At 44.2% G+C, this 70555-nt stretch overlaps 4 protein-coding genes across 5 annotated transcripts in view; 3 read left to right on the plus strand and 1 right to left on the minus strand.

Moving 5' to 3' along the window:
• rasl11a (RAS-like, family 11, member A) overlaps positions 1 to 6699 on the plus strand; it is a 14422-nt gene extending 7723 nt beyond the window's left edge. The window contains exons 2-9 of the mRNA XM_076725195.1: positions 8 to 324; positions 1724 to 1780; positions 1926 to 2008; positions 3616 to 3656; positions 3736 to 3865; positions 4115 to 4190; positions 5026 to 5102; positions 5917 to 6699. Of these exons, the coding sequence (XP_076581310.1) occupies positions 165 to 324; positions 1724 to 1780; positions 1926 to 2008; positions 3616 to 3656; positions 3736 to 3865; positions 4115 to 4190; positions 5026 to 5102; positions 5917 to 6063 (771 nt within the window). The 5' untranslated portion in view covers positions 8 to 164 and the 3' untranslated portion in view covers positions 6064 to 6699. The remainder of the gene's footprint in view (positions 1 to 7; positions 325 to 1723; positions 1781 to 1925; positions 2009 to 3615; positions 3657 to 3735; positions 3866 to 4114; positions 4191 to 5025; positions 5103 to 5916) is intronic.
• An 11198-nt stretch (positions 6700 to 17897) lies between these two features.
• gc2 (guanylyl cyclase 2) lies at positions 17898 to 27349 on the plus strand. 2 transcript variants are annotated; one of them, XM_076725333.1, is made up of 25 exons: positions 17898 to 18053; positions 18674 to 19036; positions 19451 to 19579; positions 19689 to 19868; positions 20019 to 20136; positions 20274 to 20575; positions 20671 to 20802; positions 20886 to 20989; positions 21210 to 21328; positions 21441 to 21525; positions 21746 to 21842; positions 21977 to 22099; positions 22370 to 22450; positions 22564 to 22740; positions 22976 to 23132; positions 23214 to 23366; positions 23502 to 23650; positions 23933 to 24096; positions 24251 to 24443; positions 24547 to 24721; positions 24825 to 24923; positions 25116 to 25210; positions 25287 to 25372; positions 25526 to 25626; positions 26121 to 26233. In XM_076725333.1, exons 2-24 carry the CDS (start codon positions 18740 to 18742, stop codon positions 25623 to 25625), a joined length of 3315 nt encoding a protein of 1104 aa, XP_076581448.1. In that variant the 5' UTR covers positions 17898 to 18053; positions 18674 to 18739; the 3' UTR covers position 25626; positions 26121 to 26233. The 2 variants fall into 2 exon arrangements, with proteins under 2 accessions (XP_076581448.1, XP_076581447.1); XM_076725332.1 differs by lacking the exon at positions 25526 to 25626 and having other exon boundaries at positions 26121 to 27349.
• Positions 27350 to 34132: 6783 nt separating this feature from the next.
• On the plus strand, positions 34133 to 52824 carry irs4b (insulin receptor substrate 4b). The gene is made up of 2 exons (XM_076724854.1): positions 34133 to 38673; positions 48167 to 52824. The coding sequence occupies exons 1-2, from the start codon at positions 34455 to 34457 to the stop codon at positions 48169 to 48171; spliced, it is 4224 nt and encodes a 1407-aa protein (XP_076580969.1). The 5' UTR covers positions 34133 to 34454; the 3' UTR covers positions 48172 to 52824.
• Positions 52825 to 63092: 10268 nt separating this feature from the next.
• Positions 63093 to 67149, minus strand: leap2 (liver-expressed antimicrobial peptide 2). The gene is made up of 3 exons (XM_076725196.1): positions 66857 to 67149; positions 65954 to 66132; positions 63093 to 64922 (listed from the first exon to the last, which is right to left on the minus strand). The coding sequence occupies exons 1-3, from the start codon at positions 66932 to 66934 to the stop codon at positions 64868 to 64870; spliced, it is 312 nt and encodes a 103-aa protein (XP_076581311.1). The 5' UTR covers positions 66935 to 67149; the 3' UTR covers positions 63093 to 64867.
• Between the last annotated feature and the right edge of the window lie 3406 nt (positions 67150 to 70555).

Raw genomic sequence — 70555 nt, forward strand, 5'->3', positions numbered from 1 at the left:
TTTGAAGGACCAAGAGTAAAGTAGAGGCTTCGACCGGAGACAGTTCAGCCCTCCGTGCTGCCTCTGCAGGATCATTCAGGGAGTATTGCAGTATTTCCCCGGGGCGGAGGGGCTCGCTGGGCTGCGTTATTTCAGAGCTGATCCGGGGGCAGAGGGGGAGCTAAATGCGGCTGACTGGCGACCCTGCACCGGGAACCATGAACAGCAGCAGCGGGTCTGGCAACTTTCTGCTGGTCCCCATACCGGAGTATCCCCTGCTGGACTGTGTGCCCAACAAGACGGTGAAGATTGTGGTGCTAGGGGCGAGCAACGTCGGGAAAACCGGTATGGATGGATGGAGGGATCATAGGTGCCGTTCACAGGAAGGGAAAATGGGAAAAAGTCAGCTGGATGAGGAAGTTTTTAAACAGAGGAACTGTAATTCAACTGCTGTAGGGATTAAAATGTGGAAAAGGGAGTTTTGATGCATTTCAGTGTGAGAATAACAGCTGATTACTGCAACTTGTTGTCATAAATATCTTTGTGGTATATTTGTCTAATAGAGGTGGGAAAATATGGAAGGAAAGAAGTGCAAATGTTTGAAGGGCACTACTACTCCTGAACAGCAGGGGGAGACATTTTGCATTTTCTGTGCATCATTTTCAAATAATCTACCTTTTTTATGATTTTTTTTTTTTATGTTAGCTTTAATTCATTATAATCAGTGGTGCAGGATGTATTCAGATCCTTTTCTTGAATCAAAGTAGAAAATGTCTCAAAGTAAAAACTACAACTAAAACTCCTGCATTCATTATATTATTTATTACCAAACACTAATTTGTACACAGAATGACATGTTTTTCATATTTCTACTATTGTTAATAGTGCATTGATGTGTTAGCTGTATTGAAGAATTGCTGTGGAGCTAATTCTAAGAATTTTATGTACTTTTGTGTTGTTGAATTTTCAGTCTTTTAACATATAAGTTAATCATATATTTTTTTGGTATGGTATGGTAACAAATAGCTATATCTGCTATATATATTTGCCTTTGGAATGTAATGGAGGAGAAGTATAGTTGGATGTAAAGTTGGAAAGACATAGCAGAGAGGCAGCATTTAATGAAAGGCGCAATCAAGTTGCATTCTGGGAAATGTAGGATTCAGGGACCAGGATGAAGGGACTAAAAATCAGGATATCTCAGCCCTTCCTGCTCTGATTTTGACCAGTCTTCTTTTAAACTGTCTCTTGTGAGTCCCTCATCTTTATGAATGTGCAGCACTGAAACGCCGGAGTGGCCCTTTAATGTGTTAAATCGGTGGAGTCATCCTTTAATAGCAATGCAAAGAAACGCTCTTACTGAGATGAAGCTAACAGGGATCCTAAAGGATAAATTAAGTGATAGTGAACCCACAAAAGCCAAACCTTGTCCTGAATCCTAAACAACAAGAGTTGGATGAGATAATCATTAACAGTATAAGATGACGCATGATTGCAACATCTGATTCTGAGTATTGGTGAATCATTGTCTTAGTTCAGACTTTGGGCCTGTTGGTTTCACTCATGTCTCTGCTATGCAAGTCTTCAAACAAACAGCAGCTCTGGATGCAGGTTTTAGATTTCGTGCACACTGTAGCACAGGTTCAGAGTAAAATATTCAATCTTGAGTTTATTTCCTTTGTCATTACACTCTTTGGATTCATTTTCTGCCTCCCTGATTCAGACTTTCCTTGTCTCTGTTCAGCTCTGATTGTCAGGTTTCTAACAAAGAGGTTCATCGGGGATTATGAAGCAAACACTGGTGAGTTTCCCTCCATCCATCATTAATAAAGTAAGAATCGTTCAGCACAGTGAGCGACTGACTGCAAAAGTCTGCTGTAGAGAAAGCCCACCATTGATCCATTCATCCATCCGTCCGTCCATCCTGTCTCTTTCATTCTCCCCAGGAGCGCTCTACTCCAGAAAGGTCACACTGGATGGGGAGGAAGTGTCACTTCAGATCCAGGATACACCCTGTGTCGCTCTCCAGGTAACATATGGAGGCAGAGAGACACCAGTCATGTTTCCATCACACAGCTTTCATTATGAACACAACATCTGGATGCAAATGACAACCCTCTACTTGAGTTTTTTTTTTTTTTTTTTTTTAGCTTTTTTGCTAACTGCCACTCAGCAGTCAAATAGAACAGCCAAAACATGCCTTCCTAACAAACTGTGCCCTCAGTGTGTGTTGTTATTTAACTACTGCACAAGGAAGTAATCACAGAGGCAGAAGAGGTTGATATGTGAGGGGTCACCATGTTAGCTTCCCTGTGGGATTAGTAGACTGTCCGAGACCGGCCTTTGCTTTTGGCCTACAGTCCAAGCAAGACAGGAAATGGAATTTGTGCTCAACTACGCAAGAGCAAAACCAACCCCACTGCTAGTTAGTATGCTGATGCTAACATGCTAGATGATTTGCTTGCTAACTGACAGCTAGCAAGTTAGCTTGGAGAGCTATGTAGCTTATAGTTTGCCGGTTGACAGATGGCTAGCATGTTAGCAGTTAACCATGTTGTTAAACCAGCGATGCCAAGACTTCTAAGGTGTTTTCTCTTCGAGCCAAACATCCATTTTGTACAGTGGGATTTAAAATATATCCATTTGCCTCTTCAATTGATAAACTGTGAGAAAATGTTTAAAAAAAAAGTTGCCCTATGATGCTTAATGTTCAATCTAAAAGCTGAACTCATTAAAGCCCCCAAATTTCTTACAAAAAGTCCCAATTTTTTTATCTCAAAGCAGTTTCAGGAATGTATTTGAAGTGATAGGAAGTGACCTCAGGACCATCTCCTCGCCCATGATGAGTATAATGAGCGCAACGTGCCACACGGCTCACCCTGCTCCACGCCGGCGGGCCTGTTTACAAAAGCAGGCCTCAGAAGCTGCTCATTTCCTCCACCGGGGAAGATAACGGAGGGTGAGGAAGTTCCTCCCGGCAGGACGACTGTGCTTCCAGAGATTAGACAGAAATAATTGGTGTGCGGTGGCAGAGAGGTTAAAAGCTGCTTCACCAGAGATTTTGAAAAGCTTTAGTCGAACTCGTTCTCAACTCTTGATTACAGAAAATATCATTTGCTTGACAATCATGTGGACAAAAGGAGTTGGCCAGTCCTGAGCTGACAGCAGGGTGGTCTGGAGGGTTGGAGCTCTGAACCAGCAGGTGTGGGTCAGTAAACAGCCATTTCTCTTGGCAGTGGGCCTTTTCAGTAAAACCACCGCCTGCTCACTCACTTTGACCTGCTCGGGATGATGCATTGAAAGGGCCGTGGACATTTTGGGTGAAACCAACATGTGTTTTGCTGATACGGCACCTCTGCAGCCATTTTTTCAACAAAAGCCACTTGGTCAATGTCAGGAAAACATTAAACCAATATTAATGGTACAGGATAGTGTTACTTTTGTTAAAAAAGTCCAAAGTGTAGTGGAGTAGTACTATAAAGAAGTATAACATGCAAATAGTGAAGTATGTGAAAGTTGTGTCACTGCAGTACTTATGGGAAACTGTGATTTTTACAGTTTTCTGATATTTGACAGACTAATGCTGGTGTTAGCTGCAACCCTAAACACCCATTTTTTATCTGTGTATGTCTTCAGGATGATGCTGAGGGCCTGTACTGCCAGGAGCAGATCAACAGGTCGGACTCATTTGCTTAAATATGAATAAAACTTAGGACGTGATATCCTGTAGTAACTGTGCAGTAACTGCTCTTCCAGGTCAATCTACTGGGCCGACGGCTACGTGCTGGTTTTCTCCATCACGGACCACAACAGCTACCGCACCATCCAGCCGCTGTACCAACATGTCAGACGCATTCACCCCTCTGGAAACATACCTGTTATACTGGTCAGTGTGTGTGTAAAACATCCATTTAAACAACATGTTGGTGATGTGTTCAGTAGAGGAGGTTTAAATCTGCTGTGTGGTTTGATTCAATGCTGTCACATCAATGGCTGCTTCATTTTAAGTGGAAAGTTGCTTCAGTGTTTAGCAGCGCCAAAGTCTTTCCCTCCGGTCGAGAACAGACAAGAACAGTTACCTACTAACCCTAATCCCCTTAACATAATCTGTCCTATAATCTGTAATCTGCTGCAGGTTGGCAACAAGAGCGACCTGCTCAGAGCCCGACAAGTGCCGGCAGACGAAGGCGAGACGTTAGCAGCGTCGCTAGGTGGGACATCCTCCTCCTCTTCCTCTTCTTCTTCTCCTTTTTCTTCTTCTTCTAATGAAAAAGTAGACTAAACTCAAGTTCATTCATTCATAATTCAAGTTTAAAAAGAACCATTTTAGTTATGATCTATTATTGCGTTTAACCCTTAAAAACATCATCAGGACCGTGCAGCTTTGGCTTTACCAGGTGTCATGACCCACCAACAGTCAGATGTTGCTAAATCCTGATTGGTGCACAGAAGTGTGTGACATCACTGGTCTCCGCCGCCCACTTCAAGCTAGTGGGAAGAACACAAAACCAGAAATCTCTCATGTGAAACTGTGCAGAAAATTATGCTCTCATGTACGATCCCATCACTCAAAGCTGAGAAAGTGCCTTAAAATTTGGTGTTTTCTTCATGCAGTCTGGTGGACCTGCTCACATCTCGTTTTCCTCATTTACTCTTTCTCTTTTGACCTCTCCACAGGGTCACTGGTACTTGCTCATTCTTCTGATGTTTTTACATGATACTTTAACTTATTTATCCATCCTCACGTTCCCCTCATTCGACTCATTCAAAAGCTTGACGATGTTTTGTTTTTGTGCAGAAACTCGATCAGAGACCGTGCAGCTAGCACGGCAGACCGAATTTTTCCCACAGTAGCCAATTTGTAAATACATCTGGCAGCTGTTTATTCAAGCTCCGAAAGTACCGTCCAATTATACCCGGTGTGGACACACACATATTTCTGTCTCCCTCTACACCGTGTCCTCCGTGCTGCCTAATGAATGAGGAATGCTGAGCGTTATCTGACAGATAAGAGCAGCGCTGATCTGGAAGTGTCTCTGCTCGCAGGAGGGGTTTACTTTGAGGCCTCGGCCAGAGAGAACCACGAGGGAGTCCACGCCGCCTTCCTGCATCTCTGTCAAGAGGTGGGACTTTCTGTTGTTAATTATTGGTTGGTTAAGGGTGGGTTAAGCCATTTTGGCTGTTTTTGTCTAATGAAGACATTTCATACAAAGATATCTTGTTGAATCCATCAGACTTTCAGGGGTTTTCACTTCCTGTGGGAACTCTGATTTCCCACCATTTCCCACTGATGCTCAGAGTCACCAAAAACATACAAAAATACCACATGTTTGTCTTTTTGGACAGAAAAAGTCTGTTCTGTATATTTGCTTTTCCTGTGGAGTAATAAGAGTTTTTACCCAGAGGCTCATTTCACTTACATTTTTAGACTGTGTGTTTCCTTTTCTGGCTTTCAAAAGAGCAAATCTTCAAACCTTATTAGTAGTGACAAACCCACCCATTTTAGCATCTTTGAGCCCATTGTTTTGGTTTTCTGGCCCTCAACTCAGCTTCCATTAATCACGTTTCCAATCAATGCAGGCTAATATTTCAGCAAAAAAGATCTAATAAATCAACTGTACACTATGTCCCCAGACAAAGTTAGCAGCTAGCTGGTGAACATAGTGCAGCATTTGGCAGCTAATATTTCCCTCAAGACTTGGTGGAGACCAAAAAAGAGCTAAAGAGGAGTGTAAACTTGGTGTCAAACTCATCAATCTTGTGTTTATAGCTTGTTCTGCTGCCCCCAAGTGGCCAAAAATCATTAAACGCAGCTTTAAAACTTCTGACACTTGTTCTTCAAGTAGATACCTGTGATTAGTTGTAACAAAAAGTAAGTGTATAGTCCCCCCAGACTTGGTTTTATTTCAGCGAGTCACTGTGGTCTCTGCTTTCCAGGTGATCCGGGCGTTGGGAGGAGGGAATGGGGAGAAAAGAAGAGGAGGCCTCCACCTGGCCAGGCCCAAATCTCCCAACATGCAGGAGCTGAAGAGGAGGTTCAGACAGGTCCTCTCATCCAAAGTCAAGTCAGCCACAACTCTCTGATTGCAGGATGGGACCAAAAACAACATGCAGCTGTACGAGCTTCCATGGAAATAAAAAGATTCTAGTCCTTCTTTGATGGAGGGCTGAAGAAACATGGCAAGAGGCCTCGATATGGAAGACTTATTACTTTAAGTTTGGGAATTCAGGCCGTTAATGGCATGGAAAGGCACGGCTGACCCTTTCTACAGTGATCAAAGCATTTTGAAGAAAACAAGCAGTCGTCTTCTGACAGACGGATAAAGACAATGACTGAATGGAGCTTTCTGGCAGTTAAGCCCTCTGTTTTTTTGGATGAGGCTCATGGTCAACACGAACTCTTCCCAGGCTCAAGTATGACAGGGATGCTGCTCAAAGTCGACCCGCAGAGGCTGCTGAAAAAACAGGAATTTGGCTTTTTAGGCTGAAAAATCACTTTTATACATCACAAAAGTGAACACATCAGATTATTAACAGGATAATTTCAAAAAAGCGTTTCTATTTTGGTTTTAATTGAGATTTCTTTGTCATCTTTGCAACTAACTGAAGCTCCAAGGACTCATTTTGTGCATTTGGTTCACGGTTGTTAATCCAAATGAGACCAGTGCCAGATTTCAACTTTGCCGATACCAAATAAATGAAGTGTGAGTCTCCGTCCTATCTGTTGCAGACTCAGAGTCTTATTAAGAAAGTGGTCTGAACCAAAACAGGAAATGACCCCAAAACGCAAGCATTCAAGGCTTTACACTGAGACAAATGCTGACATTTGATAGCAGGAAGGAAAGCCTAGTGTGACAAAACAAAGCAAGGACAAACTGCTGATGTTTATGGAAGACGATGGCTGCCAATAATAAAATGCAGTCATTTAATCAAATTGAAATTTTATGTTTTATTTTTACACAATTTATGACAAAATTAAAATTTTGATTTTGAATTCCATATATAACTATCGGCAAAATAAAATGGAAACTTTATTGACAAATAATTTTCAGTATACTCCAGAGCACAACCCTCCCATAATGATTACAAAATTAAATGTTAAGTGTAATTTTATTTACATTCTCCAAATGTTGGAAAATATGCAGCCTTTACTTTTGAATGCATGAGGGGAAATGAACAGATGAGTCAAGGTTCAAACAAACTTACATGGATATATTTTTAGATTCACTGTGACTTTCACTTTCACCTCTCTGATGTCTGTTGTGAATAAACGTCCATAAATCCACCTAGAAGTCGTAGAACATACGCGCTGTACGCTGCAGATCTTGCTTAAGAATTGTCACATTTTAAAGTTTTCTTCAGTACCAAAGTCATCCAGTGTTAGTTGTCTGTACATCCATCAGTACACTGCAAACAAGAACTGCTAACAGCCAATTTGGTATACTTGGTGCCAATTAACTAAAACTGGAGAGTAAATTGTTATGAAATAATAAAGGTTATTTCCATTTAATTTTCATTCAAAAGTGCACAATATACAGCATATTATCAGTACCAATGTAACGTTTGGCCTGAAACTGAAAATTGGATTTACATTTACAAAATAATGGCAGCTGTAGACTTCCATATTCAGCCCTTTATTTGTGCGTTTAACTGCTATGAAGACCAGAGTCCATTAATGCTCTGCAAAAGCTACAGGAGTTGTAGTTAGATTCATTTAAAACCCCCAAATTTATCACCAAATGTCTAATCTGCCAAGGTGACGGGCTGCCAAAACTCCATCCAACACACGACATACTTGTGAATCCACGACTCTCATTTACAACCCCCAGTTTGCCTGTAATTGTGACAAAGTAAACTTTTCCACTATAGCTCAGCCCCAAGAATCCAAACTCTAGTTAAATGGCTCGCATTCTGCAGAGTTTGTCATTTCTATTGTTTTCAAAGGAAGGTTTTAGTGTTCTTGTGGGTTAATGTTGCTTCAGAGGCCTTTTCTTCCCGACGAGAAGGAATTTCTGGGCGAGTCGCAGCTTCTTGGCGTCAAGAAGCACCGCGGCCGAGCTCAAACGGTTTCAGGAAAGACAACACTGTTAATGACTTAATGGAGCTGATGTAGCTGTAAATTACAGCCCGTGCTTGCTGTAAAGAATTGGGAGTTGGTTCAAGTATGTAAAAGGAAGTTGGGAAGAGTGTTTGTGGTGTTTGTGCTTTCTGCTGTTCTCATGACCTCTCCTCTCCCTGACACACACAAAATTCCCAGTAAAGACAAATTCCTCGGCATCTGGAATTTCTTTCTCGGTCACTGAACTGCCTCTCTAACCCGAACACACACACACACACACACCCTTAGAAGATTGTCTGCTGACCCCAACTCGTGACCTTTTGCCCTTTGACCTTTAAAAGCAGCAGGGCTCCATCAGAGTCTGGAAAAACGCTGAGATAAAGTCAGTCATCTCGCTCGCTGTGTATTGAGGCAAAAAATCCTCAGATGCCAAGATAAAAATAAATAACGTGTGTTTGTGTGTGTGTGTGTGTGTGTGTGTGTGTGTGTGTGAGGGTGGGATGATTTTCAGCTACTTCATGTCAAGTTTCCTCTTGTGTTTTCCTTTGAGACCCCAACTCCTCACACACACTGTGTCGCTCTTAAAGACGTCCTTCCTGTGTGCCACTGGAACACGGTTTTTTCCTCGGAGCTGACGATCTGTGGATGTTAATGTGGGTTTGTTTGATAGATGAAGAGTTAATGTGACATTTATGAGGCCAGATTTAGAAAACGGAGCCTCCGCTAAGTGTTCCCTTTTTCGGTTAGGAGAAAGAGAGCCGAAGTGAGCTTTCTGGGTTCGGTTTCAAAAGAAAGTGAAAAAAACATCGACACTGCTGTTAAATATTCAGCTCTGCTGTGCAGTTAACTCTATGTGTAATATCAGGTGAGCTATGACAACAAATTTGAATTAATTTATATTTATTACATTTCTAGTTCTCCAAAAATGACCAGAAAGTTCTTGTATACCAGAAAGTTTTCTTTAAAGTTGTGTAGGATTAGAAACTCCTCTGATTCTGTGCACTATACTTCTCGCTTTATTATCGACATTTCAGTTTTTCATCAGGTCAAATTCACATAACTCAGGCACCATGGACATAAATACAACGCTCAGTGAGAGGTTGTAGTACAACAAATAACAATGAAATGACAGCAGGACTGCAGCTCATTTTGTGACTACTCACCAAACTGTACTTTCAAAACCTAAATGACCAAAACCAGCCTGTAAAAATGTGATAATTTGTGTGAAACTGCTGAAAAACTTTCAAAGCTGGGATTTGATCGCATGTTCACCTTTCAAAGCTGAACTAATTAATGTTCTTTAATATCAGATTGAGTTGGCAGATTGTGCTGCCTGCATAGAAATGTGAGCAGAAAACTCACAGGAGCATTTAGGGCAGGGGTGGGAGTATTTAGAGAGTTATACAAATATCCAAATAACTGGATTTCATGGACATGCACACACATGTCAGTAAGTAAAACAGCAACATATGGAAGTCGTTCATTTTTCCAGGTGAGATAAAGCACATGGACTTTCCATTATACGTGTCACGGGAGAGGCACCATATGTGAGTCTATACTCCAATGCTGTTGCTCTCTCTTCTCACATTGCTGCTTTAAATGGCCGTCATTGCCTTTACTGTTGAACTCAAAGCCTTTTGGTAGCAGCTGTTGGCACAAATTGCTTGATCAACGTGGAACTGCAGTAAAGAGCTGATAGCACATAAGATTTTCATTGGTATCTGGTCCTCTCCATGCAATGTTCCCGAGCTCATTTGGCAGAATATTTTGTGTCCCAAATAGGAAAATTTTCCAACAATGAAGAACTGCCAAGAAGTTGCCAACTCCTCTGACTTGTTTAGTCTGAATCTGTTGACTCTGGACATGCATGGACTCCTTCTTTGGTCTTGTTGGCATAATAAAAACACGAATCCTCATTTTGAATCCAATAATGGTGCCTTAAAGATGAAATCCATCATTTGTTTTTGTTTAAAATAGAGTGTTGTGTCATCTGCATAGCTGAGAATTGTTTGCTGTTAATGGCAAAATTCTACGTACTGCACTTGTGGCTTAAGGACGCGGCATTCATCTTCTGCTACTTGAAAGCTGACATGGGCCCCCTGAAAAATGCAACTACACATCACAACAACTGTTGAAAACATGTATGAACAACTCTTTAATAATGAATCTTCATTCTGTCTATACTGAATGACCATTGACTAAATTGGTAGCTTTTAGCATCAGAAACTGTGAGCAATGCTGTCAACTGTGATTCACAGCATAATACTTTCAACTTAAAGTTTATTTAAAAGACAGTGGAAGAAACAATCTGGATATGATAACTGTCACAAATAGTTCCCTGTATATGACTCAATGCAACAGCTTGCACGAGCAACACACAAACAGTACTTTTGTACTGTTTGTGTGTTGTCTGAATGAGCACAAAGTGCTGTGGTTGTATGAACGGTGATGCGTTCACTGACTGGCCTACATTCTTAAGTGCATTTGAACTGTGATGCAACCATTTAGCTTGAGGAAAAAAGTGAGTAAACTTCGAATGAACTGAGCAAAATCATTCCAATCAGGAAAGGGATTTGTGATTAAGGAGCGAGGTGTAATGGCTGTGGTCTTGTGTTGTTTGTTTTTTCCGTCCTGCCTGTGTTTTTCCCTCTCAGCAGTCTGGAGTGTGGCAGGGGGCGGGGCTGAGCTCCTCCAGCTGCGCCGCTGAGACGCACCTGAGTCGCATCAGCCCTCATCAGCGTGCGGCTTCTTAAGCCGGCTCCTCGCTCACTTCTGTGCCAGATGATTCCTTGGTCCAGGCTCCTCGTGTCTCACCACGCTCTGTTCTCTAGTCTCTTGCCACATGTTTGAGTTTACACAGCCTCTTGTATTTTCTAGTGTCCTCCCTGTGAAGGTGATTATCTGTTGTTACTTTTCTCTAGCATTGTCATTCCCCGTTGAGGTGATTTTGAGTTGTTACTTTGCTTAGTGCCTTTTCCCCTCGTGGAGATTTTTGTTTCCTTCTTGTTCAGTTGCTTTTGATTTTCTAGTGATTTTTTTTCCCCTTGTGGAGTTTTTTGTTGTTTTGTTACTTTGAATTTTGGTCATTAAATCTGTTCTCTTGTCCCTGCATTCTGGGTCCTGGCCTTTCGTTGTCTCTCGAGCCTTAACACGAGGACCATTGTGAGAAGCAATCAGTTAGAGCCACACTGGACTCATATAACAGCTCCACTGCCAAAGCTCCAAAGGATGTCTTACTGTTCTGAAGAGATGACGTAATGCTTTGCTTTCAGCCAGTGAGTTAGGTGGCATGGCATGATGTCACCTGCATAAAAATATCATCTCTAGACTCTTTTAAAGTTTTACAACTATTAAACCTTCATGGTTGAAATACCCATTACACAGAGATTAATAACTGACCTTTGCTTCCAGGTCAGGGGTTTCTGTAAACAGTGATTCAGGCGTCTCTTCTATAATGGTGGTCTATGGGGAAACAGATCAGTGTGCTTAAACATAGCAGCTACAGAAATGTTAAACATGTAGCAGACCAGGACAGATCAACTCATGGTCAGCTCATCCACAGCAAACCGCCCTAAGCAGCCAAATGCAAACATGTGGGTGTTCTGGTTCCCGTGAGCACTGAGCATTATGGGAAAGCACTTCATCAACAACAGCAGTGTGGAGGACATAAACCAGCTGTGTGTGTGTGTGTGTGTGTGTGTGTGTGTGTGTGTGTGTGTGTGTGTGTGTGTGTGTGTTACTGTCTCGCTCTGTTATCTGTAGGAGGCGGCAGGAAGTTAAGGTCCTGTCTGGGATGAAGTCAAGACCTCAAACCCAGAGACAGGAAGCAAGGCAGAGAGGAAGCAGAGGATAGTTGTAAGAAGATCTTAGACTTTAGGAAGTAAAACAAAATATGAAAAGAATAAAAATGACGACATGAAACAGAGGATGAACCATGATGTCTTCATATTAAGGGGGCGGAGACAGTTGACAGAAACAGGGAGGGAGAGGAAAAAGAGAAGATAGCTGGTGTTGAAGGGAGACAGAGTCAGACAGATTAAAGTGAGACAGACAAAACGTAGAAACAAGATTATCAGCTTGTTCGTCCACGCATAAAACAAATGAACATGTCAGCTTTCAGCAAAGCTGTCAGCACAAGACAAGATACTAAATGTTCGACTCCCCAACTCAATAATGCTGTTTTGAGAGACAGCTAAATGCCACTGCGAAAGGCCAAATCTGCTTTTAGAAGATAAAAATCGAGAACATTAATGCTTCGTGATTTAAGTCATTTTTAGGAAGTGGAATGGACAAATTTCAGTGATGAGCTGCAGACTCGAGACTTGGAGGTATTTGACTTTAATCTACAACTTGAGACTTACCTGTGACCTTTTCTGGGTCGGGTAGGGGGTATTCTTTATGCCTTTATTGGACAGCGACAGTGGCGAGATGACATCAAATGGGACGATAGCCATAAGCCCAAAACCACCTGCAATCCTCGTCTTTGTTTATGCCTTTTAGCCTCTTCCCTTAATTTCTGGATAAATGGCTGGAAGTATAGAGTTAATCCACAAACAATATCTGAGGTCTGCCTCTATTTTTGGCACCAGAGCTCCCAGTGGGCAACCCATTTAGCCTCCCATTTCCCCTCTCTCCCTGCCTGCCCCTTTTCCTACTCTTGCCCTCTTCATACAGCATTTCAACATTCAAACCCAAAGATTTACCAGACCAACAGTGCCTTGCCCATGAGCATCTTATCATCTTTATCAACAGTTTATTTTCAGTCATCTCTCTGCCTTTGCTCTCTCTGCTTCCCATTGACCTCCTTCACCTTCATCTTGGCCTGCATCATGTTTTCAAGATAAGCCGACAATTTTTAAAAATGGTTTGATTATCGCCACAAATTCTGTTGTTACAACTCACTGGAACGCTTTCAAGATAAGCAGCTCACCTCTCTCTCTTGAATGCAGCTTAGATGTTGATTAATTGATGAACTGCATGAAATAGCTGATGGATAACTAGCTGCTTTAAGAGGGTCATTAAGATTTGGACCACTTAAATCTCAGGAATGTTTTTATACTCTCCAGATATTTTGAACCTTTGCCCCCATGACTAATGTAATCAGTGTGTTTTATATAAGCTTACTACTAACCCTGAGTAACATGAATTCCTACAATTTGATGACCATTGAATATCTGTAAAGTTAACGTGAAGTTAACGTTGAAGTCCACGGGCAGTGATTGACATCTATGAGTGATCTAAGTGCCTATACTCATAGAATCTGGGCTAACGTTAGCCTGTGTAACCAACGTTTGCTTGGTTTAACCACTAGTCTGCTTGGTTTAACTATCAGTAGGCAAATGGCTAATGGCTAATTGGTTAAATCTTTAGCCTTCTACACCAGAAATACCTGTTCATCTCTGTTGCTGTTGCTCTGTTTTGGCTGGAGAATGTTTTGTGTGTGCGTGAGACTGCCAAAAATGTGAGAGTTGGCAACCCTACTCACATATCTGTACACTAATCTGTAGCTAGAGCTAGCAGCTGGTTAGCTAGCTTGGCGCAAAGCCTGGAAATAGCTGTTCTGTTTTACTCTGGGTTAAACAAGCAAGATGTAACGCGTTAGCTGTTGAGCTTTAATGGTGCTAGTCGGCTAATTTTGTTATCTTTTGACAGAACCAGGCTAGCTGTGTCAGGCTAAGCTAACTGGCTAGCTTCACAGTTAATGGACTAACATTACATTGGGTTTAACCAAGTGAATTACTGTATTTAATAGGGTACAATTTATTATTTAAACTTAAAAGGTCAAATCAAGCCATTCATATGCTAACATGCCCATTTAAGGGTTAAATCATAAATATATTGTTAACTGTGACTTCTGCCCTCTTGCATTTGTTTTTCTCTATGGAAACTATCAATAAACCAAAAGTGATGCCTGAAATGCTTGAGCATTAATACCACGTCTAGATGATGTCTAGATGAAGCAGGAAATGTTATTTCAACACAGTTTGAACTAAAAGATCTTTCAGATAGCTGTTCAGTTTATGATAGATGTCAACTTTGCTGCTGTGTTTTCTATCTATGTTTCAGTGCAGCTCCATGACAGGAGTGAAATTATAAAGGTTTTGGAGATCATCTAGTTGCCATAACAAGTAAACAGCAACCGCAGCCACTTTGTGTGCATGTTAGTGTGTGTGCTCTGCAGCCACTTATGCTAGCTGTCTCTGCTATCTGTGACACAGCCCTATAAGCCAACCAAAGTCAACCATCACAACATGGCAGGAAGAGACAGAAACCATGTGTCTGTGTTTGAGAAAGAAGCTCTTTTAACTCTTTAGTGTTTTACTGCTAGTTTGGGAGTTCACTGCTAATTGATTTTGCTTTAGCAGAGAGGTCTCAGTTGGAAACACACCTATTTTCTTTCTGTGTCTTCAAGATTAACAGGCAGATGGGAGTCGGAGGATGAGTCACGCTTAATGATTTAGCAACATTACAAATGCATCCTACAAGAGAGAGGAGGTTCACTCTGAAGTTCAAGAAACTGACACAACAAAGGAAAATCTCTCTGATGGAGCTTGACTTCGAGTTGCAGAGCCTCATGTTGTGACCTCTGATAACCTGAGGTGATGGAAATGTGTGTGTGGTTGTTTCTGGGTGGCGGGCTCGTTCTTTATCCTCTTCATTCTTATTTTTCATTCTGCTTTTCTGCATTTCTGCCTTTTCATCGTTCCTCCTTTGATGTGTGGTGGAATTACGGACCGCATCAGATAAGGCAAATTTGTAGACTGACTGAGGCGGGGCCGCCAAAAGAAAAGAAAGGCAGTGAATGGACATTTCAACACAAGTCAATGTGGAACTGACTACTGTTAAATACAGTATGTACTGTAAAGGAAGCAACACAGTAAGTGAATGCTTGTCGTACCAGCTGTTTGCAAGTTAAAACTGGCTACAAGTGTTTACTAAGTGCAGATTACAGCATCACTGGGCCGCCTGAAATAAGCTAGTTCTTACAAAAATGTTACCTGTTGGTAGATATCACACTCAATAGAAACTAGCACGCTAACATGAGTATGTGGAAGAGATCAAGAGGTAGAATGGAGTATGGATGACCGAACGTATGACCAAAATATTGTTTAAACATGAGTTAACTGGTATTTTGGTCAATTGGGAGCATTAGCATATTATCACCTCGCAGAGCTGATATTGCTAACCTGTTAGCAAACAGTTTACAAATCCAGACACGTAGCAACATTAGCATCCATTATTACATTATTTATCCAATTACTCTTATTAGCTTTGACTAAACTTGTGAAAAAGCAGCGTATTTTTTGCTGTGTGTTTTGTGGGACTTTCACGTTTTCTAGCCAACAATCCCCAAGAGCAGTGGATTTCCAATATGGCCGCCAGAGGGAGTGTTATGAGCGCCTTGTATTGATGGAATTTGGAAACCTGTTCGGTCCTGTTTGGCACTTAGTTGAGCCCCCCTCCAGCCCCTCCACCGCTGCTCACCGCGGTGCCGGTCAGTCTTGAGAATGGGGCCCTCGGACAGTGACCGCTAAGTGGCCGTTTCGGAAAGATTAGTGCCATTCAGAAAAGAAAGAGCTTGTGATCAATTCAAAGAGCTTCTTATGGCAGAGACTGTCAACACCTGGATATAAGGAGACCGTTTGGATGTACAGTAACCTGCGGTTGAACTCTGCTGCAGACCTGCTTCAGCAGAGTTAAAATGAACTCTGATGGACAGAAAAATGACTAAAACCTCCTTTGATGTTGCAAAATCGAAAATACCAGAAATGAGATGTAATTAGAAACCTTATGAAATATAATTTTAAAAGACTTTAATTCCATTATCCTACATATTTTCCTGGTAATGTCCCCACAGTGGTGCAGTGAGTTCCTCTTTAACTCGGTGTTCATTAACTTGATTTCCTCTGCAGCTTTTGGCCACATCTCATGGCATTCATCAGCATCTGAGGTCCATTCTGAGGTCACATTATGACAACAGAGCAAACCAATGGATGGAGTTTGCTCTTATTTCATTTGTGCTCATTTGTCACATTTTTTCCAAACTTTACATAATTCTGAACATTATTGTTTTAAAGGATATTAAAGCGACGTGTATTTAAATGCTCACTGCAGCGTTAGCGGAGTCAGAGGGTTCATCTGGCAGGTCAGGACTCCACATCTGGACTGATCTGTCTGTGGTTTTGACACAATGTTGGCAGACAGATGGAGAGAGTATGACATAGTGTATAGAATAGGATACAAGTTACAACTCTGTTATCCAAACCTCACGCCGAGGAAAATAAAACACACAGCAGCAAGTTCTTCTCATGTAGATGCTTAGAGAAAATCCATATTTTGATACCTTTACTTGTACTTTTCCTTATCTCTTATGACTTCACTTTTGTTTTTGACATTTAGGGAAGAAAATGTTAAAATGTGTCCGAGTAATGGCAACCGAGCAAAGCCCAAAGGACAGGGTGAGCCTGATAAAAAAGCAGCAAAATGCTGAATCATATAATCGAGTTAAATCCCTCAGCCCCTCGAAAAAGGCCAAAACAGTGACGTTTATCCTGCAGAAATGTGCAGTTTGTTCTGCCACATTGTGCAACGGCTTGTAACTTTATATCACCCATTATACTGAAGGAGAGGGACTCGATTCAAGTCGAAATGTCTGTTTTCTTCCAGAAAAGTGCACACACAACAGTTTTCTGCATGGGACACTGTCTGGAGAGGCCAGCTGTTTCTGTGTCATGCTGCCCTCTAGCTTTCACAGTAGCTCTGTGCTGTGTTATAAAAGGAAATGGAGGGAAGGGGAAGGAGGTGTGCAAACTGAATGTGGGAGAGGGGTAAAACTTCATTTTCATTAGCTGAAAATGTTTGTTTCTGAAATATAAATCACTCTTTTGCCATCCTGTACTCACTGCACGTTTAATACTTTTACTAATACTCAGATCTACTTTTTTACTTACTTTACTTATGTATTTAGGAAAGTACACAAAACTATGATAATGATTACAGATGAATGAAAGTGCTTCAAATTGTGGTAGCAGAGGCTGGGTGTGGTTCTCCAGGTGGCTGGGAGCTGGTTCCTACCCAGCTGGGACTCATCACAATCAGCACAGTGTTAAGACTGTGGCCTGCTGAAGACTCATTGCCAGTGTTAAGTAATTATCCAGTGTTTGTTCTCCAGTGTCTGATCTCGTGTCTTTTTCCCTTTTTGGATCAGTGAGTTCACCAGTACCGATCATCTGAGCTCTGTGCGCTCCAGCGTATCTAGGAACTGCTCTCCACTTCTGAACCTTGTGCCTCACCTGCTGTTTCCAGGACTTCCCAGCTACGAGTTTCCTCTTTGCACATTCAATAGATTCCTATTTTTACCCTGACTCCCTGTCTGCGTGTCTGCTATTGAGTCCTAATCCTACCTGAAACATAACACAAATTATACGGTGCTATAATTTATTCCTCTGCACTTACAAGTGAAACCATAGTAAAGCATGATTATAAAATAAGAGAGTATAAAGTATAGAGGGATTGTAAGGGGATTGAGGGATTGTTTCACAGGGATTGTAAAACTACTTTAAAATACCATGTGTGCACAGAAAACACAGTGAACTCAGACCAGTGTGATGGACTACATTCCTCTCAATCGTCTGGTTTGCGCACAAAGATCTAAAAACATAAAGAAAATCAAACCTTTGCACATCTCACTGGACAAAACTGGAAGTTAAAACCCGCGTTGATTAGTTCATAGTGTTTTGCTACAGCAGCCTGATAACAATGATAATAATGATCATTATCGCCTCAGTCACTGCGGCTTACAGCTGCAAAGGTCCTGATTGGATTTGATATAATCTGACAGGACAGGTCACACACTTGTTCTAGGTTGTCTCTCACACACACGTATGAGCTGTAAACCTTCATGTATGCGCCCTCGTAGCTTTTCTGGATATAAACGAAAGAGGGAGTGATGAAACTATCCGTCGCTGTTGCACCTGAGTGTGGAAGGAAGACCCATCCATCTCATCAATGAACAGTAGGAAACCTTTAACCAGAATAGCAGAGGAAACACAGTATATGTTGTAGGATGTTTGGGTTGTTGGTTTTTTTGTTTAAAAAAGACTCAAAGTCCTCAAAACTTGCTCACCCCACAAGTAGATCAAACAATATTTGCACTTTTGGGGCCGACCCACTTGGATATTGTGTTTTCTCAGTGAGGATTATGATACAATGAAAGTATGAGTGTCACAGCAGATAATCCTGTTGAAGCTGACTGAGCCAGGTACAATCTCCGAGTCTAAAGTCACTAAAACTGCTCCTGCAAGACTTTGGTTTCCATTAAAATAACATAAAAAGTCAAAACATTGTAAGCTATCTTCCACTTTATGTTTAAGACTTGTTTGTGTTTTACTGTCTGTATCCCAGCACTGCAAACATTCTGCAGACTCTTCTGAGAAAAGTTGTCATCCAGCAGTTCCTTTGACTCCTCTTTCTCTTCAGGCTTTACTATAAATACTCCACAAATAAAAGTAGAGAGATCACGTTCCTCATAATGACCTCATGCTTTAAGTAAAGTTTTAGCCTTTGATTTAAGAGCTATCACAGCGGAAGAATACGTCTCACTTCTACTTTTCTCCAAATCCTTCATTGTTCCAGGGATCAGCACCTTCAGACCGTCTTCCTCCAGGTTCTTGTTGAGATCTGGAGGTGGTGAGCCTTGAGATGCCATCACAGCACCGTGCCTTCATCACCTTACCTCAAACATGGACACCAGGCAAAGCTCCTGACGTCGACCTCCATGGCCCCCAGAGGTTCCTTCTGGTTCTCTTGGTCTCCCTGTGTTTACTGCCCTGCAGTGTACAGGGAACCTTGTTTAAGGTTGGGGTGGTGGGGCCGTGGGGATGTGACCCTCTCTTTGCGAAGGCCCTTCCAAGTGTGGCTGCACAGCTCGCCGTCAACCGCATCAACAGAGACCCCTTGCTGTCATATGCTGCAACGTTCGACTATGCTGTGCTGCAGGTACGATGCAGATGTCAGCTGCATGAAAATAATGTGAAACATAGCAGATCAACGGCCGCAGTTTAACATCTGTGTGCCGAAAACCAGCACTTTGATGTGTTAGCTGAGGTCAATAAGTTAGCCGAGTTAGCTAAGGTCGCACCACTAAGCAGAAAAGAAACCAAGAGAGGTAGGAGGTGAGAAGCATGGTATCAATCTAATGTTCGTGCATTATGTACATAACCAGGAGGTAATTAACTTAGCTTAGCATGAAAACTGGAAAAGGTGGAAACAGCTAGCCTGGCTCTGTAGCCATTAATGGTTGAACATGCAAGATGCATGTGGATTTTACACACTAAGCTAAGAAGACAAACAGAAGTGAGTGAGGTGCAGCTACAGGCTTGGTTAACTTAAGGATTGATTGTCACTGTTCAGGAGCCATGTGACACATCAAGGGCTCTGGAGGCCTTCATGGGTTTCCACACCAAGGCCGCAGCTTACATTGGACCAGCCAACCCCGGATACTGTGATGCTGCTTCAATGCTGAGCAAAGGCTGGAACAAGGTGAATGATGTTTCTGTGTGAATGGTATTTTAGAGGGATTAATAAATAAATGTTTTTTCTGTCTTTCCAACTGTGATATGTCCATTTCCGCTCCACTCTCCTCCTCCAGGCATTGTTTCCTTGGGGTTGTGTTGGCCATGAGCTGGATGACATTCGGAGCCACCCAACCTTTGCCCGGTCCATGCCGAGGCCCACCTGGGTGCTGCTAAGCATCATGAACTACTTCAGGTTGGCCCATATTGGCATCATCTCGTCCTCAGAGGACATCTGGGTGGAGACGGCCACCAAGGTTTGAATACTTTCAATTTCTCACATTTCTGCAAAAAACAGCTATTGGTGTGTTGGCGAGTAGCTGCCTAGATCCTAAATCCAATAACACTGTTGAAGGACAGGAAAACCAACACTTTGCTGGGACATGTGTTGTCTCTGTACTGTCCAGGTAGCCGATTCATTAAGGAGCCATGGTTTGCCAGTCAAACTGGTCAGCTTTATGGAGAACACACCTCACGGCATAAGACGAACTCTGGCCAAGGTCCGCAAGATGAGAGAATTACGAGGTGAGTACCAATTTGCTTCAGATGTTCAGAACCTCAAGAAGGACCTCGCTACAGACCCTATTTTCAACATTTTAACATGTCACTTCTTCAATGTTAGAAACGTGTCATCTGCAGCTCACTTTCATGTCTCGTCCTAGTTGTGATCCTTTGCATGCACTCGGCACTGATTGGTGGGGAAGCCCAGAAGCTGCTCTTGGAGACGGCCTACGACATGCAGATGATCGACGGCTCCCTGGTCTTCGTGCCCTACGACACCCTCCTCTACAGCCTGCCCTACCGCAACGTGACCTACCCGGCTTTGAAGAGCAACAGCAAATTACTGCGGGCCTACGACGCTGTACTGACCGTCACCATCGACTCACCCCAGGTGTCATTCTACGAGGCCTACAGAGAGGCCATGGAGAGGAGAGAGGTGGCCAGGACACTGAAGCCACAGCAGGTGATGCATGGAAGTGTGCAGAAGACGGCCTGTGCACTGTTGAGATGCCCTTGAGCCAGGCAGTTTGAGCTGAAATCTGTCCATGTTTCCTGCAGGTGTCTCCTCTCTTTGGCACCATCTACACCTCCGTCCTCTTCATGGCTCACATGGTGCATCGCGTTCGTCAATCAGGGGGATGGATGTCTGGGGGAAACCTGGCAAGATACACCCACAACCTGGCCTTCCAGGTACTAAGAGAAAAGTTTTTCAAAGCATTTTTAGAAAAAAAATATGCAATAGTGCCCTCTGCTATATCTTATTTACGTTGCAGGGCTTCAGCCACCCCATCAAAACCAATGGCTCTGGAGCAGCTCTGCTGGACTACCTCATACTGGACACAGATGGACTCTCCTGGGAGCTGAAGCCAACATACAGGTAAATGAGGACTGGGATCAGGTGGTTAGTGTTTCTGTTGCAATACTGAAATCATTCATTGAAACATTCAGTGCTTTCAGTGCAAAAACTTCAAGCAACCCATTTTTTGGGTTGCAGTTTAAGTTGCCTTCTAAGGTGTCCCTACACCTAAACTGACTCAAAGGCAATGCTATCTCAGGTGTTACTGTTGCATTAATAACTTGATTGAACCGATTGACAGGATCGACATGGAGGTCGGGATGGTGCGATTCCTGGGCCGAGACATCCACTTCCCTCGCGGCCACCAACCCAGGAAGGACTCCTCCTGCTGGTTTACTCCTGGAGTCATCTGCTCTGGAGGTTAGGAAGACACTGTTGAGACTGAATGCTGACTTCAAGATCACAATGTGTGTTCTTTAATTAGGTTTTCCTTGTTTCCTCAAAACTTCCACTTTGTCGTTTTTTGTTCTAGGGGTGGATCTGTTCTCAACCATCACCATTTTCTTTGGAACGCTGGCCGTCTCTGTTTTTACTGTGGCGTTGATTTACTGCATCAGGTACAAAGCCAGTAGGAAGTCTGAAGTCATGTCTGGAAGGTCTAGATTATCATTTTAATTCAAATGAAAATTAATTACAGGTTAAGAAGTTATGAAGAAAGTGTAACTGTTGGTTAGTTTTGTCTTACTATCAGTCACGTATATGTTTCAGATTTTTTTTTTATGATTCTGATTCACAACAGCACTCTTACTGTCTCTCTACTTGTCTTTTATTGTCTAGGCAACGCATCAATCAGATTCGACTGGTTAAGGGTCCAAACAAGATCTTGCTGACTCTGGATGATGTCACATTCATAAACCCATCACTTAGCAACAAGGTCAGCCCCCGTCCGATGTTTTTATTATACAAATAAAGCTACACAAGAGGAAGAATCAATTTCATAGATCAATGTTGAGGTTACCTGGTTCAAACTAATCACCTGTTTCCCATCCTGAATGTGAATCCTTGCAGAAGCTGAGTCTGGATGACAGCAGGGCCAGCAACATGAGGAGCGTGTCAGAGCGCAGCGTCACGTCGCCAGTCTCCACGCAAACACCGGCCACCTACGAGAACTCCAACGTCGTCATTTATGAGGTCAGACAGTCAGTTTAATATATGGGGTACAATGACAATGTTTTTTCTGCCTTGTAAACACATAAGGCCAGACTCAAAAAATAATAGCCTAATCTCTCTTAAGTAATCAATTTGGGAAGTTTCATGATGATATTCTTAGTTGTTTTTTTTTTTTAACTGTTGACTGTGGAGTCTTCTCACTTGCTTGTTTTACCTTTTAACCTTCCAAAATAACCTTTAATGGTTTGGGGACTTATTGTTAACCTGCTGTTTGGGGTTTCTGTCCTCCAGGGTGACTGGGCGTGGCTGAAGAGACTCCCTAATGGAACGTTTAGCAACATCAACCCCAAAACCAGCCATGTGTTTGAACTGGTATTTGACGTTGTGTCTCCTTAGTATCTGTAATTAACAAAGCACAAGTCGTGAAAACACAGCCAACAAAAGAAACCAGCATCCTAAAGCACTGGGGTTTTTTTTGGTGACAGATGAAGGACATGCGTCATGAGAACATCAATCCTTTCCTGGGCTTCTTTCATGACTGTGGCGTATTCGCCATCGTAACCGAGTTCTGCTCCAGAGGAAGTTTGGAGGACCTGCTGCTAAACGACGACGTCAAACTGGACTGGATGTTCAAGTCGTCTCTGGTGCTGGATTTGATTAAGGTCAGTAAACAAAACATCATGTTCTGTAAGCTCTTCAGATGTTTTCTAAAGTGATTACTAACTATAGATACATGTAAAGAGTAAAAAGTACAGTATTTCCATCTGAAATGTGGAGTAGAAGTATGAAGCAGCATGAAAAGGAAAGACTCAAGTCAAGTACAAGTACTTCAAATTTGTACGTGGTTGCATCCCACAACTGGTGAAACTATCTGGACTTGTTGGTATTCTGTCTCAGGGTATGAAGTACCTCCACCACCGCGGAGTGTCTCACAGTCGTCTCAAGTCCCGTAACTGTGTGGTGGACGGGCGTTTTGTGCTGAAGATCACAGATTATGGCTACAGCGAGGTTCTGGAGGCTCAGAGGTTCCCCTACATCGAACCCCCTGCAGACGGTGAGAGATTATGATCCAGGGGTCACACTCTGTTTCTAATCATGCAGACCTTCACTAAAACTGCTGTTCTGTGCCTTCCAGAGTTGCTGTGGACGGCTCCAGAGATCCTGAGGATGCCCGGACAGCCAGGGCTCCACGGTACCTTGCCTGGCGATGTGTACAGCTTTGCAATCGTCATGCAGGAGGTGGTGATCAGAGGGCCTCCGTTCTGCATGATGGACCTGTCCGCCACAGGCAAGATCACTACTTCACCATCAAACTCAGAGAACTGAAAGTCTCTGACCTGAAAGAGACTTAGTCTTTAAATTTGAACCTGTTTCACTCGCTGGCCAACATTACCATCACAGCCGATGTTTCTCTGTGTTTTAGACATAATCGAGAAGCTACGTAAACCTCCTCCTCTGTGTCGCCCGGTGGTCAGTCCAGACTACGCTCCGTTAGAGTGCATCCAGCTGATGAAACAGTGCTGGAACGAACAGCCGGAGAAGAGGCCGTGCTTTGAGGAGATCTTTGACCAGGTGGGCTGGATTCTGGGGTAGAAAATGTCTTATCAGCCTTTTGTTGAATGTCACTATCCTTTAATCAACTGCTCACATTCAAAAAAAGTCATTCAGAATAGAGAATTTTCATGTCCTAGATGGTATAAATGTTGTTTTACATGGTTTTCAAATCCTAAAATAAGAAAATAATGAACAAAACACTGGATAATTGTAGCATATGGGCTTGAAAATGCTCTATTTTACTGTGTAAAAATCAATTTTGGAGTCAATATTGTTCTTTATTCCTTCCTGCCCACTCAGTTTAAGAACATCAACAAGGGGAAGAAGACCAACATCATCGACTCCATGCTGAGGATGCTGGAGCAGTACTCGTCTAACCTGGAGGAGCTGATCAGGGAGCGAACGGAGGAGCTGGAGATCGAGAAACAGAAGACGGAGAAGCTGCTGACTCAGATGCTGCCCCCGTGAGTTAACCTAGACACACTTAATAAAATGGGAGTTTGTCCCAGATATGTTTTACATAGACGCTAAATGCTGCTCCCCATGTTGTTTTTTCACATCTCAATCTATCTCTACGATCACCTGCAAACTTCGCACATGGTGTTTTTCCTTCCTCAGCTCTGTGGCCGAGGCTCTGAAGGTGGGCGGTACCGTCGAACCAGAGTATTTTGACAGCGTGTCACTTTACTTCAGCGACATCGTTGGCTTCACCACCATCTCAGCCAACAGCGAACCCATCGAGGTGGTCGACCTGCTCAACAACCTCTACACGATCTTTGACGCCATCATAGGAAACCACGATGTGTACAAGGTGCTGCATCTTTTAATGACCTCTGCTGCTACAAATATGATGTCGTCAGGCATAAAGTCTCATTAGATCACACTGCTGCCTGTTTTGCTCTGTTTGACTCCAGGTGGAGACTATCGGCGATGCTTACATGGTAGCGTCAGGTGTTCCTGTCCCTAACGGCAACCGGCATGCTGCAGAGATAGCCAACATGGCCCTTGACATCCTGAGTGCTGTGGGAACCTTCAAAATGAGACACATGCCTGATGTTCCTGTCAGGATACGAATAGGACTGCACACCGGTAAGAAAATAGGCTTTGACATTGGTGTGAGGCTGATTGGATAAAACTACCAGCTGCCAGAGGTGGAGGAAGTATTCAGATCAGTGTTTTTCTAAATGTCCAGGTCCATGTGTGGCCGGTGTGGTAGGTCTCACCATGCCGCGGTACTGTCTGTTTGGAGACACAGTGAACACTGCCTCTCGAATGGAGTCCAGCGGCCTGCGTGAGTTACACTGACGGAAAATTAATTGATTAAATGTGTAATTTTCCAACATTTAATGCAGCCATCTTTGAAAATTTTATCGTCATATTTGAAGTACAGCTGTTTATACTGCTGTACTTTCTGTTCTTCATCTAATTGTGCTAATTCCCAGCCACCTGGAAATTACAGTGAAGATTTTTCTGTTTGCTGCAGCCTACAGGATCCACGTCCACCAGAGTACGGTGAAGATCCTGCGGGACCTAAACCTCGGCTACAAGGTCGAGCTTAGAGGCAAGACCGAAGTCAAGGTACAACCTTCATCGGGACAATGATATTTCAGCCTGTGGATGAAGGGCAGTCTCTCACTGACTTCCTCTTTCTCAGGGGAAAGGAGCCGAGGAGACGTACTGGCTCGTAGGGAGGGATGGATTTACCAAACCTCTGCCTGTTCCTCCAGAAGTCAAGTCCGGGTAGGAACAACTGCCAGCCCCCCCAGAATAATCCCCAGGCCTTTGTTCATAACAGAAAGCGATCCTGTCCTCTCAAATAGCCACTGTAGCTGCTCTTATGTCCTTATGTTATGGTCTGCTTTTATGTTCACGCCGTTAACTTCGTCCCAACAGGCAAACGGCTCACGGGCTGCAGATGGCCGAGATAGCCCAGTACAAGAAACGGAAAGCCGAGAAACAACAGCAGGAACTACTCGCAAAGAAGAAAAACTGAGGTAATGTTATGCATTCCAAAGAAAATGTATAACATTAGCTGCTTGGTTGGCAACTTGACTCGCCCTTTGAGCTGTCTCGAGGTGTCACTGCAGCTTGTTTGCATTGAGTTGCATCTTGAACGTGACCCACTGAGAGGAGCAAGAAGAAGCTGGTCAAATGTGGGGATCTAAGTGCAATGCAAATAAAAGACGGCAACATCCAAAGGCGGTTCAGGCGAGGGTCGTGGGGATTTTGTCCATAAAATAAAAAACGTCTGGATTACCATTTGAATTGTTGGTCACTTACAAAACTCAGTTCTTCTACTTTACGAGTTCTTTTTTAAAAACATAGCATCTGCTGGCTGTCAACATGACCTCAGAAGTATATTTATCTCTTTATCCCTTTAATGACTCCTTTGTCTTTGTGTATTTTATGTACGTTGTGTTAAATTTTCTCCTTCCCTCCTCCATCCTTCTTCCTCCTGACTCCCTCCCATCCTCTCTCCTCCTCTCAGTGTCAGCGTCGCAAAGGACGAGTCAAAGGACCTGAAGCAGGTGTTTCACAAGGCGGTGAAGAAGATCTCTCACGTCCGCGTCGTGAGTCAGCTCATCGACGACGAGGACAACGTCATGTTGTCGCACCACTGACTCACCTGGACTGGAGCTACAGCTGGATTTTGAATGTTTGTGTGTGTGTGTGTGTGTGTGTGTGTGTGTGTGTGTGTGTGTGTATTAACAGCTTGAGTTGACGGGATGAAGCCTTGTGTTGAACTATGTATAGAGGCTGAGAAATGGTGACTCAGCAAAGCAGGGATCTACAGACGCCGCCTGTCAGCAGCTAATCTCTCGTTCATTTCCTCCTCCTTCGCCTCCCTGTTTCCCTCTCTGAAGGGAGGAGAGAGGAGGTGAGGCGAGTGAAGGAGGGAAAAAAAACATGCCGCCATTTTTTTGCCCCAAACAGCCAATGAACAAACTGCGCACAAACTGTGCCGACGTTAGCTGTAAGCTAGCTCGCAAAGGACACACCAGCTGCGTGTGTGTGTCTGTGTGTGTTTCTTTTTCCTCTCGTCTGTGTTCGTTCATGAAGCGGATTCGTAAAGACGTGTGCAGTTTTTGCTCAAATTGAAACATTTTCAACTTGTATCTGATCACCATCCATAGAAGGCAAGAAGATTGTGACCCGCCAGTCATTTGTTGGGACGTCACGAGGCGTCTCAGGTGTAGCTTCGGCTGATGCGAGATAAAGCCATCAGTTGTCAGGCCTGACATTTTCATTCCTACATCTGTCGGATCAGGCTGCTATCAGGCTCATGAGGTCTGAATTCACAGAGATTTCAGAGGTGTTCAACTGATTTTCAAGACTTTCCGACATCATAATTAAAGGCCACACTCACAGTGGCTTTCACAGTTTCTTTGGACTGATCGCCTCTCAGGTGTTAAAATGTTTATCTCAGTAAATGTGTAATGAGATACTGTTAAAAAAAATTCATGCAGCAACATCCCCGGGATCAGATTCTGATCGTCCAGATGTCGGGCAGGTTGAACAGAACTGCTCATATGAATATGAATATTGTGCACTGATGATTTACTGGTTACATTTAGTTCAGAAAGGTTCATGTTTTTAATCCTGTGCTTGTAGTTGGAAATGATGATGTTGTATTTTAGATTTTCTGATCAGTACAAGTATTGAGTCATTTTATTTTTGTAACCAAACCTGCCTGCAATAAATCATTTGGTGCTTGAATTCAGTGTAAAGATATTTAAGCTGCTCAGGCTGAGGCCACAGCGCCCCCTAGTGCTGCGACAGAAAACATACTAAAGTTTGTTTAAGCTACAGAAAGCCTCCTGGCAGCTCAGCAGGATTATCCGTGCTGATCCTCAGTGTGTGTGTGTGTGTGTGTGTGTGTGTGTGTGTGTGTGTGTGTGTGTGTGTGTGTGTGTGTGGTGGTCTGTTTAAAAGCCATAAACAGACAGGAAGCTCATCGGACTCTTTACAGAATGTACGTGACTCCAGCTCACACACAGAGCAGTGTGGAGGAGTAAAAAAGTACTACAGTACTACAGTACTACAGTGCAGAAATACTCTGTTACAAGTAAAAGTCCTGCATTCAAATTTTTATTTAAGTAACAGTACAAAAGAGTTAGGATCAAAATATACTTTAATGCATTACTGTGTACATACTGGTGGGTTTCTTCTGAATTTCCCCAATAAAGAACAAAACAGTTTTATCTTAATCTAAAACAATACATCAGTATTTATTTGTTGATTATATTTTGGGTTATTAATCAAAATCTGCAAAATAATTAGTGACTAAAGCTGTCAAATAAATGTAGATGAGTAGAAATGTGAAGTAGCAGAAAATGGAAATACTCAAGTATAATACAAGTACCTCAGAACTGTACTCCAGTGCAAAACGCAAGTTTATGTTCTTATTACTTTCCACTACTGCTCGTGCATGCTGTATGTTGTCACACACACACACACACACACACACACACACACACACACATACATTATTAAAATGGATAAAGGGTTACCTGTCAGTTACCTGTCAGTCATACAGTGTAGGCGGGCCTGTGAGGGTCTCCATCCTTTGGGCTTTGTCTTGATGGGTTCTGCAGGTGGTGCTGTTTCCAAGTCTGCACTGTCCTGATGGTTTTTATTAGTTTTAAAGCTTTCTCCACACACTCAAGGTATTTAGTCTTAAAAAAAGGAAGAAATTTTTTTGGTGTGTTTGTGGTGTTTGCAATTCCTCTTTATCTCATTAAACCCTCAAACATCACAAACAGCACAAACAGCTTATTAACCACACAGCTTCTGGCTGCACTGCTTGGTAAAAACACATATGGGCTGCTGACGCTCACAGGCGTCGTTAAGATACATCAGTCCTCTCTCACGTCCTGCAGACTTGTGGGTTTTATTCCATCCAACGGTCAGTGAAGAGCTCCCGACAAGCTGTCGCGGGTGGAAGCCGCAGAGCTGAGATTATCTGCGGATTTACACGGTTAACCAGGCGTTAATGGCAGTTTGTTTGGGGCAGAAAGAGGTTAGTATAGATTATGATATAGTGATATAGAATAGGAGGAATATACATCTGAGAGATTAGAGAATGTTGAGGAATGGGAGATTAGACGCGGATTATTCGTGCAAACATGAGCCGCTGCTGACCCGTCAGCCTCTGTCACATTTCTAATCATAAATACACCACAAGTCAGGATCCTGTGGCACAAAACACAAGTAGAAACATAATTAACTCTAAATATGAGGGAACTAGTTTATGGTATGCATTACAGGAAATTGATGAGTCAATAAGCAGCTTGTTATATTTAAAGGAACTGCTCATTGATTAGCTAAGCTTAAAGCCCAAAAGCCCAAAATAGGAAGCAGAGGGAAAAATTTAGTTCCTCTCTGAACACAAACACAGACGTAAAAACACTGTTAAATACTGGAAGTCACGACAGTTCTTTCTTCAATTAGGTTGCCTGGTTTGGTACCATTGTGCCAAACTGTATTAAGCAGCAGTAACAGCCGGTTTAGCTCAGTTAGAGCTAGAAACACTGCACAGGAGAATGAGCAGAAGGATAAACACGATCACATTATTTGAGTCTGCATGATTATTGAGAACGTAAATGGGATGTGAATCAGTGCTCTCAAGCTGAACCTAAAAAGATCATAAACATCACAAAAGAAAATTTAAACTGAAGGAAACAGGCACAGGAGGCTACTGTGTGAAAAGCCAAACGTATGATAAAAATGCCTCACACAGTTTTAATGTGCTTTGAGTGCTGGTGCAAACGCACACATTCAATATATTTTGTTGTGCATAGATCCAAATGTCAATATGTTTACTGCATTAAATACAAGTTAAGCAGTTTCAGTTTACCAACACTTTCATACAACTATTTCTGAATACATTAAATATATCTAAATATAGCAAGTACTTGTTACTTTCAGAAAACACATTACAGTGTGCGCTCTCTGTATCGTACACAGCTCAGAGGTCGATTGTTAAGTATACTTGTTTGAATGTTACCGATCAGAAAAACAACATAGCACTGAATGTTTTGGAAGATGTGCACATTAGAACTATTTGTTCCCAGTTGAATAAATAAACTGTCTGTCTGTGTCTGTTTAAATTGCATTGTCAACAGCAGCAGCAGTGTCGCAACTGTGCTCGTTCTGAAATAACAGACTGAGGCCGTAACAAAGGGAAGCATGCTTTCCTTTGTGTTTCCTGTGTGTGTGTTTCAGCTTTGTTGGCTCTGCTCCTTTGTTGCAAGTACAATAGCGGTGGAGGATTTACTGCAGGGAGCAGCCCCGGCCAGCAGAGGGCGCTGCGAGCTGGAAACTGCCAATAAGGAGACCAGAGGAGACAAACAGAGGACACAGGTTCAAGCATAAGGAGGCTAGGAGGAGGGTAGGAACAGGGAGAATTAACTTAATAAATAACACAAGCAGCAGCATAGAAGCTTCACAAATATGTAAACTCATTTCAACACTTTTTTCATTATTCTGAAAACTTTACGACTGTTCTACAGAGGAACAAACAGACAGTATGAACCTGTCAGAGGGCGAATATAAGGCGTCTACAAACACCCCCTTCCTCATAAACACACTACTCATACTGTGCATGTGTATCGTTTTTCTAGATTCACTGTGTGAATGTGAGCTTTTGCAGCATTTCAAGCAAAATTTCAATTAAATTAGCACAAACCAGCTTTAAAGCTGTAAAATGCTGTGTTAATAACTCCAGGTTAGAGAAGAAGAACAACGGTTTACAGTTTGTTTTGTCTTAATTTAGGTGTTTTTGTCTGAAATATTAAATCTGAATTCATCATCACAGGCAGTTTGTGCATGACTTAATCAACACACAACATTATTTTAACTCCCTCCTGTGTGTTTGTAGACGTCAAAGCACATCAACCAAATAGATGAACTGATGCTATGGGCAGAATTTACATCGTTAAGCTACTACATACATGCAAAGACACACCTATACAAGCACAGTGTCTTTGCTGTCTTTTGTCTCACTCCCACAATCAAACAACTGAAACCAGTGTCTTAATTCTCATGAATTCATAGATCACCTTGCTTTATTCTAAAATCCAGTGCTTGACTCAACCGCACCTACTAAAGTGAGACAGAAACGGGGTGAAAGGTTAAAGGTTATATATGTTCATTTGTTCTCTGGATGAAAGGGTGAGGGGCTTGACTGGTCTCACGTCAGACGGCGGTTAGCAGAACCGACCTTCCTGTGAAAAGCAGCTGATATTTCCCCGGGGAAGAGTTGGGTTGCCTGTCGGCTCGACTGGTAGCTAGCCGTCATTGTGGGAGAGACTGCAGGCTGGTATTCCGGCTGTCCCGTTTTTCCGTAACAAGAGGTTAAAGAGGTGAAAGAGTGTGAAGAGAAACAGGCTGAGGCAAAAGGAGATAAGGGACAATAATCAAATTACCAGATGAACCTTTGTAAATTAACCTAAATTACCCCCCAGATATCCACTGTATCCTCAGCCAGGCTAATTTTAAGCTAGGTTGGGCAGATTTTAAAAATACTCCAACATTTCAGGAAACTGGGCACTACATGAGAAGACTGATATCACTTTTATATTTGTGTTCACAGATGATAAATAAGCCATGGACATATTTAGCCTAGCTTAGCTTGAATACTCATAGCAGAAAAGAGAGGACAGCTAATGTTACTTTCATCAGAAAAAGAAGAAAGTACAACTTCCAGCTAGTCCGAATTGGATCTGGTAACTTCTTAGCTAACAAGCTAATCAACTAAACATCCAAGAGTCAAATAAGTATGCAAATGTGGCAACTCCTAAATGTGGGTCCTCTCTGGTGCAGTTAGCCTAGCTGTCGTTACTTGGTCACTAGCTTAAATTGGTAAGCTAACGTAACCTGATAGTCAAACTTGAAGAACTGCCATTTTGCTGAACTTCATCAATTTCACCTGCCATTGTTTTCATGTTTGTCAGCTTCTTATTGGGACGGGCTGGGGTGGGGGAAATTACTGTTGTCCTCACCGGTCAGAACTGAGTGACATTTCTGTCCTGCTAATGTAGCATTAGCAACAGCAGTGTTGCTGCAGTTACCTTTATACCTTTATCTGATCATGACAGGTAGAACAATTTTCCAACTGTTCTGTGAGTTAACCTACAGTTAGCTGTGAAAATGTCAACCATGCTTGTTGACATTTTCATAATTTTATATACGCACATGCAGCTTGGTAGCTAGCTAACTTTGTAGGATGATGTGGCTAAACTAGCTTGTTGACCATACTGGTTGGTTTGTCTCTCTGTGTGTGACATACTGTATATTCTCTATATGAAACAATATGTAGATACAATATGGCAGGCAACACAGCTTGGCTAACTGCTAAGCTAGGCTATGTCTTGGAAAGTGAGCACCCCAACATTAAACTGATATTGAGCTTGAAACTGACCCTGGAAAGGTCAGCTCTTAAAACAATCTCACCATACTGCAAATGGACCTTGAGTGAGCATTGTTTTGTCACCTAAATAGAAATTTACTGTCTCATTTCACTCCTGCAAGGAAACACATTTCCCAAAAATTGTGCAGAAAAGTTCCGTATATATACAGCGTGCAAAACAGTTAGAAAGAATACACAGAAATATGGATCAGGACAGAGATAATTTTGCAATAACCGCAAAAAGTTTTCTCCTTTACAGTAACAGATCCAGAGTCAGATGCAAACAGGTGGTCCTGCATAGCCCCTTTGGTAAAACATGGCACCACCTCAGCCAGGGTGAAGGGTATGATTCCCACTTGGACCAGCTGCACCGCACATGATCCCACTCATGATACTGAAAGGTGTTTGAGATAAAAGGGTCCAGCAAATTGTCGCATGCAAAGTGTAGTAGAGGTTCGGAAAGCCGAGCGTGGCATTCTCCGAGGCGTGGAAGAACACAGATACCTCCCCTGGGCCGAGGGGGTTGTCCTCCTCAATTACTCCATCTAGGTTCCCATGGAAAACACAGCTGGGGCTTGAAGCTCGGCTGTCACACATGCATACTCTCTTAATAAGCGTTTAGTGCCATGTGTAGCTGCGCTGAAAAAAACTTAATATCGCTCTAAAGGGAGTCCAAGTGTGGTGGGTGGCCGATGCCGTACATGGTTTGGTGTAAACAAACCTGGATTTGATCTGAACTCATCACTTGTGCCAAAGCGGGGTTTGGTTTTAGTCAAAGAGGATGCAGGCCGCGTGAGGTCACCCCAGTTGGCTTGACCCTTGCTGACACTGTGGTTGGCCAGCACCCAAACTCACCAGCGGGTTCTCACATGACTGGAGCAGCAATGTGTTTTAGTAAACCTCAGGCACTGCAAGCAGGAGGTCCAGAGTTTGGGGAGCTGTTAGTATCCTCAGCATTTGGGTAAAAGATCTAAGGATACTGAAGAAGCTTTTATCTACAGGTGGAAAAGAAATTCTCAACACATGTTAAACATCAGGGTAGAATACAGGATATAGTGTCATATAGTGGCAAAAAGCACTTCTTGTATTTTGTGTTGTAACTACGTTTCAAAAACAAATACTGTGTTTTTTTTCTCTGCATTTATCTGACAACCTGGTCACTGGTATTGGCATTCAAATTCACATGAAACATGCTATATTAATAACATTGCAATATAATATAATATACTTGAAGTAAAGGTAAAAGTACTCACTATTGTTACTATAGCCTTATTACTGATGCATTAATGTGTAAGCAGTGTGTTGCAGCTGGCAACATTTAGAGCTAATTTTAAGTATTTAATACACAGTGGATCAATAACAATGCATACTATTTTCTGAGCTGCTCATACTGTCTGCTTATTTTTATCAGCAGAGTAGCTTGAATCTACAGCTGTCAGATCAATATGGTGGTGTAAAGTGCAACATTTCTCAGTGTAATGCTGTGAAGCACAAGTATAAAGCAGCATGACATGTAAATACTCCTGTTAACTAAGTAAATCAAAGCTGTGCCTGCATACAGTATTTACATATATACATAAGAGTTATTTTCCACCACTGATGAAGACAAAATGTGTCTGTGTCTAAAGAAGGTCACATATTTTGGACTAAATTTTCCATTTTAAGAGTAAATGACTCACATAAAGTTACTTTTGGAGGATTAAAAATAAGGTTTACATCCAGCAGATTTCACCAGTCTGCTCACAGCGACAGGGGGAAGACTGTGTGGCTCCTTGGCCTGTCTACAGGTCTGGGACCAGTTTTAGACATCTAAACAGTTGTTGGAAAACCTAACAGCAGACTCCAGAACAGCCTTACAATGCCACCGCCTGTTTTAACGTCAGTAAAACTGTGTGCGACGAGATTGGGCAGAACTATTGACGCAAGCACTAATATCTTATAGCGATTGGTCGCGACTTCTGTCAAAGAATGTCAGTCAAAATGACGGGCCAATCAGCGCCCGTCTCTGACTCTTTGTTCCTCCCGTTTGGTCTGTGACGCAGAGGGTCATGTGTTGTTTGTGCTCTGGCCCGTAGAGATGTGTACAGGAGGAGAAGGGAACGGATTGCTAACCGAGCTAGCCGGATCCTCCCGATTATAGAAACACGGCTGAACGTGGTCATGTTGTACACGGTAGGCTTCATTTCGTGAAAAAAGCCCGCATTGGAATACCTGCCTCGCTGCTGAAAGGGCAAAGGGACTCGCTTTTTGACGGAATAACAAAGCCGGTCCGTGAGGATTGCAAATCTGAGCCGTGCGAGTCAACGTTAGCTGGCCTACCCGGACTCGGGAGCTCGTCTCCCAAAACAAGAATGGGGTCTAGGTCCACTCGGATTAGCTTGCTAGTAAAGTGACCTTTGATTGTATTCTCTGATGGCAAATTTCACGAATTACCAGGAAGGTAAGGCAGCGATGTTGATGGTGGAGACGCAGCAGAGGGACGTGGGGACGAAATCTGCAGCCGCCACCGAAAACGGAGACGGCTCGGTCGGGGAACCCCCTTCCCCGTTAATTAATATCGGCGGCGGCGGCGGAGGAGGAGGAGGAGGCGGCTCTCGTTTCCATCAACATTTACCGCCCTCCAACCACCTCCACCATCAACACCTCAGCCACTATCACCCGCCAAAGGATCAACAGCAGCACCATCACTACCAGCTAGCCCCGCAGCAGCAACAGCAGCATCTTTCCGGAGAAAACATCGCAGAGTCCCCGGCCAGGAAAGCCTCCTCCTCGTCCCTCAGCCAGGTACACACCGCCGAGGACCCCGCCGCTTCTTCCGCCGCTAGCAGCAGCAGCAGCAGCAGCAGCCATGTATACGCGGCAGTGAACGTTGCAAATACCTCGGACGTTGTGGATGATATTCGAAAATGTGGCTATTTAAGAAAGCAAAAACACGGACACAAGAGGTTTTTCGTGCTTCGGGCTGCCAGCCACCTCGGGCCGAGCCGCTTGGAGTACTACGACAGCGAGAAGAAATTCAGGAACAGCCTGCGCTCTGCTGCCGCGGCCGCCGCCAGCGGCGGAGCGGTCGCCCCGTCTCCCCCGAAAAGGGTTATTTACCTCTACCAGTGCTTCACGGTGAACAAAAGGGCGGATTCCAAAAACAAACACCTCATTGCCCTTTATACTAAGGACGAGTATTTTGCCATTGTGGCTGAAAACGAGCAGGAGCAAGAGGACTGGTACGTAGCTGTCAGTGAGCTGATGAGTGAGGGTAAAAAAGGGCACTTGGATTCTGATGATTTAGATGATGGATATGGTACAGTCACCCCTGGTACTGTGTTTAAAGAGGTGTGGCAGGTGAATGTGAAACCTAAGGGACTGGGTCAAACTAAAAACCTCACAGGTGTTTACCGGCTATGCCTCTCTACTAAAACCATTCACCTCGTTAAGCTGAACTCTGAAACCCCCTGTGTTAACCTTCAGTTGATGAACATCAGACGTTGTGGACATTCAGAGAGCTTCTTTTTCATCGAGGTGGGTCGCTCCTCCTCTATTGGGCCCGGGGAGATATGGATGCAGGTGGATGATTCGGTTGTGGCCCAAAACATGCACGAGACCATCTTGGAGACAATGAAAGCCCTGAAAGCTTTTGCAGAGTTTCGGCCCAGAAGTAAGAGCCAGTCGTCGGGCTCCAACCCCATGCCGTTTATCACGACGCGGCGCCACCTGGGCAACCTGCCGCCGAGCCAGACGGGATTGCAGCGGCGGTCGAGGACAGAGTCAGTTGTTGGCACGCCACCTTCGAGTAAGAGCTCCGGGGCGAGTGGTTATCGCTTCCGGACATCCAGCGAGGGCGAGGGGACGATGAACCGGCCATTCCGCTCTGCCACAGGAAGTCTGGTTCACCTCAACTCAGCACGGGCCCACCATGGTCGTCAGGAAGGGGGTGGCAGCAGCAGCGGTAGTGGCGTCGCCACAGGAAACGCTGGCACGAGCACTGGCAGCGGACGCTACGTCAGAGCCATCCCAGGGTCGTCGTCCACCTACCACGCCCGCTCCGCCTCGTTGCCGGTCTCTCACTTCCCCTCCACCACCAGTCCGGTGAGCGTCTCCTCCAGCAGCGGCCATGGCTCAGTCTCTGACACTCTCACCCGCCCGTCAAGCGCCTCGATATGCGGCTCACCATCAGACGGTGGCTTCAACTCTTCAGATGAGTACGGCTCCAGTCCTGGTGACTTTCGGTACTTCAGGGTGAGGAGTAATACACCTGACTCCCTGGGCAACACCCCACCAATCAGAGAAGAGAACTGCCTGAATGATTATATGGCCATGGGCTGGAACCGGGAGGTCTTTGGCACCGGCGGGGGCTCCGGGAACAACAGCGGGGGTGACACGCCACGAGATGAGAGCACGTCGACAACAGAGGATGAGCGCTTTTCTTCGTCGTCGTCATCATCACTGAGGAGGAGGACTCACTCTTTCTCCAGACCAGCTGGTGGTGCAACCGGTGGCTCTGGAGTGGCAGTTTACCAGAAAATGACCCAGACCAACTTCTCATTGGATGAGGGGTCGGACGTTGTGTTACCGTTTGGCAGTGGGCTGCTCCGCGGCGGGCCGTCCTCCTCCTCTTCCTCGCTCCGCTCTGACTACAGCTCCTGCTCTGAGCACAGCCAGCAGAGCCGCCCCTCCACACTCTCCAGGACAGAGGCCGGTGCTGAGCGCCCACCCCTCTCCTCCTCCTCCGCCAAGGAAGACAGCGGCTACATGCCCATGATGTGCGGCGTGGCTGCCTCGCCGCGGGACACGCCTCCCGACTACATGCCTATGCAACCCAGCTCTTACTCCCATCCCATCTCCCATTCTCCTCAGCTTCACAGTCCGGCTTTAGGTCCCCGTTCAGCCCACCCCCAGCTGCAGCCTCAATCCTCCACAGACTCCCACGGCTACATGATGATGCTCCCGGGGGCCAGTGGCAGCTCCCCCTCTCCAGGGCAGGCCTCCCCCAGCCCTCACAGTAGCTCCAGCATGGCAGGTGCCAGTGGGAGTGACAGCATAGCAGAGAGACCAGAGAATGGGGAATATATGGACATGTCATACAGCAGCAGCGGGGGGCGCAAGCTCTCAAACGAAGGGAGCAGTGGTTATTACACACCTGGCACACCTGAGGCCACCCCAAAGTCTTACAGTCCTTATTTCTCCCTCCCCCGCTCCTACAAGGCCCCCACCAGAGAGAGGGATGAGAAAGAGTATGGGGAATATGTTCCTATGAGTTCTCCTGCCAAGCCAGTATATTCATCAGTTGCCACAGCTTCCATGTCAACACCAGAGAAGAGGGGTGGGGGGGGTAGTAGCACCTCCACCCCCTCTCACCCACCCCCGCCTTACGGAGCTCACCATACGACTGCAGCGATGGCCGACCGACGCGTCGTGAGGCCCAACCGCCTCCCTTTAGGCAGAAGAAGTTTCCACGGCCCGCTGCGGGTTAGTGAGCCCTCCACAGCGTCTGCAGGCACCTCCACCTCAGTCCCCGCCACTGTCAGCTCATCCGAAGGGCCCTCCAGTCCCGGAGAGTATATCAACATTGAGTTTGGAGATCACTACCCCCACCAACAGCAACCCCCCGCTTACCCTCTCTCTGCCCAAGACGAAGCACCTTCCCTGGAATCCAGTGACCACCGTCGCTCCCCTCCCCAGCCCCGGATTCACCAGGACTATATGAGCGTGGAGGTAGGGGCCGACCAGCGGGACAGCGCAGAATGTCTGGGTAAAAACCAGTCTCCCAGACCCAGCCTTGTTGCTCCCTGGAACCCACCCAGCTATATCCGACCCCTGGCGAGCAATCCTGGGGCGCTGGCCTCCCCTGGAGTCCCGGCCGGAGGTCACTGGCGGTCAATGGGGGACGACTACACGGACATGAACTTCAACCTCAGCAGAGGTGAGAGGACGCAAACGAGTCCCACGGCCATGCTGCAGCATCTCTGTGTGGTAGAGGGACGTTACGGTCACGCTCCCTCCGCCGCCTCCTCATCCATTTCTCCTCCTCTCCCTCCTCTGAGCCCAGGCAGGGCGCCGACACACCAGCTGGAACCCAAGGTGGTTCGGGCCGACCCCCAAGGCAGGAGGAGACACAGCTCTGAGACATTCTCCTCCACTTCCTCCTCTAATTCAACTCCCCCTGGGGGAGGACTTGGCCCCTCATCTTCAGCTGCCCACTCCACACTGGTCAACCCCACAGCCCCCAACGGATCTTACTTAACGGAGGGTCAGGCTTCCAGATGGGCCAGCTCAGCATCTTTTGACAGTGTGTGGGTGTCCATGGAGGGTCTAGGGGACTCGCCGGCTCACCATGCCCCAGTCAGATCCATGGAAATGGGCAGGGCCTCCGGAGCCTCAGCATCCTCCTCCTCGGGGGCTGGAGCAGGTCGAATGTGCAGGGACATGTCTGTGGGCTACCAGAACGGCCTCAATTACATTGCCTTGGAGCTGAGGGAGGACGGGAGCAATATGGGCGCCGCGACGTCGGGAGCTGGTAGCAGCAATGGGAGCTCGGCGGCGGCGGCGGCGGCGGGGACGGTGCCTCTGCTGGAGAATGGAGCCTATGCCAGTATAGACTTCACCAAATCTGATGGAGTCACCGCAACAACCAAGGGTGAGTTTATTTTCAAGCGTGCTTCTGTGTGTTTGTGTGCCGCGATGCTAATTTTTGTTTGTCTCATCTGACAACCATTGTTTTAACGGCTCTTTTCAACTTCACAGTTGTATTTGGTAGGAAAATCTTTCACTGGGTTTCTGGAGTTAACGCAGCCACAGCAGCCGGCCTGCATGTGGTGAAAACATAGTTTCTTGCTTTGTGTGTGCATGAGAGTGAGCTTTCATGTGTGAGTAAAAGAGAACAAGTGTCGCGCATATTTTTTCCTCTCTGAAATCCAAAATAACCCGAAGCGCCGCTGCTATTATTAGTCGTATTATATCAATTTGCAGCTTCTCTAGTGAATCTATTTTAGAACGAGTCTCTGTGATCTTGACGAGGCTGTCTTCAGACGCTTTCAGCAGCCAGCCGTCGTCTTTGAAGGCATCTGTCCAGGGAGCTGAATCCTGGGCTGTAGCAGTCCTGGTCCAGGAAGTGGCACCGATATGTGGTTCATCCTGAGGTCTGTGTGTATGTTGTGTGCAAGCAGGCTGGTAGACAATTAGCTCGCTGAATGAACCGAGGTTTATCTGAGGTCAAGTGTGGACTGAGTCACCCAAAAAAAGGCCCTGACTTCCTGTCTTTGTAGCCGGCGGTGTCTGTCTGTGCCTGTCTGTGCACGTGCCGCTGTTTTCTTTGTGTCAGCATGTGTGCAGAGTGTACTAATGCGTGGGCGTTTGTGCGCTCACAGCCTTTTGTCTGCTGTGAGGCTGTCACTTGAGACACTTTTCTACATCTTTGAAAAAATATATTCGTGTGTACAAAACATGGCAGAGTGCAGTGCCAGCAGGAGCCGTTTAGCACGATGGCAAAACACGTAAAACACCTCGGAGCAGCGACCTGGCAGCAGCGTTCGTCGAGACTGTTGTGTTAATTAAACATTGTTGTCAAAGTTTGTAGAGCTGCAGATTTTATTTCATCACAGATTAAGCTGCAGATAATTTTCTAATCATTTGTAATAAAAGTAAAAAAGATTCCCAGAGCTCAAGCTGATTTTATCAAACAGTCAAAAATGTTTAATTTACTGTCATTTATGACAAAGAAAAGTGGCAAATCCTGTGAAGATTGATGAAGAAAAGTGAGCAGCTGAAACCAGAAAATGTCGATTGAAAAATGGAAATTACTGTTCAGAGTTGCAGGTAAATCAACTCTCATTGGTTTGCACTTGGTGCTACTTAGTATATAACCGTTTTAAAGTGTACTCGTGTTAATGTACACAGTGTAGTTTTCCTCTCTATAAATTGAGGCTCCTTCATTCCCGCTGCCGCTCGGCTCACGTTGCATTGAAAAGTCACAGTCGAAGACGTCGTCAGACCGCCTGCTAACATCGCATCCTCGCTGTTTTAGTGGTGATTTGCCTGAACTTGCATTGCATCAACCACCTTCAAAAAGTTTTGAAAAAGATCATTTCGACTTCTGTCACAATCAGTGGTCTCGAGTAGACCCCGCTAACTCTCACTCAAACAGATTTCAAGAACTTAGTTGAATCAGCGTTGGGTTTTCAAGTGTGCATTGTGTTAATATTACTCCCGATGTGCTTCCTCTCTTCTTCTACTCTCTTATTTTCTGCGTCAGCCAGCAGTGCAGCAGGCACCTGAACGCTTCTTGCAGCTTTTCTGCCTTCATTTGTTCACCGAAAGCTGACGGAGAGTGTTGTTTACGCTGCAGCAAATTGTCAAGTAGGCAGACGATGAGTCTAATCTTTTTATTATTACGGTCATTAAATTATGAGTCTATTAAACCGGCGGCAAATTGCCATCGGGAGCAGTCAGGATCCAAATTGACGTCATGCAATTCCTTACTTGTTTTGACCAACAGTGGAAAAACACAAAGCATTCATGAGAAGAGAAATGTATGTTTGTTTTTTTTACAAACGAGCTCAGCAGTTATTCTATTATGAGATAGCCATCAGCTGTTTTCCTCTACATCAGCTCATCCATTAATTGGCCAATTAATGTAAACACAATCCAGCTTCACTGAATGCAGCTGCAGTGCAGTTAAAGGCATCATGTTCAAGCTTTTTAAAGGTCAATAATCGTTTTAGATGGATGTGATTGTCTGCGTAGTTAATGATTTCTGATACTGATGTTTATCACAATATGGTAAATGTATGCAAAATCGCATTGAGCTGTGGAGGTGTGAGGCTTTCAATGAGATCCAAAACCTTCATGTGTGTAAAAACTCAGCAGTTCTCTACATTAGCTTGAGTGCTAGCATGCTACAGCTGGTGCACTGCTAAAGCGTTCCAGCTAAAACTTGTGTTGTAATATGCGTGGACATAAAGAGGCTTCACCTGCAGAGGCAGAGGTTTGGAGGGGTTTGGGGGGGACAGGTGGATGTCTGTATCGTGGTTCTGGTCTCGGGTTCAGAGCCGTTACGTTTATCGTACAGTAGGTTCATGTGTCGGTGCGTCGGCGGCAGCAGCCGGCAGTGAGACGCCAGTTTGCTGCAGCTTTAAAGGCTGTTATGATGTTTTTACCTGGAGATGCTCCGACGCAGCAAAGCGCTCGGTGACCTCACATAAGTCCAGACATGGGTGTGTGTGTGTGTGTGTGTGTGTGTGTGTGTGTGTGTGTGTGTGTGTGTGTGTGTTCATGCTGAGGTCAGGTCTACGGTCGGCGTCATAGACGGCGTGCACAGATCAAGAGGATGTTTTCACTCCACTTTCAGCCCTTCGCTTCCTCTTTGATCGCCTCCTTTTCTCTTTCACCCCCTCGTCCTCGTCCTCTCCGGTGTTCTCTCCTCCCCCCTCACCTCCCCCGCCCCCCCACTTCCTCCCCGAACGGTCGTTTTTCTCGGTCGCTTCGTGCATGAGCATGAGTCAGGATTGTCTGCGAGCGCCGACTGACTCATTTGTTTATCGTGGTGCTGAACAGAGATGAAAGAGCTTGTGTGTGTGTGTGTGTGTGTGTGTGTGTGTGTGTGTGTGTGTGTGAATGTGTGCTTGCTAGCACAGGAGATCAACCGACACTCAAATCGCTCAAGCACATCCTATTGTGTGTGTTTGTGTTTGTCCGTCTGTCTGTGTGTACTTTTGTTTTCAGCCACTGCCAGCAGGTTCATAAGGTGTGTGTTTGTGTGCGTGCGTGCGTGCGTGTGTGTGCGTGTGTGTGGTTTGGTTGATGCAGTTCAAGGTAGCGTTCAGAATTGAATCCTCTCACACTCACTGAGTATGATCAGTCTTAGTCTGCGTGTGTTTACAGTTCATGCTCTGCATCTAGGTAGGTGTGTGTGTGTGTGTGTGTGTGCGTGTGCGAGTGCGTGCTGAGTCATGGCAGGCAGCCTTTGATGTGGCGCCGTAATTGCGGCGGCAGCGTGTCAAGGCACACAGCGGGGCCGAGAGGAAACGCATCATCATCACTCAGGAATGCGCTTCCTCTCAGCTGCGGTGTTGAACTGATACAGGCACACCTGGATCCTTGACCCGGGGGGGGGCGGGGGGGCCTTTCTGTCCAGCTGTCAAGCTCATGAAACAGTGCTGTAAATATTAAATCAAGCATGAGTTTGGTGTGTTTACTTCAGCCGGGGTTCAGGATCGGATCTGTCACGTAGGATCCGATGAAATCCGCTTTAATTCCACGTTTAATTCAGCTGCCGATGTGGCTGCACTCCTGAGAGTTTTGGGGGCTTTTTTGTGTTCATTTGGCCAAAGTGGTGCCATCAAAATCCTTTTTTTTAATCAAACCAACTCAAAGATATTCAGTTTAGCCTCATATGTGAGAAAGAAAGCAGCAAATTCTTACATTAGAGAAGCTTAAACGAGGGAATAGTTCAGATTTTGCTTCAAAAAATGGTTGAAACAGTTAATGTAGGTGCACATACATCTTCTGTGCAATGATAATCAGCTGATCATTGCAGCTCTGAAGGTTTCTGTTGCTGCTTCTGAGTCAGATTGTCTTTGTGTTTCGGCCTGTTGTTTACTCAGACATGTTGCTTTGGGAACTATTCGCTGATCAGGTCTGCTGTGATCATTCAGCTGTTTCAGTTTCATGTGTCCTGCAGTAAAGACGTTGCCGTCAGGTGTTACCTTGTTTCTTCTGACCAGACAAATTACAGACGTCTCGGCTGGATCTCGACATTTTCACTCGTTTAGAGAGAGTCTGGCTGAGAAGCCGTGTGGACGGGCGCCGTGCCTCCACGCCGTCTCTGCCGCTGGGTTTTCTTATCATAAAGACGGTGAGCAGACGGTGACTCAGAGGATGATGTCTGCTTCGTGTTTCTGCTCTTCAACACTCGGGCGACTTGTGGTGGAGCAGGAGCACCTTCCCAGACTTTCTGCCACTCGCACTTGTTTTGCTTTGTGATGATAAAAGAGATTTCTTGTGCTCTGAACTCCCCCGGCAGAAAGTTTTAACGCACGTCCAAACTCTGGATAAAGCACCTTTTTTCAGCTGTTTTGTTTGCAGCACTGTCTAATGATGTATAACACCTTTCCTTGGCTTGCAAATGTGTTAGAAATGTATTATTTACAGTTGAAGGGTAACTGAACGTGCACTAACTCGCACTGATGCTCCTGGTTGGATGGCAGAAGTAGTTGATTGATGGGAAATGAATCATCAACAGGCTTTATAATTGATTATGTGTTGAAGATCTGATGCTTCGAATGGGCGTGAATGAAGATTTCAGGTCTTTTATTGAGTTCTGATCAGATGAAATAAGCCGTTTGAAGACGTCACTTTGCGTGTTTGATCAGCATTTTCCCCATTTTTTGGCATATTATATGTTGTGAAAGCAACAACTTCTGGCCGAATGTTTTATCATTGTGGTCCAGCCATAATGTATTAAAGAGTGAACACAGGAGGATCATGGGAAAGAGCCCGCCCTCAGCCCCATTAGATCAGGTGGATATAAGAAGGCAAAGGTTAAAGTTGGGTCAGGAGAGGAAGCTTTAACGGTTCGGAGAGGGGATTTTTAGATGGAGGCGACGGCGGTGGGAACCTGCCCTTTTCCCCCCTCCCCCCCCCCACATGGTGAAGGGTTAGGCAGAGTGTGAGGTGCGGGGGGTGAGATGTGAGAGAAGATGGTACGAGGCTGCCCTTTCCGCTCTCGTTCCCACCTCCACGGCCAGGCCCGTCTATATTTACAGGTCTATTTCCAGACTGACATGAATTTATGGGCTGGTCTGAGGCATGCTCGTAACAGGACCCCCCTTTTTGCTCAGTGTGTGTGTGTGTGTGTGTGTGTGTGTGTGTGTGTGTGTGTGTGTGTGTGTATGTGTTGCAGGCAGAGGTCTCTCTATCTCAAATGGCCACGTACACATGCCCACAGATGTTAGAATTATTAACCATCACGCATGCACACAAAGCAATTTTGATTTCAAGCAGCCATTGGGACTGTCACAGCAAAGTGTTTGCGGCGGTCTAAAAGCCCCCCAGAGGTTGAAGTTTTGCCTTTGACGCCCATTTTAGTGTCCATTTAGCCAATAAATAAGGTTAAAATAAGTCGCAGTGTTTGATGAGCGCCCTAATTCAAAGCACTGACATGCTAGATGTGCTTTTAGCATGGGTGGCCTGCACTGGGAAGCATGGGAGTCTATAAACCCTGCAGCGTTGGTGTCCATTGAGCTAAACAGGGAATTGATCCCGTAACCCTGGACGCGTTGGAGCCAGCAGGGTTCTCATTGGTCAGTGGATTCCTGGGGGATTACAGAATTTAAGGAGGTGTTTCCCAGAACTTTGAATTTCAGTCCAGAGCCGCTCTGTGGGATCTGCTTTTCAAGGACGTTTTGAGACATTTGGTGACCTGATTTGATTAATCAAAATAATGACCGCAGTCCTTGTTTGAGGAACATACTGGAAAATATTTCACATATTTTTAATCCAGTCGAGCATCCTGCCTCATGAGTACATGTGTGTTTGCAACAAACTGCTGGAAAATGAGCTGAACATTCAGCGAGTTCTGGTGGTTTTAATCATGGACAGACCTTCAGGAGGTGCGGCTCCCCTGTACCAATATGGCGGCCGTGTTGACACACCGCTGCTGTGGCAACAAGCTGCTTCAGTCTCATCCACATTTTGTTGCTGTTTTGTGGCCATTGTCCATGTTTTGTATGCTCTCTGTCACAGGAAGTGATTATTTATCTGAATGTAGATTTTAAGTGTTGTTTGTCCCGCGCCCGTTTGTTGCTCAGGCGACCTTAAACCCAGAAACAAAAAGCCGAAAATCGTTCACCAACGGCGATCCAGATCGAATTTTCCTTCCTCGATCTGCACTTAAAAGGCCGTCGCCCCGGCTGTCACGCCGACCCCCGTCAGGTCAACTGGTTACGCTCGCTGTTCACTCCCATGATGCCTTTCATCTGTCGTTCCAGCTGGGTGAAGGGGGGTTTGAGGACAGAGAGGCTGGGAGGGATGGGGAGGGCGGGCGGGAGGGAGGCCTTCACGGCTCCGAACACCTGCCTGTGTCGCAACCACGCAACAAGCTGTTAGCTAACGCAGGTGTTTGGCGAACTGTGTTTTTATAACCCGATTTTGTGGTTTGTGTGTGTGTGTGTGTGTGTGTGTGTGTGTGTGTGTGTGTGTTCAGCTGAGGGCAGTTCAGGTCAGGCAGGCTCCCGTCCTCACAGCGTTGTTTTGATCAAAGTCCTGGACTGCAGAGAAACCCAGAGACCTCAACCTGCTCCCTCTTTGTCTTTCTCTTTTCCACTCCGTCTGTCTCTGGCTCGGCGGGTTTCCATCCACCTGTTTTGTTCACATGTTCAAGTCACGCATGAAAAAAACTGTGGAAAAGCTAAAAAAAAAACCTAAAAAATATCTATATGAATAAGTAAAAATAATGCAAACAAGTGTAAACGCTTGGCGGAGGTGGAGGAGTCGGTGAATCAATGAAGGATCGTCACGTTCTCCGCGTTGTTTTGCACCGTTTGACGTTTGACTGGCGATCTTTTACAGTGACGGCATCGTCCCGCCTCTTCTACCGCAGTGGTTTAAAGTCACGTGACTCGAGGTTTAGCGCCACCTGCTGCTGATCTCCATGAACCAACTCGCAATATTTGCGTAGCAGTCATTGATGGAAACGTGTTCATTTTTCTTACCTTCCTCAGCCATTTTTTCTCGAAATGCAGTTCAAATTTGCAGGGGTGTGTGTGTGTGTGTGTGTGTGTGTGTGTGTGTGTGTGTGTGTGTGTGTGTGTGTATGTGTGTTGGTTTGCACATCCTTTCTGCTCTTTGTTCTTCTTCTTATAACCTCCCAACAACATTTAAATGTGATTTGCTTAAGAAACTGCTGAGAAGGTACATGATGTCCCAGTGTGTATCCACAGTGATAAACAAAGTGCATTTCCTGTTGCTGCTTCAAAATAAAAGGCTACAAGCTGTGGTGACCATCTGTTTACATTACAACAGTATGAAAACAATAGACATTTAACATATATACATAACAGATGCAGCTAAATTAGTGCATAACATAGTGCAGTGAAAAGGCAGCAGATTGGGGTGAAGAATCATTAAAGAATAAAAAAAGGAAGGTGTATGATGGGATGAGCTGTTTTTAATGTAATGCTGAGCACCACAGAAGAAGAGAGGCTGGTTTTGAGCTCGCACGGTTTCATCTGTGCTTCCACTTGTTTCCTCTCAGGCTCTGACATGTTTTGCAATGTCAAGTAAACACAGAGTTTTGTTTGGGTCTGAGAGTGTGTCGAGTTTTATTTTGGCGAGCAGCGCCTGTCTTCGCCGCGGCAGGAAGTGTGGCTCATCCTCCGTCTCCTGTCTCGGGTTGCCAGGTTCGTCTGCGCTCCCCGGCCTCTCTTGGCGTGAGGTGTTTGTGGTGGATGTCCAGCAGCTGAGGGACTTTTCGTCGCCTTCGGCTGTAATTTGGTCGGACCGGATGGCGTTTAGGCCGCGCAGAGAGCGTTCGCCATCACTCCTCCGCTCTGTGCGCTCCCATCTTTCCATCCGTCCGTCCGTTCATCCATCCCTCCATCCCCGCGGCCGACAAACAGAGCAGCAGCATTCCAGCAGTGCCCCCTGTCAAAGCATCTGTATTGTGGCGTGCTGCTCGCATTGTTGTGTCAGACAAAGCCTCGCTCTCAGTGGAATAACCCAGCTGGACGGCGGCCATCGCCGCGGTCACCCGGGGCCGCCGGACCGCACCAAAACAGCCGACCTGACAGCCCGGGCCCGGCCATGATAGCAGGGCAGGAAACAAAGTGTGTGTGTGTGTCTGCTGGCAGCAAACCGAATCCAAAGTTCATCGTCCGCGCTCACTTATTTACCAGACAAACAGTTTTTTTCATGCAGCGAGCAGTTTGAGCCAAGCCGCCTGGAGATGTCTGACATCTGGCTGCTTCTCTGAACAGCCCCGACACACCTCAGCAAGCCAAAACACTCTGAGAGGGGCTCTGTGGCTCGTCTCCTTCATCACGAATGAGACTAATTCATTCATCAGCGGCGTTGTCCGGCCGCGACCCCACCGTCAGGCGGGAGGAACTCTGCTTCCACGACGCCAACATGTACAGTTTCACTCCTCAGACTGGGAGAAGCGAGGTTTTCGCTCCTCTGCAGCTGCGCTTGGAAGGCCGAGTCCGCAGCCAGACAGATTCCAGTCAAAATTAGTCAGCACCACTTGGCTTCAAGATCTCCAAAAACAACTAATATTGTCAGTCCAAAACCGCTGTCAGTGAACCAGCCACATTCCAGCGTCTTTCTGTGTGTGTGTGTGTGTGTGTGTGTGTGTGTGTGTGTGTGTGTGTGTGTATGTGTGTGTGTGTTTGGGTCACGTCAGGCAAACAGAAAACAAGCTTTTCTTCCATCGGCCACAGTAGCGGTCTCTCTGTTTTTTCATGTTTTGTCGATGAGAAAAGTGAAAACGCTCGTCATGAATTTTACTGTCACAGACAATAAAAGAAAGCAGCGAATCACAGTTGAGAAGCTGAAACTGCTGAACGTTCGGGACCTTTTGTGTTCAGGCTTCATTATTGTTAGTTTTATTTGTTCTTTCGCTTTTAAACTAAAATGCACAAAGTGTTTTGGACACGTTATTTAGATTAGGGTCCGATCCGGCCTTGGTGTTTTTAACTCAAAACCTGCGGACGGATAATTTGAGGTGGCAAATCAGCCCCAGACTCCCTTGAAAAATCGCAGAGTTTTGTGAGTTGTTGAGTTTGGGTGAACTTTAGAAACTTTGCGAAAACCTGTCGATGGTAAATTCTTCATTATTTGTCCCCTTTTGTCAATTCGGCAAACGTAATAGATCAGCGTGTTCCTTCCTTTGGTTCAGAAATGCTGCGTCAGTTTGCTGGTGACAGGTGTGTCGGAGAACAGGTGAAGAGCCAGAGTTCATTAGAAAATGTATTTATTTGGTAAAGTGACGTGATTCTCGCCTTTGTAGTTCGCAGTCACACGTCTGCTCAGTAACACGTCAGCCTGACATCTGTCGGCTGTTTTTGCCGCCATGTTTGCACTAAAAGCTTCTGAAAACTGACTTCAGATCTGTTTCTGTGTGATTTCTCCCTCAGACTGAACGACAGGACGATAGAGGTTCCCCACCCTCCTCCTCCTCCTCCTCCTCCTCCTCATCTCTCTGCTCGGGGCACTTGACTCTGCCTGTGACCTTCGGCCTCCCCCGCCGGTGACCTCTGACCTCTTCGCCCAGGCCGAGAAGCCGCTCCCTTCTGGATGCAGAAAACAACAACAACAACAACATCACAACAGACGACAAAAACGCTTGCAGTTTTTTATTTTAAGTGTATTTCATCTGATTTTTTTTGTGTTTTATATGCATATCTTGTTCTGTTTTTTTTTTTTTTTTAAATCATTTCCTTTTCTCACAATCGATGCTGCCAGTGTGCGCTGCTCCCCCCCCCCTAATGTTCAACAGACTTATTTGAGGGGGGGCCTCAACAGAACCCCAGATAGTCTTATATCAGATGGTTCTGCTTCTCCATATGGTATTAAAAGGGAGGCTGGAATACTCAGAAAAGGCATTATGGTACACACTTGGAAACTTCTATGTTGAACTTAAAATATTAATTTTTATGACACCCCCCCCCCCACGCTCATGGTACCGTACAGTTATTACATTGTTGACAAACTTGGTGCGAGCTCGTGGCTGGATGCATTTTAGCCTCAGAGTCGATATGTGGCATTGCACAAGTACCGCGCTGGTTCCCATCCTCCTCCGAGTCAGGTACAGACCCCAGCCCCCCTTTGGATTGACGGAGCTACGGTACTGCGCCAGTATGGGTTGGAAACCTTCAAGCATTACTCTCCTCATATTCTGTCGCACATATTATTTATTCGTTGTGGATGTTCCGGTGCATTTCGTCGTTAGCTTCCCTGGCAGAGATGGTACTCAGCGGGGCGGGGAAAGAGCGCCGGCCACCAGTCGAATGCTGGAAAGTTTGATTTATCTTAAGTCCGTCACCTCTTCAAGCCACTTCGCCGATAGCTGAATCAAACTGAGGTCTGGATATGAAAGTTATGTGTGGACTAACGTTAGCTTAACTTAGCTAATGCTAATTTAACCCAGCAGAAATCAATTGCTAGTTTATTATTTAAATAGCCACACGCTAATGTGATCAGAGGAATTGCATCATTTAGTAGAAATCACAAAAACAAATTGTGAAAGTGGAATTTAGTGGAAGGCAGTAGCATGCTAGCAGAGGTACGCTTAAGCTGACAGGCGCTAGCTGCTAATATGAGAGTGGTATCAACTTTCTAACACCTGGCAAAAAAGCAAATAAGGATCCCAAAACGTTGAACTGCTCCTTAAAGAGAAGTGAGGAAGTCGTTGAAGTGGCTTGCAGAGGTTTTGGACGCTCAGCTGCTACGGCCGGCGGGAGGCGTCGTCGACCGCCCTGACGCTTGCTTTAGCAAACCGAAGCTAGTTTTTTTTTTTTTTTTTTTACATTTTCAGCTTTACCTCAGACGGTCCGTAGCACAGTTCAGGTTAGCGAGGGAGAGCGGCGCAAACACACACACACACACACACACACACACACACACACACACACACACAAAATGCTGTGAAGGGTAAAAGCACAAAGTACGGACGTTGACACTGGGATGCAAACGCATCAGATCTGTGCAGGTGAAGCGTACACTGCGGGACAGCGGCGGGTCTGCAGACGCACATGGACGCCCTCGTCATGAGGACGCATGTCCCGGTCATGCGCCGTCTCCTCTCACACACACACACCGGTCATGCAGGCCTATTTAGGCGAGGGTATCTCCAGCGTGCCCCCGTTTCTGCTCTTTGTCAGCGGCTCCTGATGACGTCCGGGATATTTCACACACACACACATGCACGCAGGGCCGTTCGTCACCGGCTGCGGGTGACGTGCGGAGGTTTCCAGTAACCTGAGCCGCAGCCCCAGGTGCAGCGCGCTGGTCATACTTTACCCGTTACAACTCTCGCTCTCTTCCCTCTCTCTCACTGATGCGCCCATATTTAGCATTTCTACTCGCGCTGCTCTCCCACGACTATTAACCCACACGACTGTTTTCAGAGAAAGAAATGTGCTCGAGCAGAGACTGACAGCTCATGTAGCCCACAGAATTGCAATTGTTCAGTATTCGCTCGTCTATCTTTGCCCTGTTTTTTTTTTTTTTTCCACGCTTTTTGTTGTCGTTTTTAATCTGTTTGGACGGATGAAGGCCTGTCAGTGTCGCCGTGCTCGTGTGGGACGCATCACTGTCGTCCTGTTCGGGCTCCCACACGGCACAGGTATCTTTAAATAACTGCCCAAGTCTGGTTTAGAGGGCGCCATGATGGGTTTTTGCAGCACCGTCAGACTGAGCGAAGGTCAGCCGGCCGTGACCGGCAGCTTGAACCGATGCTCTCTGAGCTGCACAGATGCAGTGAACTCTGCACATCTGGCCCCATGTGTTCATTCAAACAAGTTTTCATCCGCTGCTTGCAACCATGTAGACTTGGTACGAAAGTCGCAGGTGTCTTGGCGAGGTAGCTGCATGGTGCACACGCAAGTAGAAAACGACTTTTCAAACTCGGAAGACGCGAGCTGCAAAATCCAAAGTCTTTTTTTTCATTAAATGACATAAAGATTCATGATTTTAAAGTTAAAGTTCATTATTAATTATCTGCTTCACAGATCTGCTCAACAAACACGGCAGTGTCGAACACCACCGAGCTCTTGATGTGTTATTTGTTGTGTGCTGAAGTCACATCAAACCAAGCTTTCAGAGCTGTCAGACGCTCGATGCATCCAGTGGTTGTTTTCATTGGTGTAAATTTTTGACATTTAATCGAGTAACCGAGGAGTCTGAAACAGTAACAGGAAACAGTGAATCACAGTTTCCAAGAGCACGATGTGACGCTTTCAGACACAAATGGATAAATAGTCCAAAGATATTCAATTTAAATGACGCAAAACAGTCAAAACCAGCGTTTTCAGAAGCTGAAAAGAGTGATTTTTGCTCGACGACTGACTGAAAGGGTTAATCAATCTTGGTGGAGGTTTAGGTGGAGTTTTACTGCATCAAGGCAACTCAGAGTATCACGTATTTAATCAGCATCCAGGACCCACATCGTACTCACCGAGACAAAACCCCACTTGAAGCTAATTTCCAAATATTCCCTCCCTTTCCCGCCGTCCCACCTCCTTATTTCAAACTGTAGTGACGACGGAGCCGAGAAGAGACGGTCTGCACGGCTCAGAAGGTGGAGGTTAACGCTAACGCTGGTACAGAAAGAGGAGAAACCCTCCTTTCACCCCCCTGTTTCCCTCCGAAGCCTGCGATGTGTCTTACGTTCTGAACAATCTGACCCAACTTCCCTCGACGACGAACAAATCGAACCTCGGATCACTTCGGCTGCGGCGACACACGACGGCGTTTTTGTTCCTTATGTTTTGTGGACTTCCTGCTACAGCGACGTGCTGCTTTTGAGTTTTTCTTAAACGCTATGGCAAAAAAATGGTAGAGCTAGATTTCGGCGGGTTTTTGGAAGATTCCCCCTTAATTTATTTGAAGCTTTTTTCTTTGTTTTTTTCTTCGGAAATGGATCTGTGTCGTTTACGTCTGATCGCCTTCACGGTGCATTTTCCCCCCTGTTGAATTCCCTGTCATGACTGAATTCATTTACACAGAATTTGTGTTTATTTTGGCAACAATTCAACCTCAAAACTGTCCTCGATGTTATCGATTCTGATGTTGAAAATCAGCTGTTATGATTTTTTTTCTTGTTGGGTTGGAGAATTGAGAAAGAAATGAGACCTATGTAATATATATATAGATATATCTATTTATATCTATATATATATGATATATATATAATCCTCGCAGAGAAGACGTAGGGTACTGCATCATTATGCAAACTTTTGTTTCCTTTTCCTCTAATCTTTTGGTTTATATTCTAGTTTACAGAGGGAAAATAATCATCTTATTTTTGGTTGTTTTGTTGTATCGGGGCGACCTTGTTTCTCTGAAAACAAAGCGATACAAGGCTAGTATTTTTTTTAAGAGTACATAGGCATTTTGCAGTTATTTGTATAAAGAAATAAATTACAACCTCTGCCTAATGTTTATTTTTTGTAACTATATTACAGTTTATTTGCTGCTGTGTAGTACAGTTAACAGTTGGAAATGCTGTCAGTGGCAACCATGACGGTGAAGATGATGCTCATTGCCCTGCCATCGGGCGCGGGTCCGGTTTTTTCCCCGAAACTTCGGAGGATTTCGGTGGAGGGGGAGGGGGGAGCAGATCCCACTCCACCCTGCTACCTGTGTTCTTAGTTTCCGAGTTGAATGCTGTTGTTTATTAGCTTTACAGGAAAGAGAAAGAGTTAAAAAAATACTGTGGAGGTGTGTATCCTTCGTATGTGCATTATTTTTCAGCGACGTACGTCCTATAAACGAAAAAGAAGAAAAAAAGAGTTTAAAAAAAAGAGAAAAGTGGTGGAAATGGAAATCCTCCTTCTGTAAATAAGGAAAACTCGAGTTGTCGCTTTTTTTCATGTTCTGATCGACGCCTCGGCAGGTGCCCGTTTTCTTTTTCTTTTATTTTATTTCCTTCTCTCTTTCTTTCTCTCTTTTTTTTCCTCGTGGAGGGAAAGGGGGGTAGGAGGGGTACTCAGAGGCGATTTGAGCATCGGCATAGTGTTTATATTTATCAAAACTTTTTTGCTTTCGATAGAGCTATTGCAATAAAAATGTGTTCATGTAACCACGGTGGCCTCAGCTGTCTTTTTCATGTGTGTGTGTGTGTGTGTCATCATCTTCAGCGAATACACACAACTGTTCAGTTTTTAACACCAACAAGACGTCCAATCACACGAGCCTGAGAGAGTTGACGTCACTGAATACAGAAAATCTGGTGTAAATGTACCAGAAATGTTAATCCTGGTGTTTGCTGAGCACACTGCAGCCTGTGAGCGACTCTCAGCCGAATGCAGTTCGACACAGTGACTGTTTGAGGCGCTCGACAAAGACGCGCTTTGACTGAAGCGAAAACAAGTCGGCCTCAGCACCTGGATGAGCGGAGAAGAGGGAAAAGTCACTTCTGTTACCTGAAAACATGTTTTTTTAATGTGTTCCTGCACGAAGGAGCGTGTGATTCTTCTGCAGGTTGAGAAAATGAACACTTCAGCCAGCAGTCATGAAGTAGGGCTAACGCTAACGCCGTATCTGACAGATTTCCTGCGAGAAGCTCGTCACGCACCAAAAACAAACTCTGACATCTGAACTCTTCCATAATTCAATCTTTATTTGTTCTTATGTTAATCAAAACAAAAAGGTTTTTTCCTTCGCATGGCAGGAAATCACAGTCAGAGCTACACCCTACACAGCCTGCTAATGTTTGCAAGCTAACATGTTAGCATGCTAGTATGGTGATAACTAATATGTAGCATTTAGCATGCTATCATGCTTACGGCTAGTATCTGAGAGTTTAATGAGAAGACACATCCATCTTCTGTCTTTGGGCTGTAGAGCTTGAGCTAGCAAGGGATTAGCTTAGCACAAAGGCTGAAAACGGCTAGCCTTGATCTCCAACACCCACAAAAAACACCTCATTTATCCTCATGTTTATCTTAATACACTCCAGATCTTGTGAGACTGTGCTAATTTGTCTTGTGTTATTGTTCAGTCCCCGGTTGTAAACTCTAATCTCTCTGTTTTATTGGTATAGATTAAACCAGCCATATAAACAAGACGACCTTCAAATAAAATCCTGATTGCGTTATGAATGAATGAATGGAGCACACACTCTTATGTTGTTGCTGAACCAGCTGAGCTGTTAATGAGTTTTACTGGCTCGTCTTGACCCTTTGGGTCGTCGAGACCTGTTCAAAGACGTCCGTCAACGGGAAAACGCTCGTTTCCTCATTCCTGGTTTCTGCAGATGAGCAGTTTTGGGCGGGTGAGGCACGCTGTTTATCCAGGCCAGGTGACCGGCCCAGCATCTCAAAGTCCAACTGTCAAAACAATCCAAAGTTCACTTTGGATCATGAGGGCCGGTCAGCTGAGAGGAGAGTCCTGATCTTTGTGTGCCAATACATAAACAGCTGCCCCCTTTTTTTTTTTTTAAACAGGCATTCTATTATTTTCAACAGCTTTTTAATTATAAGTCTAAATGTAGGAGAAAACAATGACTAATCACTTGAAGTGGGACGAGTTTGTTTTTCTGAGAACTCAATCACACCCACAGTTTTCATACTGATTGTGATTTTCTGCCTCCCTTTAAAATGCAGACTCTATACCACAAGAAAAACTATTTCAGGCCCAGATTTGAGTAGGAACCGGACGAGGAAAGGCAAACATCGATTACCTAACAAGGAGCCAGTTTGGGCTTGAATCTGTCAAGTTTAAACTGCAGCTGCAAACTGAAAAACTTACTTTTCTTTATCTGGAGGGCGTCTATTCCTGACAAAATACATTTAATTAAGACAAAATCCATCGTTTCACCAAAGAACTTTGGTTTGTGAGGGTTCATGCTAACGGCACATCTGTAAAAACACAGACTGTCATCAGCTGACAAGAAAAGAGGAAGTCAATGGTCAATGGTGCAATAAGAAGCCACGCTAGTTTTACTCTAAACAAGCCCTTGAATATGTTTCCTGAATTGCTCATTCAAGCAAAAATACCTGGATTTCTTTGACAGCCCTCATGGATCAAACCTTGACAAACAGTATCTCTCTCTTCTCCGTTCAGAAACTTTCTCTGACGACATCTGAGCCTCTAACTACGTCACGGTGCGTGTTTTCAAGATATCCAGCCTCTCTGGTGAATTTACATTTTGATTTGAGGTGACGCACCTCTTCAGAACGGCCCTGCAGAGCAAACCTGAGAGCCGCAACGCTGAGATAAGAGACGCAGCAGATCTGGAATATTTGCGCTGTGAAATCCAGCATGTCGACGAAGCTGGGAGTCTGTCTTTGACTTAGGCTGGGACAAAATGGGAGCCGCACAGGTAAACTCAGGTATTTAGAGCAAAACAATCAAAACAAACACAAACAGATGGGCGGAATCTGCACAGCCAGTCGTGTAGGATGTGGACGAGCGGTGGTGTGCTGCAGGAAAGCAAAGGAAAGAGCTGAAAAGGTGCACGGCTGCTGCTGTGGCTCGTATGCATGGAGCACACCTGGCCCAGGTGCGTCCCCGCTGACTGACAGACCTCCACAGCGAGGTATACAAGTGTTGGTGTGTGTGTGTGGATGATGAAGGCCAGGCCTGTGTGCCAAGCAGGGGGCATTTCAACACCAGCATGTGACCTGCTTGGGTTTCATTACTGATGGGCCAACCAGTGGGCCCACTGGGGATGTAGACTGGTGCTTGAGTTTCAAAACAACACCCAGTATGTGCTGGTGCGCTTGTGTTCAAGTGCATGTATGTTTATGTGTGGACTGAGGATGGGGGTCCACTGCGCGGATCCGATGGCTTTTCAGCTATTAGTGCAGCTTCGTCAGTGAGAGTGTTTGAAATCCCCGGGATCCCTCATGCACACAAACACACCCTCAGATGGTTTCCCTAATGAGAGGGGATGCGTAAGAGGTTCACCTGCCCGCATCTCGTTTCCGTGACACCCGGCGGGAGGTCCGACGTCTGTCTTCGCAACATCAACAGGAGTGGTGCCTCCTCTCCGCCTCCATGTCACAGTTTCCTATTTAGGCAGCAAGAGAGGGATTTCCAGGGATCCTGAAGGCGTCTTCCAATCAGATATGTCCTGGAAGAAAAGGTGCCCCCCCCCCCCCAAGAAATGATGGCTGACGTCAACAGAGCACACGCCACGAGGGGGGCTGAGGTCACGGCCCACTTTCAGGCTCCCAGCAAACATTTTGACGCTGACAAAACGTTGAGATGATTGTGATTCGTTGTCGTGCGTCCCAAACTTACCTTTTGTGCAGGGAACGGAAGCCGGGGGAAACGCGCTCAGACAAAAGATCAGCATGTCTTTCCAGGAACCAGCAGGCAGGAGTGGCTCTAAACAGCTTAGAGAGCCGAGACAACAGAGCTGGATCCACACACACAGACCACCTCACCTCCGATCCGCTCTGGTCTCTATAGCTCAGCCAGTGCGAATCAGGAAGTAGATTAGTCAAGAAAGCCTGTAGCCTCAAACGGCTTAGGAAGCCAAAACAATAGCTGCAGCTACCACACAGAGAAGAAGAAAAGCAAAAGGAGAAACCTTCCAATTTTTGGCCTCCCTGGATTTGAGTAATTTTGTGTTTTTTTGCGTTTGTTTTTGCATTTCATAAACCATCATGGAGAAGCCAAACGAAGGCCGGATTCATGCACATTATCAGCACCCAGTTTATTAGAGATACAACATTTATATTGTGGAGCTTCGTCAGGCCTCCAAGAGTCACTGCGATGTGACATTATGATGTGTTTCCTCCTTGCTTGTTTAATCATTTCATGGCCCTGAAGAAGTGCAGAATGAATGAAAAATCCCCAGAAAAGTATTGACTGTACAGCGTTTCAGCATTAGATGTTCATCAGGGTCTGCATGTATACATTTTCTGTCACATATTAACGATGGTCCTGCTGACTTATGAGTCAAAATATGATTCCTTCATGTCTACCCAGATCTTGTGCGCTGAATCAGCCAATAGGAGGCCTGCATCACATCAGTGATCACAGCTTCCTGCACCCTTTGCCATTATTAAGACTCATCATTCATTGTGTCAAATGTGAACATGCTTCTGTATGATGAAGACTGTCAGAGGAATAAGAATAAGATATGTCCTCCTATAAATAATGTTGTCAGATTTACAGTCATACAGTTTTTGCAACATCATTCAAAGATAAATGAACAATTTGAAATAAGGCACAAGAGAATAAACCTAAAAATAACACATTCATGCACATTGTTGCACATGAGGAATAATAACAATAATTTAATTCATCATATTATGAGTTGAACTTGTCATCATACGTCCCCATGTTTTTATCCTCTGCAGGTGTCCTCTGAGTTTGTGCTGTAATGCTGCCATCTGCTGGTCGTTTCCTGTACTGGGAGACCTGGACAGTGATCTTAGTTGACTGAGTTGACTTCAATCTTTTCTATCCCATTGATTGATGTGTAACTGACACTGGTTTTCTAAATAACTGTCGAGCAGTTTTCCCCATTTTTTTAAATTTTATTTAAAAAAAAAAAAAATTAATTAATTGAATAACTTTGCGCTAAGCTAAGCTAACCAGCTGCTGTCTGTAGCAGCATATTAAATCAGTCAGTGAATAAACATATTTAGCATGAGCATTTAAACATTTAAACATCCCTTTTTGGCAGAGGCTGGCCGGGGTTCTCCAGGTGGTTTGGGAGCTGGCTCCATCACAGCTGGGACTCATCACAATCAAGCACAGCATAAGGAGGCAGTCCTGCAGACGACTCTTTGCCAGATTGTTTCTGCTGCCCAGTGGTTGTTTGCTTTGCTAGTGCTACCTGCAAGTAGAAGTTCATATTTAATCTTTGTTTCTCTCTTACTGTTTCCCATAGGACCCCACTCTGCAGCTGGTTAGGGATGAGGTTAGATCAAGGTTAAGTTTAGATAACAGCAAGCAAACTCACAACCCAGCCTACATTGTTGCTGCCCTGGCTACACGAGCTAACGAGCTACAGCTTGGTAGCAGTTGTGAGCTTGCTTGCTGAACACTTGAGCCTCATCAGGGACATTCTCTTTTTTTTCTATCTTTCTTTCTTCTTCTTTTTTTTTTTTTTTGTTTTTGCTTTTTCAGTTTTAGTTTTCCATCATTTCAGCTGTGTGTTATGCATATTGCAGGAATTTTTGTTTAATTTAGAAATTTCAACCTCAGCTCCTATGATAAGTCTATAATAAACTCTGTACACAAAATAATGTAACTCAACACACTGATGAACAATGTCCCCCATTAAAACTGAAAGTTTTGATCCCACAGCCATCACAGCATGAAATCATGCACTCTGTTACATGAGGCTTTCAGGAACTCTGGATTCAAATTGTAATTTTTACTATTTTCCACCAGATGATGCCATTTTACCAAGTTTGGCATACACAGAAAATGCATGCTACTTTCTTGGTTTGCTGTAGGGGGACTGTTGCTGTATAATGGAACCAATACAACATATGGTTGCACTTGGCAACATGTGTGTGTGTGTGTTGATATGGAGCATCTTGCTGTAGCAGGAACTTAACCCATTTTTGGCCCACATGGATGTGTACCCGAACTTCAGCAGAACTCCTCCAGGCAGGAGCTGGGGGAGACCAGGGCCTGACCACAGCCCTCTGAACCTGCAGTAGAAATATCCATTAACAGATATTCAAGATATAATGATTGATAATAATCATTCCATCATCCCTGTCTTCATCAATCAATGTTTGAGTTGTTTTAAGTTACTCAGATATTCTCAGTTTGGAAGCTCAGCTGCTTTGAACTTTACTTTTTTAATTGCTTGACACAAACTGACTGTGGCTTCGGTGTGAAGGTGTGTGCAGGCCCCCGTATTCTCTGAGCTCCACTTAAGCATTGTAACATTTGAGCTAAATGCTAACATCAGCATGCTAACATGCTCACTCTGCTAATGATAACATGCTGGTATTTAGCAGGTATAAGGTCTACCATGCTCGCAATCTTAGTTTAGCATGTTAACAATTGTTGGCTAGCACATAACATTTGTTAGCTAGTACATAGCATTTGTGAGCTAGCGCATAGCATTGGATAGTTAGCACAGAACAATTGTTAGCTAGCACATAACACTGGATAGTTAGCATATAACATTTGTTAGCGAGCACATAACAGTTAGCACTAAATACAAAGTACAGCTGCATCAGGTGGGAAGTTAATTAGTTTTGCTGGTATTTAGTGAACAAAAACTTATTAACAAATTACAGTATTTATCCAATTGAAGCTATTCATTCAAGAGCTAACATGGCTTAAAGATATCGGTCTAATTTCTTGAGAAATAATGAAGCAGGATCCAGGTTTCTTGTAAAAATCAGTTTAAACAAATAAAGCAGTCAGAAAAGGTTCAGATATATCATGTTGAACCTTGAAACGTGGTGCTTAGAGTTCAAAGTTTACTGCTGTTAAACACAGACAAAAATACACGACCTGGGTTATATACATCTGAGAAAGCAAACAGACAGGAATAAACACCGGCTCTGTGCAGGCCTGAAAATATCGACTGCTGGCACTGAACATATGTGAACACATGCACACGCATCATCATCAAACTGCTGCATTGAAATAATCATCCTGATTAATGCTTCATCTGCCTGATCTGATAAAGTTAAACGACAATAAAAAGCCTTAAAATGGTTGAAATATAAAACACATGACGCAGTTTGCGGCAGTCAGCAGAACATAAAACAGCGTCGTAAATCTACCAAAACCGAGAGGATTTCTCAAGAGTCATGTGAAACACTGGCCTGCGGGGCACAGCTTTTATCTACACATCTTTTTCCTCTTATTTTATTTTGAACAGTCATCCATTGAGCCTGCACGGTAACTTATGTGATCAATAAGATGTGTTTGAAGTCTGGTTCCAAAACACATGATGATAACTGGATATACGGAAGCCCCGGGAGGCAATCCATTGATGAGATCCATTTTCTAAATCTGATCTGATTTATCTTTCTCTCCTGTGTTTGTGACTTAAGCACAAGTGGAAAAGAAAGTTTTTATTTATTTTTTTGTTTTAATTTCTACATGCACTTTAAACACAACCTGCATCAATTCACTTGACAGTTATATTACATAACTTTCTTACGCATAATATATGTACCTGCACCTTTAAACAACTGTGGTGCCTTCAGAGGCCTTTTTCACATTTAAATGTGTCATAGCAGAAAAGGGTTAAACAACACCAACCAAATACAACTGAGCCATCATTAACGTTGGCGTCTACTTGTGCTTTTCCTGCTACGACAGGTGAAAAATGATTGTACAAAAGGTCGATTTTGGGGATTTTACGCTCATGTTTAAGGAGCACCGTTGTGTCCAGTAAAAGGAAATTGTAGCCTGCAGCTTCACTTCAGTGAGATGGAGCTCTGGAAGAGACTGTGAACCCAAACTGAGGACAGAAGGTACGAGAAAACCAAACTAAAAGCCCAGTTCCCAAAACAGACATGAAAGCAGAGGAAAGGTTGAGCTGTTTCATAATGGAGTTTAGACGAACTCAGCACAAAACCCCAAGCGAGCCTACCTGCCTGCGTCCGTCTGACCACACCCAACAACATGATCGCCAGCACACACGTCTTAAAAAAACCAGCGCACACTTTGGCACACAGTGAAACGTGGTGGCGAGTTGGCTCGCGCAGCTTGTGTGAAGAACACTGTGTGCGAAGCAAAGAGTGCCAGATGACTCCTGCCCAGACAGCGTTTGATGGATAGACATGTGGAGGACGCAGCCAAGTCTGACATCAGGCCACAGGACCGTGGACTTTTCACAATATGTCACGAAGGAACAGTAAACACATTTTTAAATAAATATTGATCTGACAGCAGGCGACGGTATTGGTACTACTTATTTGTTTGTAGTGATTTCACACCTCTCCTGCACACGGTCTGTCAGTGCTAACCAAACACAAACTGAGCAGTAGTCCACCGTTGTTGTTGTTGTTTCAGATGCGAGCTCGTTACACCAAGCAAAAATGGGTACACACGATTTGAGGTAATGACTCACTGAAACTTTTGTAAAAATCTGTTTCCTTGTCTAAAACACTGTGGACAAGATGCTCAAATGCAGAGGAAAATGTTCGCATTGCCAAATATCCGTAAACATGTGAGCAAGGTATGAGGTACGAAGTGCAGATGCTTGGGTAGTTTACGTTTCAGGCTGTATGATTCACCCAGGGTCAGGTCGCGGCGGCATCAGGCTGCACAAGGTGGTCGAGACTCGATGGGACCTGAACTCCAGACGCCTGCATGGCATGGCTCTGGGACCATCACTGCAACTGACCAATCACGTCGTTGTGATGTCGAAGCTTTGTGACCGAGGAAAAAGACGCACATGGGAGCGTTCAGTCTTTCTAAACGTGGTGAATGTGGTGAAAGGGTCTGTTTGAACCCAGACATCTTTTCCTAAACCAGATATTTTTGGCCATTTTATCATCTTCATCTTTAATTTAATAATTTTTAGTGACTACAAAATATCTTTAAAAAAAAAAAAAATGAACTGAAATCTTGAGTTTGTCTCAGGGCTGACGGGAAATCCCTGACATGTCTGCAGATGTAGACATGTGCATGCAAACAACACACACACACACACACACACACACACACACACACACACACACACACACACATTTTTGGTGACTGCACATTCTCATGGAAAACTCCTTCAGGAGACACAATTCTTCACGCGTTCACATGACTCCCAGCCCTCTCTCAGTTTGCTGCACTCGCACACTTGGCTCGTCCCTGCTGTTGTGAAAGACTGGACCTCGACAACAGCTGTTTGACTTTTGAACACCGACAGCTGATTCAGTGTCCCGTTAGCGCATGAAAAATGCAAAACTCTGAGTGTTAAAGCAGATGAGTCAGAGTGCATGAGTCAGAGGAGGCTCTGCAGCGTGAGAGCTGCAGAATGAGGCGCAGGAGTTTCAGGTTAGTGTCTGTGTTTGCTGCAACCAAGCAGGAAGCAGTGGTGGAGGATGCATACGCATAGCTAGGTTAGTGCAGGGGATCCCAATCTATGGAGTCAGACACCCCGGGGGGGGGGGGGGGGGGGGGGGGGGGCATAAAATAGTTAAAAGGTGATGAAAGATGAAAACCAAGCAAATTAGTATTTTGGGACAGGGCAGATATTTCGCCTCTTTGGTCAATGGATGGTTATTTCAGTAAAATCACGTGAGAAGATTAGAGGGGAAATGTGTCTTTGGTGGAGCTGCTACCAACTTGTGAACATCCAGGAGAGATCTGATGAGCATATTGATGGGGACGTCCTGAGTGCTCTCTGAGGGGGATTAAGAGGCGAAGGAAGGGGAGAACGCGACCAGCGGAGGGTTAGGCATGGCGAGTGAATCTGAGTGTTCCTTGAAAAAGTTTAAACACTGAAGATAACTCCTATCCTGCGGAGGGGTCACGTTGATAACGGAGCACAGGAACATTCAGAAGTCAATAAATGAATTCAGATTAAAGTTTAATCACACAGCTCCAGATCCCAGCCTGATCCTGCAGCACGTCGACAGCATGGAGTTTCTTTGGGTTTGTTTTTTCTGATGAATGATTAGCTCGAGAATCACTCACTTTGTTCTTTTATTGAACTCTTTCTCTCATTTCCTTAAGTGTCCTTGTAATGTTTTCCTTTTCCATATGGAAACATGTGGAAGAATGGGCGAAGGATGGCGGCAACTTATGACCTATTTTGTACGTCCTGTCATTAGTTATAAATAATAGAAGTTTAAGGTGTGGAAACATAATGATCATGAGAAACAGAAATCATAAAGTTAAGAAACAAATAGATTCTGTAAAATGTTAAAACTCTAAATAGCTGTTAATATTCACTATGTGTATCAATCCGCAGCTGAAAATAGTCCCCAATAAATGCAATTTCCACTAGTTTCAGTAATATCTGTAAAAAATTACATTTATTTATATATGTATAAATAAACATGGATTAACACATAACCAAATGTTGATTTTGCTCTTTTCATGAGATTTGGCCATATTCTGCTGCTTTACATGTGTTTCTAATAAATGATTTACATTTATTCACATACCTGTAATTATAAACTTTTCCTCTCTGGTCAGAAGTATGAACATTAAAGCAGCAAGTAATGAAAACTCTTATTATTATTATTATTATTATTATTATTATTATTATTATTATTATTATTATTATTATTATTATTATTATATTAAAGTCAGTTAAAAAAATCATCTTGATGCATTCAGTTCTTTTTTTCTGAAGGTTTATTCCACTTTTTTCTCCAGTCTTCTACATGTAGGTAATACAGTACATACAGTAGACAGTACACAGTACAAAGATAATTTGGGTTTAAAAGTGCAGTCCTACTCAAACATGCTGAGTGTACAAAATATCAGCAACCACCTGCTCTGTGCATGAAGTAAACTATGCAGGCGAGTCCAAGCGAAATCCGCCATCGCTTATCAATTTGAGGAGATGGATGTGCAAAAAAAAAGAGGCTGTGCAGCTTGTTTGCATGAATCTCTGCCTAATATTTGTACGCTGAGCCAACATGTTTGTTCAGTTTGTTACTGGTTACAGATTTAAGATTGAGCAAGTAAAAAGCTGAAAAACAGTCCAGCCAGGGTGATTGATTATTCTAAAACAAACCAGTAAAACATCATGAACAAATATATATTAAAAAAAAAACAAAAGGATGGAAATGGGTACATTTTTGACAAAAGATAAAATAAATAAAATATCAGAGAATCACTGCGTTACACCAAATCTGCATGCATGCATTAGCGACTTTCTGAATAATGTCACCTCTTTGCAGTTCGATGGTCGTGAACGCAGCAGAGGAATCTGTGCTGTAACTAACTGGACATTCGACAAGAAGCTGTGCAGACTTTAAATATAACTTTAAAAAGAATAAAACTGAAAACACCAAGGTGTTGAAATGAGCCCAGCTTCAGTATTTTGTAACCTCTGCTCCTTTTCTTTGCTTTGTTTTCTCCTTCCTGTCCTGATTTCTTGGCTTTTATTCCCTTTTTCCTACTTCGCTTTATTTCCTCTCTTCTGCCTCTGCCAGTCGACTGTTATCCCAGTTTAAATTATGTTTGGGTGCTTTGTTGAAGGGAAAAAGTGTGTTGATTCACGCCAGAAGTCAAAACACACTGTCTGCTGTACATTCCCAAACTGCAAGTGGCGTTCAAAGGTCAGCTACAACATCATTTACTGCTTCAGGCCTGGTTTAAAACAACAGATTTCGTTGCCGTAATGCTTGGGGCGGGGGGGGGGATCATATGTTTCCAAATAGCACATTATCAGAGGAATGATTAGACTCTCGAGGACGCATTCAAGAGATAACTTATCACACACAGACGTGATTACAAAACCGGGATAAATGTAAAGGTCAGGAGTTTTTAGAAGGCTCTCGCTGCTCCATCCGGAATAGTTATTATAATAAAAAATATTTGTCATTCCTTCATGAAGTGACCTGATATTTCAGCCTTGAGGACATTTCTGTGTCTGCTTCGGCCTCTAAAATCGCAGTTATTTTAAAAATGCATAAATAATAGTTGTTTGAGTGTCTGGTTTAAGACGACATGATATCAGTGAAACTTTTCATTGGTTGACGCCAGTGGAACCTTGTTATCAAGCTATGCAGACATCAGACTTTTATCGTTTGTGGAGGTAACAACTGACGCTAACTGAACCTCTGAGATTACAAAAATTGTCTTTTGGTTTCATTTTGAATCTCAGCTTTGAGACATTTCGGTCCTTAGCAATGGAAAACTTATATTTTTAACTGTTTTCACCTTCACCAAAACTAATAAATTCAGGTGATCACATGGAAAACACAGGCTGAATGACTCCCTCTTTACGTCCACCTCCTACCATCTCAATTTAAGTGATATTTCTAATTTCTTTTTCATTTTTTTCCAAGTGGAGCAGTGATTCTCTCTGGCATGCCATTTGTTGGATATAACTACCTGTTTAGATATCATCAGAAACGTATCGGCACATATAAATATAAAACCAATTCTATAAAAGCCTGGATAAGTGCATATCCTCAGTTTCGAGAACCCCTCGTGAGGATTTTGGCTGTACACTCGCTGGCTGTAAACACGCTGGTTGCCTCCTGCGACGTCTAGTAGTTCACGGTCTCTGAGGCGGCCCGGTGGCTGGTGGAGCAGTGTCCCGCCCTGCAGGGGATGACCAGAGAAGAAGAATGTGCATGAAAAGTCAGCGAGACGAAGTCTTTGACATCCCAACAGGTTTTCATTGGTACAATTCATTAACTGCAGTGCAATACAGAGTAAAATGTATCTGCAGGCAAGCAAACAGTTCAACAAAAAACATTTCCAATATTACATTTGTAGATGAATAATACATAACTGGAACTATAATTTTTGTAATTTGTGCCAGATTACACTTTAATTATACATTTTCACAGCAAATTATCTTCGTATTTTTAGGAAATTAGATCCAAAAATGCAGCTGCAGAATACTTTAGCATAATGCAACATTTCATAGATTTGCCAAATGTGTTTAAGTGAATAAAACCCACAATGTGTCACAAATATATTGTGAAGTCTAACTTTCTCGCACACTGCGTCTGGAAAATTAAATTCACAGGAATATATTTTGCCCAGAGTTAAAATTTGGATTTAGCAAATTTCTGATTAACTTACTCGTAGCCTCTTCCAGTGTTTTTGCTAAATATGTTTCTGCATTGCGACATTACAGTCGCTTCTATCAGGCCGATAAGATTATTTTTGTATGTAAAACCAAATGACAGCACATTAAAAGAGTTAAGTTAGCGATCTGCATAACCTACCAAAACGTATGTTCAATAGTTGCTTCTCAACAGAATGTGTTAGCTAGTATGCTAACCTGCAAATCTTGCTAGTGGTGCTAGCTTGATGAATAATTATTAGCAAAGAAGCATCATTTTATGATTTAGCATGATGATATTTTCACAAAGAGGACGTGACTGTCAAAGTGAAATGTTTAGAATGCTTAACAAACTGCAGTTTTTATGGTGAGTACAAGGTTTTTTAGCTAATTAGAGATGACTGCATTTTCACCGACAAAAAACAGATTTAGCTTGTTTTTTAATATTTACTGAAGCTTCTTATAGCAAGGATTTTACTCCAGCTTCAGTTCAAGTCCCTAAAATTGTGGCTGCCGTTACTCCAGTGGGATATTTTGTATGTTTTTTCTGTCCGGGTACCTGCACAGTCCGGTGGAGCATTCATAGTTGTTCTGGCAGTAAGCTCCAAACGGTTTACTGCTCATGATCCTCCACAGCGGGGTCATCCGAGCTATCCTCCTCAGTGTGTGGACCCCGCTGGAATCCGGTCTCTGGTCCGAGCCGGACTGGACCTGTGGGACCAACGGACCCGCACACACCTGGTAAACAGAAGGACTGTTTATTCAAAATGAACCGAACCAGAAAAGGAAAACCAGGCACATAGCTTAAATCATCATTGATTGTTTCTCATAATTCTCGGTCGGCTGTAGTAGTCGAGCGTTAGCTGAATCAAAGGTGGAATAATGATTTTCAGGGCATATTAGGCCATTTATTATAGACTTATTGTGATTTAACAGAGCAAATTTAGATGCATTCAGATGTAAGTCAACAGTCTGACTTCACTGAAAAACATGCAAGTAAGCAGAGAATATCAATATTTGCAATGCACTTAAAAGCTTTTCCAGAGCTTTCTACCACATCATCATCACAAAGTGGACCTTTGAGTTAAAAGCATCTCTCAAACTACTGTTTCAGGAGGAATTTTTACACTCAGATATCAGCACTTTTTTTTATCTGTCAGCAAACTGTAAATGTACTTCAACAGAGCATTTATATTGGTGGTTTGCAATAGCACATTTTTAGTTCTAGTTCTTTTTTTTTCATGTCTCAAACACGATGAGATACCCAAATTAAACTGATCACTATTTTTACAGTGCAAAGCATGTGTTTAGAAAATTTAAAAAAAAAAAAAAAAGAGAGAGAGAGACTGAATCCAGGTTCATGCTAACAAGAGAGGCACAAATCCGTCCTTTGATTTAACAACAGGCAAGTTGATCCGGATTTCGTGGCCACAGCTACTTCAAGTCAGGACAATCCACTCACCTGCTGAGTCAGCACGAGCAGCACAATGCACAGTGCCACTGCTGCTTTCCTTTGGCTGAAGAAGACTCTCTCCGGCATCTTTGCGGTAGTTTGCCAGTAAGGTTGATATCTTCTTAGTGACCTTTGGCCCTTCAGTCTCGAGCAAGCTCTAGACCAGTGAGGTTCCCTGATCTCTGAGGCTTTCCGGTGGACTGAACCAACTCTAGTCTACTTTTCTGGGCGAGTCTGGAGGCTGTGTGGAGTTCAGGTTCAGTCAGGTTTTCATTAGTGGCGGGGTTGCTGGAAGTCTCCTCAAGTCAGCCTGACTGAGCGAACTCAGCCGTGGTACCGGCCCTCCTTTATATAGCCAGGCCATGATCCCAGGAGAGAGAGGGAGGGAGAGAGAGTCACAGTCCACGCTGAGTCGTCCACCCCTTTCTTTATCTCTCTTTTCTGGCCCAAATGTGACATTCAGTTTTCACCAGACATTTCCCTAAACCAGGTCATCCAGCTCTTCGTGGTCTTTCTTTTACATCTGGGCCGGATGTGCCGAGAACGTGAGCCCAGGTGGACCCGGGCGCCGCACACGTGATCGTAACATAAAGGACCGGCAACAGAGAGGCGCGATGGGGTGAAAAGGGTTCAAAAAGACAAAGAGGTCGCTGGATATATGTGTGTGTCTGTGTGTGTGTCAATGCCCACGGTGTGTGTGAATGAACTTACAGGATGATAAGGCCTTATCTATCTGCAGAGTCTGTGTGCTGCAGGGTATCTCTGACTACCGATGCCCTCGAGCTGACGCAATCTTACAGTCCCACTTATACAACGAAATGGAGAATGGGAAGCCACGAGGTGTGGTTTACATAAGCAGGTATACTGTACACACGACCGCAGCACGTGACTTATGTGTGTGCTCCATATATTAGGCTATAGGACTTCCTCAAGACTGAAGGCATGCTGTGAAATGCATAGCTACTGATGTTTCATTTGACTTGTGCAGATATTTGGTTAAAACTCAGAGAAATACGTCGTTTTCAGATCCCGTGCTAACTTCACGATGTCATCAAACTACGATGTCATCAAACAACTGAATCCTGGAGAAACGTACGGTTTCCCGCGGTCACAAATGGGGCTAAATCTGGACACATGAAAGAAAGAAAGCTAACACTGTGTGCTGCTTATTTTAGTTTTTGAAAAAGTGTTGAAATAGCATCTAGTGAGAATCAGTGCAGATGTTAGCAAGCTCGGCTAACTAGCTTTCCGTGTGGAAGACAAACTTAACAACAATGGGTCCTCTTAAAGGAAGAATATCTTAATGGGACAGATATTTTGAATTGCTAATGGATGCTAGCTAATGCTAGTGCTGGTTTTACAAGCTTCTATCAATGTTAGCGCGTTACGGAAGGTGATAGCATGTCTGCTAACGACACCAGCTCTCAGTTGTCAGTCAACAGATATCTGGGAAACCTCCCTTTCTGCATGTTGTTGGACGACAAGATTTTTCACACGAACAGAGTTGCACTTGGTTATGTTTGTGTATGTTTATCAGTTCACGTGGAGATTGATAAAGTAACTCGGCTGCACTGGTGTTTCAGAGCAGACGGCAGGCAAAGAGCAGCGCCTGGGACCAAGTCCAGTCCAAAGACCAGGCCTTGCTTTTGGTCAGCGGCGGGAGCATTCCTTATCAAACTGTAGGTTGCTAATTATATATACTCGACCAGGCTGCACTGGGCTTGCAAAGTTTAGACTTACATAACTGCCAACAGAGACATCCAAAAACCTGCAAACTTTCAGATTTCTGTGTTTGAGTTTGTGCGATGTTGGGTCTCATGCAAAGACAGAATAGTACCTGCTTTGTCAGGCTTATTGTGTTTCAAGGACTTGGAGTGGGTAATAAAAACTGCATGCATGCATGCGGCTGGATCTCGTCAACTGGGTTAGTAAGACAAAGGTCAGCATGCCAACATTTCCACGGGACACATGTCTTCGGATATTCAAAAACAGATGTTAGTTGCCAGCTGGGCAGTGATGTAACTTTGAAAGGCACTGAAAAGGTCAAGAAATGCAGCTTCTTAAACGACATAAATTAAGAGATTTTGAGATCTTTCTGTTCATCAGTTGTGGTGACGGTTAAGACATGCAGTATGTTATACCACAGCAACAATAATCCCAGTTTTTATTCAAATTACTGCATTTAGATTTTCAAGGGCAATTCAGGTCAACCTGGAAGCGACAAAGATACTTTTATCCAAAGGGAGTCGTAGCCAAGACAGAGAGGCTGGATGTTTCAGACAGCCTCACAACAAAAGTGTGTTTAAATCCTGACTAAATGTAGGAGAGAGAGAGATATAGGAGGAAAGAGGAAAGATAAGCAGCTGGATGTCATGGAAAATTCCTGCGTTGATTCCTGTAAGGTTGTTCATCACTGAAAGGCCTCCAGAGGAGCACGAGACTGGCAGGAACCCCTGCATTACATAAACTCCCAACATCTGCATCATATATTATCACCAAGCATGACTCATCAGATCGTGCCTGACAAGCTGAGCAGCTGCAGAGGCTCATGGAGGCTTCAGACAATGAGAGCCAGGACAAGAAATTTAACGAGCTTTTCACTGCTTGTTGTGTTGCTGGCCCGCTGTGCTAATGCATCACAGATGCAAAGCGTTGGACTTCTGCAACTGTTTTAAATATCTGAAGGGGCACATGTGAATGGATTTGCATGCACGTCTAGCATGGAAAAGTGCTAATGTTGACATTTTAAAGAGCATGTACCTCATTTTTAATTGTTTGCACATAAAGTTCTATGATTCATTTAACTTTATACAACAGACGATGCTATTTGGGCAGCTGTGGTTCAAGAGGTAGAGCGGTCGGCCGTCGTTCTTACTGCTTTATTTGCCTTTTTTTTGCAATTAAGTCCTGGTTCATCTTCATGTAAGTTGCAACGATCTAAAGAACAGATGCAGGTTAGATGCATGACAATAGATTTTAGATATAAAACATCTTTTCCTACAACTTTTCTGACTCATTCTTGAAATATATGGATACAATCTCTTCTCTGACAACACATACATTACACTGAATCTGACCTCACAGCGACCGCTAACTTTTATTACCTTTAATCATAACTGTGGAACAGATGACAGTGGACTTTTTTACCACTGCTGCCACTGAACTCCTTTCCAGCTGAGCCACAGGCTTTGTCCTGACTCTGTATACTTTGCATGATGTGGAGGACAACTCCAAGTTTTATAATTGTTGGTACAGTCCACAGGAGTGGGCAGGAACTCAGTCCACTGCTAAAGGGCTCCTCAGCAGAGTCGAGGTTGAAGGTTCAGCCAGTTTCCTTTCCAGCACATTCAGTCCACGGTCAGCTGGTTGGGTCTGACCATCCAGTCTGAACTTTACTTTGATTTTCCTGAAGCAAGAGGTGATCTTTCTCTCGGATCAAGGTTGAATCAAGGAAGGTTGCAGTTGTGACCTCATCTGACCAGTTTTCAGTCCTCATGTGGACCGAGCAGGGTGGATTTTAACAGAAATGGATTACCCAGAAAGCCCTATAAATGTGGCCAAGCCTTGAATCAAAGCCAGTAAATCTCTGATAGTGAATGTGGTGACAGTTCATCTCTGGCAGCACTTAATCTCTTATCTCTCTCTCTCAAAACGTAATCTGAAGTCATCTCAAATTTATCAGGAACATAAAGTTTTACAATATTGTAA

Source organism: Chaetodon auriga, chromosome 24, assembly GCF_051107435.1.
Source record: "Chaetodon auriga isolate fChaAug3 chromosome 24, fChaAug3.hap1, whole genome shotgun sequence".
NCBI lineage: Eukaryota > Metazoa > Chordata > Actinopteri > Chaetodontiformes > Chaetodontidae > Chaetodon > Chaetodon auriga.

Excerpts from the sequence above, each read along its gene's own strand:
- irs4b (XM_076724854.1), top strand. The coding sequence starts at position 34,455 with ATGGCAAATTTCACGAATTACCAGGAAGGTAAGGCAGCGATGTTGATG.
- leap2 (XM_076725196.1), bottom strand. The coding sequence starts at position 66,934 with ATGCCGGAGAGAGTCTTCTTCAGCCAAAGGAAAGCAGCAGTGGCACTG. Across the intron at positions 66,133-66,856 it reads TGCTCGTGCTGACTCAGCAG|GTGTGTGCGGGTCCGTTGGT; the intron begins GTGAGTGGATTG and ends TCTGTTTACCAG. Across the intron at positions 64,923-65,953 it reads TGCTCCACCGGACTGTGCAG|GGCGGGACACTGCTCCACCA; the intron begins GTACCCGGACAG and ends CATCCCCTGCAG.
- gc2 (XM_076725332.1), top strand. The coding sequence starts at position 18,740 with ATGCCATCACAGCACCGTGCCTTCATCACCTTACCTCAAACATGGACA. Across the intron at positions 22,100-22,369 it reads CCAACGTCGTCATTTATGAG|GGTGACTGGGCGTGGCTGAA; the intron begins GTCAGACAGTCA and ends TCTGTCCTCCAG. Across the intron at positions 23,133-23,213 it reads CATCGAACCCCCTGCAGACG|AGTTGCTGTGGACGGCTCCA; the intron begins GTGAGAGATTAT and ends TGTGCCTTCCAG.